We start from the raw sequence: 72,089 nt of genomic DNA, 5'->3' as shown, positions 1-72,089 counted from the left end.
GGACGAGACTGTCTGGTAGGACAGACAGTCTCGTCCCTGTCTGGTAGGACAGACAGTCTCGTCCCTTCACCTGATGAAGGCCGCTTGTGTTGTGGCCGAAACGTCGTGAGAATATTATTGTGTTATTTTATTTTATCAATTTATTATTTTATTCTCATTCTACGTGACTTTACCGAAAGAACCAAAGAAGATGTCAGTTTTCAGTTTCATGAATTAGGTATATAACCCTGTGAGCCATGCGGCTCTTGACTCGGATGCAACCGCAACAAAACAAAAACACGAACAAGAAAACATCTTAAAGTGACTACGTGCAACAGAAAAATCCTGGAAAGAAACAGCAAAAGTCTTCCAGAACTGCTCAACGAAGTGGAGCCTCATCATCGTCGTCGTCTGCGTGGAAAGTTATAGCAGCAGCCAAATCACTCGGAGAGAGACGCAGACTCCAAATCTACAGCAGCAGCAGGCAGCGTCAGGGTCGGGGATCGAACCCACGACATCCTGCACACCAGGCGAGGTAGTTAACATCTCATAGCCACCGTGATGATGATGAGAGAGAGACGCAAACTCCAAATATACAGCACCAGGTATAGTCAGGGTCGGGGATCGAACCCACGCCCTCCTGCACACCAGGAGAGGTAGTTAACGTCTCATAGCCACCGTGATGATGATGATGAGAGACGCAAATTCCAAAAATACAGCAGCAGGCATCGTCAGGGTCGGGGATCGAACCCACGACCTCCTGCACACCAGGCGAGGTAGTTAACATCTCATAGCCACCGTGATGATGATGATGAGAGAGAGACACGCAAACTCCTAATCTACAGCAGCAGGCATCATCAGGGTCAGGATCGAACCCACGACCTCCTGCGTACCAGGCGAGGTAGTCAACATCTCATAGCCACCGTGATGATGATGAGAGAGAGAGACGCAAATTCCAAAAATACAGCAGCAGGCATCGTCAGGGTTGGGGATCGAACCCACGACCTCCTGCACACCAGGCGAGGTAGTTAACATCTCCTAGCCACCGTGATGATGATGATGATGAGAGAGAGAGACACGCAAACTCCAAATCTACAGCAGCAGGCATCATCAGGGTCAGGATCGAACCCACGACCTCCTGCGTACCAGGCGAGGTAGTCAACATCTCATAGCCACCGTGATGATGATGATGAGAGAGAGACACACAAACTCCAAATACACAGCAGCAGGCATCGTCAGGGTCAGGATCGAACCCACGACCTCCTGCGTACCAGGCGAGGTAGTTAACATCTCATAGCCACTGTGATGATGATGATGGGAGAGAAACGTCAAATATACAGCAGCAGGCATCGTTAGGGTCAGGATCGAACCCACGACCTCCTGCGTACCAGGCGAGGTAGTCAACATCTCATAGCCACCGTGATGATGATGATGGGAGAGAAACGTCAAATATACAGCAGCAGGCATCGTCAGGGTCAGGATCGAACCCACGACCTCCTGCGTACCAGGCGAGGTAGTCAACATCTCATAGCCACCGTGATGATGATGATGGGAGAGAAACGTCAAATATACAGCAGCAGGCATCGTCAGGGTCAGGATCGAACCCACGACCTCCTGCGTACCAGGCGAGGTAGTCAACATCTCATAGCCACCGTGATGATGATGATGAGAGAGAGACACACAAACTCCAAATACACAGCAGCAGGCATCGTCAGGGTCAGGATCGAACCCACGACCTCCTGCGTACCAGGCGAGGTAGTCAACATCTCATAGCCACCGTGATGATGATGATGAGAGAGAGACACGCAAACTCCAAATATACAGCAGCAGGCATCGTCAGGGTCAGGATCGAACCCACGACCTCCTGCACACCAGGCGAGGTAGTCAACATCTTATAGCCACCGTGATGATGATGATGATGGGAGATAAACGTCAAATATACAGCAGCAGGCATCGTCAGGGTCAGGATCGAACCCACGACCTCCTGCGTACCAGGCGAGGTAGTCAACATCTCATAGCCACCGTGATGATGATGATGAGAGAGAGACACACAAACTCCAAATACACAGCAGCAGGCATCGTCAGGGTCAGGATCGAACCCACGACCTCCTGCGTACCAGGCGAGGTAGTTAACATCTCATAGCCACCGTGATGATGATGATGAGAGAGAGACACGCAAACTCCAAATATACAGCAGCAGGCATCGTCAGGGTCAGGATCGAACCCACGACCTCCTGCACACCAGGCGAGGTAGTCAACATCTTATAGCCACCGTGATGATGATGATGATGGGAGATAAACGTCAAATATACAGCAGCAGGCATCGTCAGGGTCAGGATCGAACCCACGACCTCCTGCGTACCAGGCGAGGTAGTCAACATCTCATAGCCACCGTGATGATGATGATGGGAGAGAAACGTCAAATATACAGCAGCAGGCATCGTCAGGGTCAGGATCGAACCCACGACCTCCTGCGTACCAGGCGAGGTAGTCAACATCTCATAGCCACCGTGATGATGATGATGATGGGAGAGAAACGTCAAATATACAGCAGCAGGCATCGTCAGGGTCAGGATCGAACCCACGACCTCCTGCGTACCAGGCGAGGTAGTCAACATCTCATAGCCACCTTGATGATGATGATGGGAGAGAAACGTCAAATATACAGCAGCAGGCATCGTCAGGGTCAGGATCGAACCCACGACCTCCTGCGAACCAGGCGAGGTAATCAACATCTCATAGCCACCGTGATGATGATGATGAGAGAGAGACACACAAACTCCAAATCTACAGCAGCAGGCATCGTCAGGGTCAGGATCGAACCCACGACCTCCTGCGTACAAGGCGAGGTAGTCAACATCTCATAGCCACCGTGATGATGATGAGAGAGAGAGACGCAAATTCCAAAAATACAGCAGCAGGCATCGTCAGTGTCGGGGATCGAACCCACGACCTCCTGCACACCAGGCGAGGTAGTTAACATCTCATAGCCAACGTGATGATGATGATGAGAGAGAGACACGCAAACTCCAAATACAGAGCAGCAGGCATCGTCAGGGTCAGGATCGAACCCACGACCTCCTGCGTACCAGGCGAGGTAGTCAACATCTCCTAGCCACCGTGATGATGATGGGAGATAAACGTCAAATATACAGCAGCAGCAGGCATCGTCAGGGTCAGGATCGAACCCACGACCTCCTGCGTACCAGGCGAGGTAGTCAACATCTCATAGCCACCGTGATGATGATGAGAGAGAGAGACACACAAACTCCAAATACACAGCAGCAGCAGGCATCGTCAGGGTCAGGATCGAACCCACGACCTCCTGCGTACCAGGCGAGGTAGTCAACATCTCCGCGTGAGCGTGGCAGCGTCGTCGTCCATGGCGTGTCGCCCGCCAGGTGCACGTGCGCATGGAGGGGGCGCTGCTGCGGACCTACGTCTTCCACGTGCTCTTCAAGACGGCCCTCGAGGTGGCCTTCATCGTCGGCCAGTACTATCTGTACGGCTTCGGCCTGGAGACACTCTACAGGTAGGATGGGGGGGTGGCCGTGGAAACACGTAGAGATCACGCAGAGACTCACAGAGAGACGTATATAGAGAGATACGTAGATATACATATATAGAGAGATACGTAGAGACTCATACAGACTCATGGTGATACTTAGAGACTCATAGAGATACATAGAGATACTTAGAGATGCATAGAGATACGTAGATATACATATATAGAGAGATACGTAGAGACTCATACAGACTCATGGTGATACTTAGAGACTCATAGAGATACATAGAGATAGTTAGAGACTCATAGAGATACGTAGATATATATAGACTGATAGAGATACTTAGAGACTCATAGAGACTCATAGAGATACATAGAGACTCCTAGAGATACTTAGAGACCCATACAGACCCATAGAGATACACAGAGACTCATAGAGATACATAGAGACTCATAGTGATACATAGAGACTCACAGTGATACTTAGAGACTCATAGAGATACATAGAGACTCATAGAGATACATAGAGACTAATAGTGATACTTAAAGACTCATATAGATAGACAGAGACTAATAGAGATACACAGAGACTCATAGAGATACACAGAGACTCATAGAGATACATAGAGACTCATAGAGATACATAGAGACTAATAGTGATACTTAAAGACTCATAGAGATACACAGAGACTAATAGAGATACACAGAGACTCATAGAGATACACAGAGACTCATAGAGATACACAGAAACTCATAGAGATACACAGAGACTAATAGTGATACTTAAAGACTCATAGAGATACATAGAGACCCATAGAGATATTTAGAGAAACATCGTCATTGTCATTGTCGTAGTCATTGTTGTCGTTGTTGTCGTTGTTGTCATTGTTGTTGTTGTCGTTGTTGTTGTCGTTGTTGTTGTCGTCGTTGTTGTTGTCGTCGTTGTTGTTGTCGTTGTTGTTGTGGTTGTTGTCGTCGTCGTTGTTGTTGTTGTCGTTGTTGTTGTTGTTGTCGTTGTTGTTGTTGTCGTCGTTGTTGTTGTCGTTGTCGTCGTTGTCGTTGTTGTTGTCGTTGTTGTCGTCGTTGTTGTTGTTGTCGTTGTTGTTGTCGTTGTTGTTGTCGTTGTCGTTGTCGTCGTTGTCGTTGTTGTTGTCGTTGTTGTCGTTGTCGTCGTTGTCGTCGTTGTCGTTGTTGTTGTTGTCATTGTTGTTGTTGGTGTTGTCGTTGTTGTTGTTGTCATTGTTGTTGTCGTTGTTGTTGTCGTCGTCGTTGTTGTTGTTGTCGTCGTTGTTGTTGTCGTTGTTGTTGTCGTTGTTGTCGTTGTTGTTGTTGTCGTTGTCGTCGTTGTTGTTGTCGTCGTTGTTGTTGTCGTTGTTGTTGTCGTTGTTGTCGTTGTTGTTGTTGTTGTTGTCGTCGTCGTTGTCGTCGTTGTTGTCGTCGTCGTCGTCACCATCGCTGTGCCGCAGGTGCGCACGGTGGCCCTGCCCCAACGTCGTCGATTGCTTCATCTCGCGTCCCACGGAGAAGACCATCTTCATCGTCTTCATGCTCGGCGTCGCCTGCCTCTCGCTCCTCCTCAACCTCGCCGAGCTCTACCACCTCGGCTGGAAGAAGGTACGGAGGTGGGGGGGGGGGGGGGTGGTGGTGGTGGTGGTGGTGGGGGGGTGGTGGTGGTGGTGGTGGGGGGGTGGGGGGGGGTGGGGGGTGGTGGTGGTGGTGGTGGTGGGGGGTGGTGGTGGTGGTCAGTGCATCTGCGTGTTCTTTATTGCAGCCCACTGGTGGCCTCATAGTGAACACTGCACTACACTATACACTACACTATACACTACACTATACACTACACTATACACTACACTATACACTACACTATACATTACACTATACACTACACTATGCACTACACTATACACTACACTATAATATACACTACACTACACACTACGCTATACACTACTACACACTACGCTATACAATGTTATACATTACACACTACGCTATACACTATGATACACTATGCTACACACTACGCTACATACTACATTACACACTACACTATGCTATACACTATTCTACATACAACACTATACACTATGCTACACATTACACTACGATACACAATACACTATTGTCTTATCCTCTAATCTTACCGTACAAGTGTACAGCGCCTTAACCAAGGCGCTGTACGGTGAACAAACTATGGCACAAGATGGTTGGCGAGATGAAACGAGGTGAGTGGATGGGATATTTGCGTTAAATAAAGTGGCAGGGGTAGTGGTGGTGGTGGTGGTGACGATGGGTGGAATAAACGAAGATGGACATTAGACGGCGGCATTAGAGGCGAGTGGCGAGGACAATGGAGGGAGAATCGAAGGGTGGGCAAGAGAGAATAATGAGTGGGGTTTAAGAGATGAGAGCGGAAGGTAGCGAGGGAGATTGTTGGACGTGCAAGGGGGCAGCCTATTGCAGTGAAGAGGGGCTACGGGAAGACGACGAGCGAATCCGACGACTCCACGCACGGAGGAGGAACAGAAAGAAACGGCGATGGTTTAGAACGCAGGGAGTTGGGCAGGAGGAGAAATTGAGATGAGAGAAGAGAGGTAAGGAGGAGCCAGGCCGTGGAGAGATTTAGAAACCAAGGGGAAGGATCTTTAATTTGAGGCTTTCGTGACTGCAGGAATCCATACGCTTTGGTTCCTACGGTAAAGTGGGAAATGGAAGGTGACATTAAAGATTATACAGGCAGTGGCGTTTTGAATTTGTTTGGAGTGGTTTGAACGCGTAACATGGCAGACTGATCATAGAGAGAATTGCAATAATTGAGTCGAGTGAAGATGAGGGAGTGCATTAGGAGTTTGGTGGCAGTAATTGTGAATGAAACGGTGGATTTAACGAATGTTCTCAAGGTGAAAACGGCAGGAATGAGTAGTGGCGGTTACGTGGTTTCAAATTTCCAAGTTTCATTTATTAGGTACAGCCCCGTGAGCCATGCGGCTCTTGAGTCGGGTGAGAAACATCTTAAAGCGACGACGGCGCAACAGAAACATCCTGGGATAAACCAGGAAAATCTTCCAGAAACCCCCTCCCACCGTATTACAACGCTGCGTGCAAAATTCCCAGTGTGATGCAAGTCAAACAATAACAACCATAAGACAACTTAGATGAAAGTTATCAGGTCAACTCCGCCCTTCCGCAAGAAACGTGGCTTCACCATGCGTTTTTTTGAAATCACCAAAAGAAAGTTATACTGCATGTGGTTAAGTTGGGAGAGTGATGAGTCGAAGACTACACCGAGGATGCGGACAGACTCTACCGGAGTAAGAGACAACGGGGAAAAGGAGAGAGTGGGACACGGAGGAGAAGAAGAATGGGAAGCTGGGAAAAAGAGGATTTGTGTTTTTGAAGGGTTCATGGAGAGAAGGCGTTGGGTCTTCCAAGACTGGATGGTGACCAGGCAGGAGGAAATGAATCATTTGGCGGGACCCCGGGGTTCCGCAAAACTCAGGTCAATAATTATTATTTTTCTTCAGTCCGCCCCACTACGTGATCCCGACAGCAACGCGCCGCCCGCCCAGACTCGCGCCAACAAGCGCCAGCAGCAGCAGCAGCAGCAGGCGGCGATCGACACGATGGGCGCCACCCCCACCGGCCAAACGCGAGCCCCCGGGGGGGCGTCCGCCGCAGTCACGCACGGCGACGACGCCCTCCGGTCAGCCGTCGATCCTCGGCTTCTTTGCCGAGGCGAGCCCCACCGCCACCCCCCCCCAGGCGGTGAATTTAACGTGTTTGTGTAATTTTTAAACTTTTTACGAAACTTAGTGCAACCGAGTAGCTCTCGACGAGGCCAATCGATTGACCGCTAGTTTCGTTGTCGGTAAGGCAACAAGACTCGTGTCGCTACACGGTTTTTCCCACCCCCGGGGCAGTGATGGGACCCCGGGGTCCCGCCAATTGCTTCAAATGTGCAGAGCAAGATCTGGAGTGAAGGTGGTGAAAAGGAGACAAAAGTTGCGTGTCGTCGGGAAAATAAATGACGTGTGAGAGTGAATGATGAGAGGTGGAATTCAAGTGGAGGTCTGTATATAAACATAGAAAGGGAAGGAAAGGGTGAACGAGCGTGGTCGATTTTAGAGTTTAAATAACTTTAAAGTTCAGTTGCGGTAGGGACAGGATAAAGGGAATATGAGGGAGGAGGAACATGGTGGATAAGGCTATTTTGAGTTGAGAATAATTGATGGGGATGAGGTGCAAGGGAGGACATCAGAGCCGTGAAAGTAGTCTTGTCCTGCTAACTCAAGGGCGGATGGAAAGTGCGATAACAATGAGAGATAGGACGCCCGATTTTCAGATGAGGGAAGTTATTTAAGAAGCCTTCATGCAAACGACGTCATTCTGATTGTAGAGAGGGATTAATCCAAGGTTGTGGGGGGGCTTAATTGAGGGGAGCCGAGGTCGGAGGGGAGCTGGTGAATCAAAAGAGAGAGAGAGAGCGTTGGAAGGAGTGGTAGATGCTGCATCAAGAGGGAGAGAGCTGAAATCAGGTATAGGGGGTAGATGAACGAGGTGCTGGCGATCAGGGAGCTGATTGAAAGGGAACGGAGATTACGGTGGAGGAGTAGGGGAGCAGACATGCGGGAAGAGGATGAGCGTGAAGGAAATTCAATAGCGTGGAAGAGGAGGAGGTAATCAGAAGGGGGACGTGGGGCAACTGTAACTAAAGATGAGTTCGAGGGTATGATCAGAGGAGTGGGTGTGAGGAGAGGGTAGAAGGTGGAGATCAGAAGAGTTGACGAGAGGAAGAATAACAGGTCCCTGCAGGGTGGGCTGGTAGGAACAGTGGAATTTTTCACTTCGTTAAAGTATTGAAAGGGGACGGACGGACGGACACATTAATCTATTGCAGGCTGGTACACTCAGTTCACAACTTCGTTCCTACCAGTAATAGAAGCGATAGAGGGAGTGCTGAGGTTGAGGTCACCCAGGAGGATGAATGGGCGGAGAAGAGGGTGGAAAATGGAAAGGAAACATTCCAGCTGATCGAAGAAGAGTGAAGAGGGACCCCGGTGGCCAATAAACAGTGAGGAAAGAGCTCGGGTAAGGGAAGATTAAATTTCGATTTAAAGCTTTCGTGACTGCAGGGATTCATCTTCTTGGTCCTTTCGGTAAAGTCACCACCACGTAGAATGGAAATAAAATAATAAAAATAAAACATAATAAAACAAAACAAAATAAAAATAATTATTTTTATGATTTTATTTCCATTCTACGTGACTTTACCGAAAGAACCTAGAAGATAAGGGAAGGTTGTCCCATCGCCGGGCGACAGGCGATGGGACAACCCGCTGACCGCACAAGGCTGTGAAGGAACTGCCCGCCTCGGGCGATGGAGCGTACCGACGTGGCAGCTGCCTCAGGCGGGGGACGATGGAACAGAACCCCGCAGCCGCACAGCCCCGGTGTCGGAGCGGCCCGGTGCAGGAAATGGAGCAGCACCGCGAGGGGGCTGTTCGACATCGGCGACGGAGCGCGGCCCATGCCGAGCGTGTTTGAAAGTGGCCGTGCAAGGATGCGTGCGTGTGAACGCGAACGTGAGAGCGGGTCGGGGGTTGTCAGGACTGCAGGATAGCGGCCTCACTGTGGGCGAGGATGGCGCAAAAAGTAAAAGGGGAAAACAAAAGGACACTTTGGAAAAATGGGTCGTGGAGAGAGCAGGAGAAGAAGAGGACGACGAAGAGGACACGAGTGGGATGAATGGGCGGGAGGGGAGAAAAGCGGGAAAGAAATTTGTGAGCGGAATAGCTGCTGCTGGCATCTTGACAAACAGGATTTTTGATGCACTATTACACTACGGTATATTATGCTATACACTGGGATAAACTACGCTATACACTACAATACACTATTCTTGGTGCTTTACCGAAAGAGCCAAGAACATGAATCCCTGCAGTCACGAAAGCTTTAAATCGACAAATACAATACGCTACACCACATACCACCCTATACCCTACACTATACACTACTATATATGTACTCTTTGGTTCTTTTGGTAAAGTCAGCTAGAAAAGATAAGAGACCACGACATTTCGATCGCAACACAAACGACCGTCTTCAGGTGAGAGAGAGAAAGCTCAGTTTAACGCGTAGGCTTTCGCGACCAATAGCATTCATAATAAAGGTTTTTTGGGTTAGATCGCGTTATTTATAAATGTGTCGTAACCCTCCACCACCCGACACGGCCAAACAGTAAAAAATGTGTCACGTTTACAAAGGACAAATAGTTCACGACTTTAGCCCACAGGTGTGTTGAAGAGTGAATCAACATCATTGCTACTGAAACAAGATCTTATGTAGGCTTGAGATGGGTGCAGCCTCAGGGTAAGAGAGGCGGGGCGAGAGATGGTCTGCTAGACACTACGCTACACACTTCGCTATACACTGTACCTACGCCCTACACTATACACCACAATATACTCTGCCATGTACTACAATACACTACACTACACACTACACTATACACTACGATATACTCCGCTGTACACCACGCTACACGCTTCGCGACACACCACGCCTACACTCTACACTATACACTACGATATACTCCGCTGTACACCACGCTACACGCTTCGCGACACACCACGCCTATACTCTACACTATACACTACGATATACTCCGCTGTACACCACGCTACACGCTTCGCGACACACCACGCCTATACTCTACACTCTACACTACGATATACTCCGCTGTACACCACGCTACACGCTTCGCGACACACCACGCCTACACTCTACACTCTACACTACGATATACTCCGCTGTACACCACGCTACACGCTTCGCGACACACCACGCCTATACTCTACACTCTACACTACGATATACTCCGCTGTACACCACGCTACACGCTTCGCGACACACCACGCCTATACTCTACACTCTACACTACGATATACTCCGCTGTACACCACGCTACACGCTTCGCGACACACCACGCCTACACTATACACTCTACACTACGATATACTCCGCTGTACACCACGCTACACGCTTCGCGACACACCACGCCTATACTCTACACTATACACTACGATATACTCCGCTGTACACCACGCTACACGCTTCGCGACACACCACGCCTACACTCTACACTACGATATACTCCGCTGTACACCACGCGGCATATTACTCTACAGACCCCGCGCTATTGCCACCCCTCCTCGTCCCGGCAGCTGCGCCGCGGCGTCTCCACAGAGGAGGTGTCGGGCGCCGAGCTGCTCGAGGCCTCCGCGGCGACCTCCAACTGGGCCGCGTCCTCGCCGAGGGGCGCCCCCGAGGACGCCGCCGCGGCCGCGGCCGCGGCCGCCTACCTGAGCTGCCCCCATTACACCGCCGCCGGCTGTCACTCGTGCGCCGCACGCGCCGCCCGCGGCGACTTCATGAAGCTCGTGCCGGCCTCCGGGGCGGCGGGCGAAGGCGGCTGCGGCACCGGCGGAATCGGAGGAGGAGGAGGAGGAGGCGCCGGCGTCGACGGCGCGGCCGCGGCCGGGCGGGCCCCGGCGAAGGGGCCGCCGGGGATGATGCCGGGGACGCGGCCGGGCGCCGTCTCTGAGAGCGCGGCGCCGCCTCCGGCCGTGGGGGCTGTCGCGGGGCCCCCCGTGACGGCCGTCCGGGTCGAGCAGGGCCTCGGGGCTCCGATGCCCGGTGCCTTCGCTGCCTCGGCCGCTTCGCACCAGCGGCGGCAGCGGCAGCAGCAGCAGCAGCAGCTGCAACATCAGCAGCACGAGCAGCAGCAGCAGCAGCAGCAGCGGCGGCAGGCCACCTTTCACGCCTACCCATCGCCCCACACGATCATCGGGCCCTCGGAGTCGACGCTCAACTGCCTGCAGTCCGTGGCGCACTTCACGCAGGCCGTGGTGAACCCGGGCGGCGCGCAGCCCCAGGCGGCCACGGGGGCGCGGCTCGTCCGCGATGCCGCCAAGGTGCAGGACTACGGAGCGCCGGGCCCGGCCGGCTCGCCACAGGCCGCCAACGCGCAGGAAGAGGAGGCGGCGGCGGGCGGTGGTGGCGGTGGTGGCGGCGGCGGTGGTGGCGGTGGCTTTGTGCGACCCGTCGCCCACTTCACGCAGGCCGTGCTCAACTCGAGCTCGCCGCAGGGCGCGCTCGGCTTCCCGCGCGTCGCCTTCAACGCCCCGCAGCCTCTGCCGCCTCCTCCTCCCGCTCCGGTCGCGATGGCATCGCCGCCGCCGTCGGCCGCGCCCGACTGCTACGACATCGCCCGGCCGCTGGCGCCCGGCGCTCAGGGACTCGCGCCGCCCGCTCAGTCCAACGCGGGATTGGGGAGCGCTGAGGCCTTCGGCCTAGGCCTCGTGCCCGATCCTGCCGGGCGGATCATAGTGAATACTCAGCAGCAGCAGCTGCAGTGGCTGCAGCAACCGCAGCAGCTGCAGCAGCTGCAGCAGCCGCAGCCGCCGCCGCAGGCTTCACCGCAGCTGCAGGCCCGTGGCTACGGAAGGCCTCAAGCACAGCCGATGGCTCGATTCTCGCAACAGCCGCCGCAGTTGTATCACCACCAGCAGCAGCAGCACCACCAGCAGCAGCAGCAGCAGCAGGCGCAGTCAGTCTCGCAGCACAGGCGCTCAGCCCGCACGTGCCGCCCAGGGGGTGGGAACAACGGCGGCAGCGGCAGCAGCCGGAGAGCAAGGGCCGATGACCTCACAGTGTGATGACCACGTGACGTGTCGGGGGAGGTGGGCGGGGATGGGGGGGTGGGGATGAAGGAGGGGTGGAGAGAAGTGTGGGAGGAGGCTCGTGAAGGACGCTGAAGCTGCTGGGCAGTTGGAGGCAGTCGCCCCTCCAGCAACAACGGAGGGCGGAGGGGCGACGCTCACAACAACGAGCGGAGCGCCGGGCGATGACGCGGCAGCACGCCATCTTTGTGCGATAGTTGGCCCGGAAAGCCGCTGCCGCTGCTCCTGCTGCTACAAGGACGGCGACGACGATGATGATGATGATGACGGCGGTGACGATGATGGCGATGATGATGATGATGGCGATGATGACGATGATGACGGCGATGGTAACGGCGGTGATGATGACGACGATGATGATGAAGATGGCGATGATGACGATGATGATGACGATGATGACGATGATGATGACGATGATGACGACGATGATGATGATGATGATGACGATGATGACGATGATGATGACGGCGGTGATGATGATGACGGCGATGATGATGATGATGACAATGATGATGACGGCGGTGATGATGATGACAATGATGACGGCGGTGATGATGATGACGGTGATTATGACAATGATGACGATTACGGCGATGATGACGGTGGTGATGTTGATGACGATGATGATGACGATGATGATGACGGCGACGATGATGACGGCGGCGATCATGATGATGATGGCAGTGCGTCGAACTGCATCGCATTGCACCTCGCGCGTTCACGGAAATCGCCACTTTGCCCGCCTAAGACCCCCCCCTCAAGGGGGGGGGGGGGGGGGGGGGGTGAAACGAGGGAAGGGAGACCCAGACGGAGGGAAGGGGACGTTCCCGGAGGAACAAATTTTCATGGAAGCATCTTCCGTGTGATCTATTGATGTGCCTTGACATTAATTTATTTTGTTGTTGTTGCAAAACTAGAGTTTACATATTATATAGTATATATACACACACGCACACATACATAGTATATACACGTAATATATAGTATATAAAGACAAAGATCCCCCGTATAGCCTTACGAGACTGTTTGGGGCGAGTGCTGTTAGCGAGCACCTTTGAAGGCCGGCACGGCACACGAGCGGATGGGTGGCCAGCACCACGCCCGGCCGCCTTTGTCTCCCCAGTGGCGATGTTTACTACGCACGGCACCAGGTACTCATTTGAGGCTGAGTCGGCCTACGGGAGGCCCGGGACCGCTCCAGATAATCGTCACTGGCGGTGTTGGTGACGCTTATCCGTGAGCGGGAATCGAACTCGGGACAAACGAGTTCGTAGCGCGGATATACACAACAAAGATCAAAGATCCCCCATATAGCCTTAACAGACTGTAGGGGCAAGTGCTGTTAGCGAGCACCTATGAAGGCCGGAACGGTACACGAGGGGGTGGGTGGCCAGCACCACGCCCGACCGCCTTTGTCTCCCTAGTGACGATGTTTACACACCACACAAGGTACTCATTTGAGGCTGAGTCGACCTAGGGGAGGCCCGGGACCGGTTCAGATAATCGTCACTGGTGTTGGCCGTGAGCGGGAATCGAACCCGGGTCGCCAAGTTCATAGCGCAGCGTAGCGCTAACCACTACACTACCGCTCCCCACAAATATACACACACACAACACCCTCACCCCACGTAATAACAAAACATGATTTCATATTTTTCGGAGGTGGAGGGGGAGAAGGAGGGAGGAGGGGAGGGTCAGAGGTTACACGGGGTTGAGAGAGGGCTCGGGCGAGGGTAGGGGAGAGAGGGGATGGGGGAGAGATGTGAGCTTGCTCCGTATGTTGGATCACGTGGTTTGCTCTACCTCGTTTCCTCTGTGCCCATCCGCTCTGTGAGTTCACCGATAAGCCGGGGAGGAAGTTTGCCCATTGGACCCTCGCTCGAACGCCCACGCAACCACGTGGGAGGGTCGCGGATTTCACGGCTCCATTGGAGCAAGGCCGTAATTATAATAAATATTAGGGGGGACACATCCCCCCCTCCCCCCAATATTCAAATATGCTCAAAATGTCCCCCCACCAAAATATTGTGCATGGTAAAAAAATAATTGCGATGCTATGTAAATAAAAAGAACAATTTGCTAAACCTTGGCCACAATATCTGGACTTGTCTTTATATAAATCAATGCATAGATGTCTGTTCATATGATTGTGGTTATGGTTGCACTTTCTGAATCCCTAATCTCTGCCGTTACACACAATGAATTGGTAAAAAAGTAAAAACAGAGCAACGCAACACAATCCACTATTCGACAAAATTGTAAAAAAAAAGAAGTCCATCCCATGTGTTAGTGAATATTTAAATATTTTAGGCAGGAAATTAATTAAAAAATTTAGATATTTTTCTGGGTTGGGACCAGCCAGGGGTGACATTGAACAAATGTTAATTTCAAGAATGATTTAGAGAGTCAGGCTGTTGAACTAGACGCCATCGGTTGGCGACACACTCTGACAATGCAGTTGCACGGAGTCCGCCAGACCGAGTGTCGTACACTTATACAGCAGAATGTTTCAGATTTTCGATTTTTTTTACAAATTTTTCGGGGGTGACAATTGTCTACCCTGTCACCCCCCCTGGCTCCGCCCCTGGTTGGGACCCCCAGACACCCTGAAGGATTTCGTCTTCCCTCCAATGTTGACTCCATGGCTACGGCCTTGCATTGGAGGACGAGGAGGATGCAAGAAGATCAAACAAAGGCCTCAGATGCAAAGGGTGTGCTTAGTGGTGGTGGTAGTCGATACGATGCAGCAGGTTGGCACAGTAGAAGGGTGGGCACAGACGGTGGTTGCATCTGCCGGTCATCCGAGTCGGTCAACCCATGGCACCTGCCGGGTCTGTCCTGAGGCCTCCTGCCAGCGGGCGATCGACGCTTCACGTGGCCTAAACGTGCATATAGCCTGGCACGGGCGCCGTGGTGACGGATACACAGACACACACACAGACACACAGACACACGCACACACACAGACACACACACAGACACACACACGCACAGACACACAGACACATACACACACGCACAGACACACAGACACACACAGACAGACACACACACAGACGCACACACACACGCACAGACACACACACACGCACAGACACACAGACACATACACACGCACAGACACACACACAGACACACACACAGACGCACACACACACGCACAGACACACAGACACAAACACACAGACACACAACAACAACAACCGCCATTCGCCACTAAGTGGCGGTGACGTCACCACGACGCTTGTGCCAGGCCAGATGCAGACGCACACAGATGCACACACACGCACACCGAGATACACACACGCACACCGAGATGCACACACGCACACCGAGATACACACACGCACACCGAGATACACACACGCACACAGAGATACACACACGCACACCGAGATACACACACGCACACCGAGATACACACACGCACACCGAGATACACACACGCATACAGATGCACACACACGCACACCGAGATACACACACGCACACCGAGATACACACACGCACACCGAGATACACACACGCATACAGATGCACACACACGCACACAGAGATACACACACGCACACCGAGATACACACACGCACACCGAGATACACACACGCACACAGAGATACACACACGCACACCGAGATACACACACGCACACAGAGATACACACACGCACACCGAGATACACACACGCACACAGAGATACACACACGCACACAGAGATACACACACGCACACAGAGATACACACACGCACACAGAGATACACACACGCACACAGAGATACACACACGCACACCGAGATACACACACGCATACAGATGCACACACACGCACACAGAGATACACACACGCACACCGAGATACACACACGCACCGAGATACACACACGCACACAGATGCACACACACGCACACAGATGCACACACACGCACATAGAGATACACACACGCACACCGAGATACACACACGCACACCGAGATACACACACGCACACCGAGATACACACACGCACACCGAGATACACACACGCACACAGAGATACACACACGCACACAGAGATACACACACGCACACCGAGATACACACACGCACACCGAGATACACACACGCACACAGAGATACACACACGCACACAGAGATACACACACGCACACCGAGATACACACACGCACACAGAGATACACACACGCACACAGAGATACACACACGCACACAGAGATACACACACGCACACCGAGATACACACAAGCACACAGAGATACACACACGCACACAGAGATACACACACGCACACAGAGATACACACACGCACACAGATACACACACGCACACAGAGATACACACACGCACACCGAGATACACACAAGCACACAGAGATACACACACGCACACAGAGATACACACACGCACACAGAGATACACACACGCACACAGATGCACACACACGCACATAGAGATACACACACCCACACCGAGATACACACACACGCACATAGAGATACACACACGCACTCCGAGATACACACACGCACACCGAGATACACACACACGCACACCGAGATACACGCACACCGAGATACACACACGCACACCGAGATACACACACGCACACCGAGATACACACACACCGAGATACACACACGCACACCGAGATACACACACGCACACAGAGATACACACACCGAGATACATATGCAGCAATATCTCCCGTCAGCAGCGAGCACTTCAACACTTCACGTGACAGCCTCAAAGTGCACCTGGCCTGGCACGGGCACCGTGGTGACGTCGCCGCCACTGAGTGGCATTGACAGTCGACAATGATGATAATACCATAATTTATAACAAACTCATTCTTATTATTGGTTCTTTCGGTAAAGTCACCACGTAGAAGGGAAACAATAAAATAATAAAAATATAAAACAATACAATTCTCACGACGTTTCGACTGCAAAACAAGCAATCATCATGAGGTGTGAAAACCACAGCAAGAACATTTGAAAAAAGTGGCGGGTTATTTTTGAACGTTAGCACCACGGAGAGCGATTTGACATCGCCGTTTCTTTCTGTTCCTCCTCCTCCGTGCGTGGAGTCGTCGGATTCGCTCGTCGTCTTCCCGTAGCCCCTCTTCACTGCAATAGGCTGCCCCCTTGCACGTCCAACAATCTCCCTCGCTACCTTCCGCTCTCATCTCTTAAACCCCACTCATTATTCTCTCTTGCCCACCCTTCGATTCTCCCTCCATTGTCCTCGCCGCTAATGCCGCCGTCTAATGTCCATCTTCGTTTATTCCACCCATCGTCACCATCACCACCACCACTGCCACTTTATTTAACGCAAATATCCCATCCACTCACCTCGTTTCATCTCGCCAACCATCTTGTGCCATAGTTTGTTCACTGTACAGCGCCTTGGAGGGGGTAGAGAGACTTTACCGTCTGTCAAATCGCTCTCCGTGGTGCTAACGTTAAAATAAACCCGCCACTTTCTTCAAATTATCTTGCCGTGGTTTTCACACCCTGATGATGAGTGCTTGTGTTGCAGTCGAAACGTCGTGATAATTTTATTGTTTTATATTTTTATTATTTTATTGTTTCCCTTCTAACGTGGTGACTTTACCGAAAGAACCAAGAATAATAATTTCATTATTTTACAATAATTTTATTATTATATTCTTAGTTTTTTCGGTAAAGTCACGTTGAAGAGAAACAACAAAATAACAAAATATATATAAAACAATAAAAAATTCTCACGACGTTTCGACCATAACTCAAACGGTCATCATCAGGTGTGTTGGTTTGCATAAATTTATTTTTAAACGGCACATTTATTTATTTATTAAAAAAACGTTGGCGTCACGCGCAGCGATTTGGCAGTTTGCCCAGGACTAGTCCATCTATTTTTTTTTGAAAAGAGGAGGGGGGAGACGAAATTTTTTATAATGTATGCTGTCTGAAAGCCACTGTAAGCGTGAACAATCAATTAAGAACTGAAATGGTTTATCAAATCTTTCCAATGATTGCTAAGATAGAATCCATCTTCTCGGTTGAAATTGTCTCTGTGCTTGTATATGTGGATAGCCTCATGAACGAATCTCTCATGGAAGCCAGATGGCTTACAAAGAACCTCCGTCTTGGAAAAGTCAATGGCATGTGAGCCTACTGAATTAGAACAATGATCTGCTACGGCCGAGGTGTTGGTCCTACCGTGTTTAAGGTCTGCTTTATGTTCACGAATGCGGTCCGAGACATGGCGTTTGGTTTCTCCAATGTAACTACTACCACAGAGGCAACTTAGTTTGTAGACACCAGGGTATTGTATGTCCGGAATCACATCTTTTACAGACGGAACCAGATCACGGATTTTATGTAATGTGTTGAAACGGACCTGGATCTTGTGTTTATTCAAGATTTTGGAGATCTTTTTTGTGATCCCAGCAATGTAGGGTAAAGTGATGGTTTTGAAAGGCTCCTCAAGAGGGTTCTTCTTCATGGTTTGAGTGATAGCTTTGCGGATTGTATAGTCGGAGTAACCATTAGCCCTAAGAGCTTGGTGTACGTGCTTGAGTTCACTGCTTATGTGTTCCTGGTCGGATATGCATTGGGCTCTATGATACAGAGTCTTGATGAGAGAATTCTTCTGTGATGGATGGTGGTGGGAATCCGGTTTCAGATAAGCATCCGTATGGGTAGCTTTCCTGTAGACAGAGTGGCTCATTGAACCATCAGGTCTCTTTTTAATTAGGACATCCAAAAAAGGTATCTTGCCATCTATTTCGACTTCCATGGTAAATCTGATGGCTGGGTGTATGGAATTGATGTGGTCGAAGAATTGGTCTAGAGCAGGCCGGCCATGTGGCCAGATGACAAAAGTGTCATCCACGTACCTCTTCCATAAGGTTGGGCGCAGAGTGGCAGTCTGGATGGCGTCAGTCTCAAATTTCTCCATGAAAATGTTAGCTATAACTGGAGAGAGGGGGGAGCCCTTTGGGGTGCCCTCAGTTTGTTTGTAAAAAGTTCCATTCCAAGTGAAGTATGTATTGGTTAAACAGTGTCTCACCAGGGGGGGTACCTCAGTGTTTAGTCCTTGATGAACCAAGTCTTCAATGATTGCAATGGTGTCAGGTACAGGAACCTTGGTGAATAAGGAAACTACATCAAAACTGACAAGCAGGTCGTCTGGGGACAGGGAAATACCCTTGATTGTCGATACCAGGTGAGTAGAATTTTGTACCGCAGAGGTGGTCTTTCCAGTGAAAGGACGCAGGATTTCAGACAAAAAACGAGCTAGTTTGTAGGTGGGGGGGCTGATAGTAGAGACTATGGGACGAAGAGGTGTATCAACTTTATGTATTTTTGGTAAGCCGTATAATCTTGGTGGCCTGGCAGCAGAAGGTTTCAACAAAAACTGTTTAGATTGATCAATTAATGTGGTTGAATCAGAAATTATTTTGTTGGTTTGTGTGACGAGGCTGTTGGTGGGATCTCTTTTTATTTTTGTATAACTACCATCGTCGAGTAATTCTTTAATTTTGTTGTTGTATTCTATTTTATCCATGATGACAGTAGCATTGCCTTTGTCAGCTGAGAGGACTACAATATCATTCCTCTTTTTTTAATTTATATAATTCAAAACGCTCATCTTTGCTGAGGTTGCTAGCTGGCATCTTAGCGTTTTTGAGGGTTGCAGCGATTTCAGATCTTGCTACGTCTGCAGCGATGTGACCCAGGCCCCTGAGAGCAACGTCTACTTGGGCAATTATATCATTAACTGGTATGTGTTTAGGTGTGACTGCAAAGTTTAGACCTTTAGCTAAAACGGATTTCAGACCATCGGAAATAGAACTGTTACTGCGATTAATTACGACTTTATTAACGTCTAACTTTTTGGTGTGTGGGTCCGGTCTTTTGTTGAAGAGGAGGTTAAATTTGGAAATCAGGTTTTCCTTACATTTGGTCGACATAGTAGCAGCTGAAGAGGCAGTCATATTGTCTACATGTTCCCAATCCGATGTGGACATTATTGCCGTCAATGATAAGTGTGATTTGTAGAGTGTCTTGTCTAACTGATCTAGTTCTGTGCGTATAAGTCTGATTTTTTCTGAGATAAGAGCTAAGCTAGTTTTGAAAAGAATTCGTTTCGCATTAGAAGAAGTTACAGCAGCAGAGGTCAGTGTAAATGCGATTGGTGACTTTACCGAAAGAACCAAGAATAATAATTTTATTGTTTTACAATAATTTCATTGTTTTATATTTTTATTATTTTATTGTTTCCCTTCTAACGTGGTGACTTTACAGAAAGAACCAAGAATAATAATTTTAGTGTTTTACAATAATTTTATTGTTTTATATTTTTATTATTTTATTGTTTCCCTATCTACGTGGTGACTTTACCGAAAGAACCAAGAATAATAATTTTATTGTTTTACAATAATTTTATTGTTTTATATTTTTATTATTTTATTGTTTCCCTTCTAACGTGGTGACTTTACCGAAAGAACCAAGATTATGAATCCCTGCAGTCACGAAAGCTTTAAATCAAAATTTTAACTCATACTTCTTTGTTTTGCTGCCGCCGCTGCTGGTTGGGTGGGGGGGTGTCCCAGAACGCGAATCGTGTTTGAAGGTCTACACGAGTTAGCGGGCCCGTAGTGCTCACCAGGTGAGATTTAAATCCGCGATGATTCGAAAAATATAATAAAAAGAGACTGCCAAACGGGTCTCGAGATTTCTCCTTCCCTGCCGCCCCTCTCCCATATAATGGACCCGGGGAAGGATGAGGAGTGAGGGGCGAGGGGGCAAATGTCACGATCGCTGGCTGCTGCAGGCAAAAGGAACTCCGTGTCCCTCCCACGGTAAGCAAACAGAGGGGGCGCGCTCGAGCGAGCGAGCAAGCGTGGGGTGGTTGGGGGCGTTCCTCGTGAGTGGGAGGCAACTTAGACGCGGAGTAAGGAGTGATGGGTAGGTGACGAGTGATGGTAGGTGCTGGATATTCGGAGTTTGCGTGTCTCTCTCTCTCTCATCATCATCATCATCACGGTGGCTAGGAGATGTTAACTACCTCGCCTGGTGTGCAGGAGGTCGTGGATTTGATCCTGACCCTGAAGATGCCTGCTGCTGTAGATTTGGAGTCTGCGTGTCTCTCTCTCATCATCATCACGGTGGCTATGAGATGTTAACTACCTCGCCTGGTGCGCAGGAGGTCGTGGGTTCGATCCCAACCTTGACGATGCCTGCTGCTGCTGCTGTATATTTGGAGTCTGCGTCTCTCTCTCTCCCTCCGTGGTCGCGTGGATTTTTCCCCGGGTTTCCACCCCTCCACGTTTAGAATTAACGTCACCACGCGTAAAGTCACGTAGAAGGGACTTTACCGAAAGAACCAAGAATATGTCACCACGCGTCTTAGACGATTTGCCTGCTGCTATAAATTCCCACGATGATGACGTTGATGACGACGATGACGACGATCCCACGTGGTGGAGCTGCTATCATTTGTGATAGCCACGGCCGTTTCTGAATAAAGAGTTGCTCCAGGGCAGCTCAGCGGTGGGGGGGGGGGGGGGGGGGGGGCCTTACACCAGGAGACAATTAAAATAATTCAACCTTGATTTGAAGCTTTTCGTGACTGCAGGAATCCATTCTCTTCGGTGACTTTACCGAAATAACTAAGTTCAGTTATTTTGTTGTTGTTCATAATTGCAGGACCACGCACACACACACACACACAACCCTTTGCCCAACAGAGTTCACAAATGATGCCTCAAAAATCCGCGCCCCGACGAGGCTTTCGAGACAACCGGCAGAGCGGGGCGATAATTAAATAGGTGGTCAACGTGCTCGTCGGCTACGCCAAGCTCGCCGTATGCAGGGCGAGGAAGGTGGCCCTGGAGGGGAAACGTCCGGCCAGCAGCCTGGGCATCTTCCGCGCTCTGGTCGGAGCCAGGGGGTGTGGCCGGAGTTCCGCCGTGCGCGGCTGACCCACGCCGTGCCGGCCTTCAAGGAGCGGTGGGCGCTGGAGGAGGGCCGCGTGCTCGGTGGCAGATGACGGTAGAGAGCTCTGTGCGTGCAGATTGTGAGCTACCCGTCGGAGGCCGTAGGACTGCGAGAAGGGCTGCGTGCAGATGCAGCACTTGTCGTAGTTATGAAAAAAGAGAGAGAGTGAGGGAAAGAGAGCAACATGGAGTAGGAAGAGAGGGGGTAGAGAGAGAGGGGGGGGGCAGAGAGGGGGGTAGAGAGAGAGGGGGGGTAGAGAGAGAGGGGGTAGAGAGAGAGAGGGGGGGTAGAGAGAGAGGGGGGTAGAGAGAGAGGGGGGGTAGAGAGAGAGAGGGGGTAGAGAGAGAGGGGGGGTAGAGAGAGAGGGGGGTAGAGAGAGAGGGGGTAGAGAGAGAGGGGGGGTAGAGAGAGAGGGGGTAGAGAGAGAGGGGGGTAGCGAGAGAGAGGGGGTAGAGAGAGAGGGGGGGTAGAGAGAGAGGGGGTAGAGAGAGAGGGGGGTAGAGAGAGAGGGGGGTAGCGAGAGAGAGGGGGTAGAGAGAGAGGGGGGTAGAGAGAGAGAGGGGGTAGAGAGAGAGGGGGGTAGCGAGAGAGAGGGGGGTAGAGAGAGAGGGGGTAGAGAGAGAGGGGGGTAGCGAGAGAGAGGGGGTAGAGAGAGAGGGGGGTAGAGAGAGAGGGGATAAGAGAGAGAGGGGGTAGAGAGAGAGGGAAGAGGTAAGAAGGAGGAGATCAGAGCGAGACATCTTTTGTTAAATTTTTCATTTAAAAAGGGGGGGAGGGGTTTACATAAAGCGAAGCATTAACAAACACAAAACCGAAATGATGAACGGAGCAAAGTGCCGACTACACCGAGCATCTTGTTGTTGCCTCTGATGGTAAAAAAAGAAAATTAAAAAGAATCAAAGATGACGAAATGGCGTGAACCTTTCTCTGGCGAACAATCACAGGATTGAGTCACGATGATCAAACACCGCCGATTTTCACACTCCGGGGGGCGGGGGGAGTGGCACCATCGTGTCCGCCAGTAGCCACACGCAGACCGCGTGGTGAAACATCCAAACAAAAATGCGTTTAGTAATAGGGGGGGGGGGGGGGAGTTTTATTTTACTCTTTGGTTTCTTCGGTAAAGTCACGCATGTAGAAATACCGTAAAATTATATTAAAATAAATCAATCACGACGTTTTCCCACTTTTACATCTGGCAACGAAATTGAAAGCTTTTATTTTTCTCACGAGGAATCATGTTTACATTTTGACCACGAAACTTGCGGTCAAAATGCAAACAAAAAAAGACGCTTTGATAATATATGATGATGATGATGATGCATTGTCCTTGAATCTGATTGGTCCACACCAGAGACGGCTTTCTTTTGAGCCTCGTCTCAATTGGTGCTCGACCAGAGGACAACGCCAAAAGGCGTCACACAGCTCAAAGACAATGCCACTATCAAAGTAATGAGGGCTCGGGGTGAGCATCTACATCATCATTAGACCTCCTTTGCCAGTACCAAAATATAATAATAGGGGGGGTTTCCCCTGTTTTTCTGGCAACAAAACTGAAACCTTTTTTCTTTTACAAGGAATCATGTTTCTTTAATAAACACAATTCTTACTGCGGAGGGAGCTGGTAGTAGGAACGTTGGGTTGCTCGGTCAATGGCCAGGGTCAACAACGGGCGGCACCACCACGTGGTGTGTTCAGCACAATATGCCCGACTGTGAGGGCGGGCACAAGCCGGCATGAGTAGGTTAAACGTTGAGTTGTATAAGGGGGGCACCACGGGGTGACCAGCCCCTCCCCACCCAGCCCCTCCCCACCCAGACCCTCCCCACCCAGCCCCTCCCCACCCAGCCCCTCCCTCCCCAACCAGCCCCTCCCCACCCAGCCCCAGCCCCACCCCTCCCACCCCCCACCCAGCCCCTCCCTCCCCACCCAGCCCCTGCCCACCCTCCCCACCCAGCCCCTCCCTCCCCACCCAGCCCCTCCCCACCCTCCCCATCCAGCCCCACCCCTCCCATTTTTGGATGCACGACGGACGGACACAATAATCCCCTGTGGGCTGGTGGTGTAACCAGGAGGTTACTACCAGCATCACAATACAATGCGTTTGGCAGTGCTACGTGCGTTTCATGTTCTCTGGCTCTTTCGGTAGAGTCACGTAGATAGAAAAAATATATAGTAAGAAAATAATATAGTGGACAGAAATTATTGAAAACACTACACGATTCAAGTAAACATCGTTTTAATTTGAAGCTTTCGTGACTGCAGGAATTACTCTTTGGTTATTTCGGTAAAGTAATGTAGAAAGAAAAATAAATTAAATAATAGAGTACGACGTTTCGATTGCAACACAAGCAGTCGTCATCAGGTAGAACTACATTTGAGAGACAGACAGAACACAGACACACACAGACAGACACACAAGCAGAGAGAGACAACACAGACACACACAGAGAGAGACACACAACATAGACACACAGACAGACACACAAGCAGAGAGAGACTCACACAGAGACACAGAGACACACACAGAGACACACAGAGAGAGACACACAACATAGACACACAGACACACACAAGCAGAGAGAGACACATAGAGAGAGAGACACACAACATAGACACACAGAGAGACACACAAGCAGAGAGAGACTCACACAGAGACACAGAGACACACACAGAGACACACAGAGAGAGACACACAACATAGACACACAGATAGACACACAAGCAGATAGAGACAAACATAGACACACAGAGAGAGACACTCAACATAGACACACAGACAGACACACAAGCAGAGAGAGACAACACAGAGACACACAGAGAGAGACACACACAACATAGACACACAGACAGACACACAAGCAGAGAGAGACAACACAGAGACACACAGAGAGAGACACACACAACATAGACACACAGACAGACACACAAGCAGAGAGAGACAACACAGACACACAGAGAGAGACACACAACATAGACACACAACAGAGACACACAAGCAGAGAGAGACTCACACACAGACACACAGAGAGAGACTCACACAGAGACACACAGAGAGAGACACAAGCAGAGACACACAGACAGACACACATGCAGAGAGAGACAACACAGAGACACACAGAGAGAGAGACAACACAGAGACACACAGAGAGAGAAACACACAGAGAGAGACTCAGAGAGAGACACACAACATAGACACACAGACACACAAGCAGAGAGAGACAACACAGAGACACACAGAGAGAGACACACAACATAGACACACAGAGAGAGACACACAACATAGACACACAGAGAGAGACACACAAGCAGAGAGAGAGACAACACAGAGACACACAGAGAGAGACACACAACATAGACACACAGAGACACACAGAGAGAGACAACACAGAGACACACAGAGAGAGACACACAACATAGACACACAGAGACAACACAGAGACACACACAGAGACACACAGAGAGACACAACATAGACACATAGAGAGACACACAAGCAGAGAGAGACACACACAGAGACAGAGAGAGAGAGAGACTCACACAGAGACACACAGAGAGAGACACACAACATAGACACACAGACAGACACACAAGCAGAGAGAGACAACACAGAGACACACAGAGACACAAAGACACACACAGAGACACACAGAGAGAGACACACAACATAGACACACAGATAGACACGCAAGCAGAGAGAGACTCACACAGAGACACACAGAGACACAACGACACACACAGAGACACACAGAGAGAGACACACAACATAGACACACAGAGAGACACACAAGCAGAGAGAGACACACACAGAGACACAGAGAGAGAAAGAGAGACTCACACAGAGACACACAGAGAGAGACACACAACAGAGACACAGACAGACACACAAGCAGAGAGAGACAACACAGAGACACACAGAGAGAGACACACAGCATAGACACACAGACAGACACATAAGCAGAGAGAGACAACACAAAGACACACAGAGAGAGACATATAACATAGACACACAGATAGACACACAAGCAGAGAGAGACACATACAGAGACACAGAGAGAGACAACACAGAGACACACAGAGAGAGACACACACAGAGACACAGAGAGAGAGAGACTCACACAGAGAGAGACACACAACAGAGACAAACAGAGAGAGACAACACAGAGACACACAGAGAGAGACACACACAGAGAAACAGAGAGAGACTCACACAGAGACACACAGAGAGAGAGACACACAACAGAGACACACAGACAGACACACAATCAGAGATAGAGACAACACAGAGACACACATAGAGAGACAACACAGAGACACACATAGAGAGACAACACAGAGACACACAGAGAAAGAGACACACAACATAGACACACAGACAAACACACAAGCAGAGAGATTCCTAGTTATGATTCCTCGTAAAAAGGTTTCAGTTTGGTGTTTTAACATCTTAACGCAGCTGTTTTGTTGTAGGAAAAAAGGATGAAAACATTTATACTGGTAGGAACGAGGTTGTAAACTGAGTGTACCAGCCTGCAATAGATGAATGTGTCCGTCCGTCCCCTTTCAATACTTTAACGAAGTGAAATCTCGTGCTGTTGGGTGTAAAAAAATTCCAATGTTCCTACCAGCCCACCCTGCAGGGACCTGTTTCTCATCACGCTTCTGATTTGTTTTGTTTGCCATATTGATCAGTGAGCCGGGGGGCGGCGGGGCTGCCTTACCTGGTAAAATAAAAGTGTTTTGTTTAGTTGAATTTGTTTTGAGTTTACTCAGCGGGCTGTGTGAGTCTCCTGCGGAATGCCACCGCCACCACCACACGCACCGCCACCGCCTCCACCACCACCACCGCCGCCGCCACCGCCACCACCACCACACCCACCGCCACCACCATCACCGCCGCCACCACCACCGCCACCACCACCACCGCCACCACCACACCCACCGCCACCACCACCACACCCACCACCGCCACCACCATCACCGCCATCACCACCATCACCGCCACCACCACCACACCCACCACCGCCACCACCACACCCACCGCCACCACCGCCACCACCACTACCATCACCGCCACCACCGCCACCACCACCATCACCGCCACCACCACCACCACCGCCACCATCACCGCCACCACCACCATCACCGCCACCACCAACGCCACCACCACCAACGCCACCACCGCCACGGCCTCCACCACCACCAACGCCACCACCACCACCAACGCCACCACCACCGCCGCCACCACCACCTGCACCACCACCACTACCACACCCACTGTGACTCAGGCCGCGAATATTTTTAGCTTTTTTCAGAAACCCGTTCGGTGCCATTCCCCCTCTCTCACCGCTTCTCTCTCCCCCCCCCATCTATGCTGCTGCTGATGATGAGACACCGAATGTCAAAAGCGAACCTTGCCTATAAACATCTGGGGCAGTTCAGCTGTAGCGTTGCTTCATGCAGAGCCCCTGGGACTGCTGCTGATGATGCTGCTGATGATGATGCTGATGATGATGATACACTGAAAATATAAAAAAACCGGTCCCGTAAGCGGTTATGTCCGAAATTGCACGTGGCCCTCCCTTAGGTCGACTCAGCCTCAACTGAGCAACACGGTGCGGTTTTGTGCTCAAACAGCGCTCGCTGGAGAGACAAAGGCGGCCGGGCGCGGCGCGGTGCTGCTCCACCCACAACTCGCACACCCCCTCCCCACACATTCCTCGTGTGTCGAAGTCTCCGCGCCTTCAGAGGGCGCTGCCGCTGGCTGCTCGCGAACAGCACTTGCCCCGACCAGCCTGGCAAGGCTACACGGGGGACCTTTGTCTCTGCGCGCGAGGGTGACGGCGCAGAGGAAGCTTCGCCCGTGACGAGGTTTGGGAGGAGCTCCGTTGCGAACCCAAGAAGCTCCATCATCATCATCACGATCATCGTCATTTGTTTACAATCCCACAAGGACTCACACAATGAGTCACCCACTTTCCCCACTCCGTTGTGTTTGTCTTTCTGTGCGTGTGTGTGTGTCTGTGCGTGTGTGTGTGCGTCTGTGTGTCTGTGTGTGTGTCTGCGTGTGTGTCTGTGTGTGTCTTTCTCTCTGTGTGTCTGTGTGTGTGACTGTGTGTCTGTGTGCGTCTCTGTGTCTTTGTGTGTGTCTGTGTGGGTTTCTGTATCTTTGTGTCTCTATGTGTGCGTCTGTGTGCGTCTCTGTGTGTCTGTGTCTCTGTCTTTGCGTCTCTGTGTTTCTTTGTGTCTCTGTGTTTGTCTGTGTGTGTGTCTGTGTATGTCTTTGTGTCTGTGTGTGTCTGTGTGTGTCTTCGTGTCTCTGGGTGTGTCTGTGTGCGTCTCTGTGTGTCTGTGTCTCTGTCTTTGTGTCTCTGTGTCTTTGTGTCTCTGTTTCTTTGTGTCTCTGTATTTGTCTGTGTGTGTGTGTGTGTGTCTGTGTGTGTGTGTCTATGTGTGTCTGTCTGGGGAGCGATAGTGTAGCGGTTAGCGCGCTGCGCTATGAACCTGGCGACCCGGGTTCGATTCCCGCTCACGGCCAACACCAGTGACGATTTTCTGAACCGGTCCCGGGCCTCCCCTAGGTCGACTCAGCCTCAAATGAGTACCTGGTGCGGTGTGTAAACATCGTCACTAGGGAGACAAAGGCGGTCGGGCGTGGTACTGGCCACCCACCCCCTCGTGTACCGTTCCGGCCTTCATAGGTGCTCGCTAACAGCACTTGCCCCTACAGTCTATTAAGGCTATACGGGGGATCTTTTTGTCTGTGTGTCTGGAAGGATGCCCTGGTGGTCCCCCTCTTTAAGAAGGGGGACGGCACAGACTGTAACAACTACAGGGGCATCTCACTCCTCAGTGTGCCGGGAAAGGTCCTGGCAAGGATTATTCAACATCGCCTTGCCAGGCACGCTGATGAGAGGTTTGCGGAGCCACAATGCGGTTTCAGGAAAGGGCGCTCCTACATAGATGTCATATTTCCTGTCCGTTTGCTACAGCAGAGGTGTGTGACCTGGTCAAGGCCTATGATACCATCAGTAGGCCTGGGCTCTGGGTTGTTCTTTGTGCTTTTGGAGTCCCTGATCCTCTGCTCACGATCATTAAGGACCTTCATGATGGTAAGTGGGCCCGGGTAAAACTACGTGGCCGGGAATCAGAGCCATTCCCTGTTCACCTTGAGGTGCGACAGGGATGTCCTCCGGCTCCCACATTATTTAACATCTATTTTGACTACGTAGTTCGTGAAGCCTTCAATAGATGTACTTGGGGGAATCTCCATTTGGAACATATATAATGGGAGGCTGATCGATGCCCGGGTGCGGTCAAGGGATGGCTCCCTATTGCTCAACCACGTTATGTATGCCGATGATTTGGTAATAGCTGCTCATTCAGAGGAGTTGGAGACGCTGCTGCTGAGACTGGAGCGTGCTACTAAGAGATGGGGCCTTACCATCAGCCGCACCAAAACTAAGCATCTGCCTGGGTATTTTGTACCATCGGATACTCTACCCCCACAACTCCCAATCGGTGATGGGGCAGTTGTGGAGAGAGTGGAGAGTTTCCCATACCTGGGCAGTGTGCTTATGACCGGCTCCAGTTTAACAGCAGAGGTCTCGCTCCGAATCAGTCGACCGGCAATATCTTTTCATCGGTTGCGTAACGCTGTGTGGAAGCTACCTGGTCTGTCGCTCCGCACTAAGCTTCAGGTCTTCTCGGCCACGGTCATTCCCTCCCTTCTCTACGCTTGCGAAACGTGGACCCCCCCTAATGGAACATCTTCGCCGGTTAGAAACATTTAGGCTGGCCTGCCTACGATCCATCCTGGGTTTAATCAGGCGGGATTGTGTGAGGAGCTCACAAATCCTTGAAAGATCTGGGCAAGGTCCCATCGGTGAGCTCCTCCGGCAGGCAAGGCTACGTTGGCTGGGTCATGTAGCCCACATGCCCAGCCACCGCATGCCGAAACAGCTTTTGTTCGGCCGGATCGAGGGGGCTAAACGGGCGCTGCACGGGCTAGAGAGGAGATGGAGTCATGTGGCACAGGAGGACGTGGAGCTGAGTGGACTTGCCGATGACTGGTAACAGCGGTGTCAAGATCGGCCTCTGTGGAGGAGGCTCGTGAAGGACGCTACTGGGCAGTTGGAGGCAGTCGCCGTCCAACAACAACGGAGGGCGGAGGAGCGACGCTCACAACAACGAGCGGAGCTAAAGCACAGCAGGTTGGCATAGGTGGTGCATCAGCCAGTCATCTTAGTCATCTTAGTCGACCCGTGGCACCTGCTGGGTCTGCCCCGTGACCTCCTGCCAGCGGGCGTTCGACACTTCACGTGGCCTCAAGGTGCACATAGCCTGGCACAAGCGTCGTAGTGACGTCACCGCCACTTAGTGGCGAATGGCGGTTGTTGTCGTTGTTGTCTGTCTGTGTGTCTGTGTCTTTGTGTCTCTGTGTGTCTGTGTGTTTCTGTCTTTGTCTTTCTCTCCCTGTGTCTGTGTCTGTGCGTCTGTGTGTCTGTGTGTGTGTCTGTCTGTGTGTGTCTGTGTGTGTGTCTGTGTGTCTCTGTGTGTGTGTCTGTGTGTCTCTGTCTGTGTGTCTGTGTGTGTCTGTGTGTGTGTCTGTGTGTCTGTGTGTGTATCTGTCTGTGTGTGTGTCTGTGTGTTTGTGTGTATCTGTCTGTGTGTGTCTCTGTGTCTTTGTGTATTATCTGTTGCTGGCCATCCAACCCCTCGTGTGCCAAAGCGCCGGTAGCCTTCATAGGTAGCGCCGCCTTTACTCGCTAGGAACAGCACTTGCCCCAACGGTCTGTTGAAGGCTACACGGGGGATCTTTGTCAATGTCTCGTTACGTGCATCTCTGTAAGTCCCTCCCCCCTCCTCTCACCCCTGCCCACTCACCACACCCAGCCCACCACTCCCTCCCCCTCCCTTCCCCCCTCCCCTCACCCCTCCCCTCACCACACCCAGCCCACCACTCCCTCCCCCCGTTTCCTCCCGTCACCTCCAAGGGTGAATGTCTTTCCCCTCTGAGCGAAAGAATGCGGCCACTCCTAGAGACGCCGTCTCCACAATCAGAGACACTGAAACGTCAACTACCTCGCCTGGAGTGCAGGAAGTCGTGGGTTCGATCCTAAACCATGACGAGATGTCAACTACCTCGCCTGGTGTGCAGGAGGTCGTGGGTTCGATCCCAACCCTGACGATGCCTGCTGCTGTATATTTGGAGTTTGCGTGTCTCTCTCATCATCATCACGGTGGTTATGAGATGTTAACTCCCTCGCCTGGTGTGCAGGAGGTCATGGGTTCGATCCCAACCCTGACGACGCCTGCTGCTGATGCTGCTGTATATTTGGAGTTTGCGTCTCTTTCTCATCATCATCACGGTGGCGAGGAGATGTTAACTCCCTCGCCTGGTGTGCAGGAGGTCATGGGTTCGATCCCTACCCTGACGACGCCTGCTGCTGCTGCTGTATATTTGGAGTTTGCGTCTCTCTCGCTCCCCGTGGTCGCGTGGATTTTTCTACGGGTCCTCCGTGTGTTCCCCTCCACATCACTCAATTTTTGATTATTCCGAATCTCTCTTGGTCTCTGTGGGTCTCCGTGGTTCAATGTACGTCTCTGGATCTCTGCGGCTTTCTATGAGAATGGGTGAGCATGGGTCTCTGTGAGCCTCCGTGTATCTCTATGCCTTTCGCGTATTTGGCTGCTGCTATCAATGTCCACGTGACGACAACGATGATGGTGGTGGTGGTGGTGCCATCAGCCACTTTGTTGAGCTGCTACTGCTTGTGATGGGCAGCGCCATACCCTGTGGTTCTATTCGGTAAAGTCACGTAGGTAAAAAATAAAACAACAAAAAATCACGACGTTTCGGCCACAACACAAGTGGCCTTCATCAGGTGAAGGGACCGGACTGTCCAGAGGACAGCGTTAGAGTGAAGACAGCAAGCCCAGGTCGCGTCCTTTAAGCTGTGTGGACAGTCCGGTCCCTTCACCTGATGAAGGCCACCTACGTGACTTTACCGAATAGAACCAAAGAGTATGGATCCTTGCAGTCACGAAAGCTTCAAATCTAGAATTGATAACCTCTACGGGGAGGGCTTTCACCTATCTGTTAGAGCTTTCTGGACTGTTTTCACTCCAACGCTGTCCTCGTGACAGCACGGTCCCTTCACCTGATGAAGGCCACTTGTGTTGTGGCCGGAACGTCGTGATTTTTGTTGTTTTGTTTTTTACCTACGTGACTTTACCGAATAGAATCAAAGAGTAGTGGTGCTGCCCATCACAAGCAGTAGCAGCTCAACAAAGTGGCTGATGGCACCACCACCACCTTGCAGTCACGAACTTCAAATCTAGAATGGGCAGCGCCGCTTGTGAATTGAGATTCACCGTCTGCTGTGATTGACAGCCTTTAATCTTGATTTGAAGCTTTCGTGACTGCAGGAATTCATACTCTTTGGTTCTTTCGGTAAAGTCACGGGGATAGAAAACACAACTTGTGAATCACGACGTTTCGATAGCAACACAAGACATCGTCTTCGGGTGAAACAATACAGCAGGCGGACTGCTGAGGCAGGAGGAAATGTAGCGACAGAGCTACTGCAGCCAGAGGTTATTTACGTTTAGAGTATGAATGTCTGCAGTCACGAAAGCTTTAAATCAAGATTGAACCACCTCGACGGGAAGGATTCGCACACAACTCAGATTTGACTTCAACCGAGAAAATGGACGCAAAATTTAGCAATCTTTGGAAGGACGTTGATCAACCAGGTAGGGTGTGAACTGTTGTGTTTTGGTCCGACTCTCCGAGTTGCATTACATTTTTAAGTTTGCTAAGTTTCATATCTTTTTTATATTTTTTCTCTCTATCACCTTGTTCCCTCTGTAAATTTCACCCCCACCCTCTCGCCCGTTACGGCAGCCCCCTCCCCTCCTCGGATTGGCCGAGTCACCCACCCCCACCCCTCTCTGCGATTACATTCACTTGCAAATGCCATCCCTAGCCCCGCCCACTTACCCTTGGGTTGTGCCCAGCACAAACGTACAGAGTAAAACCTTGGATTGCGAGGAGCATAATTCGTTCCGGAAACGTGTTTGTAATGCAAAGCACTCGTATATCAAAGCACTCGTATATCAGTTGTGATCACCTGACACTCGGCAGACAAAGCGTAGACACGTACTACTACTCGTATTGCAAGACCCTCGCTCGTTTATCAAATTAATATTTATTTAAAACCTTGCTCGTCTTGCAAAACACTCGCAGACCAAAGTTACTCGCAATCCGAGGTTTTACTGTAGAGGCTTTGGCTGCAGCGGCTCTCTCGCTACATTTCCTCCTGCCTCGGCAGTCCGTCTGCTGTACTGTTTCACCTGAAGACGATGGCTTGTGCTGCTATCGAAACGTCGTGATTCATTTAGTTGTGTTTTCTATCTACGTGACTTTACCAAAAGAACCAAAGAGTATGACATCCTTTATTTAACCAGTTGAGACCCCCATGGTTCTGAGAAATAAATGTATGGATGAATGAACATCGATATTTTACCGTCAATTGTCCACTTTGTGAGGTATATCCCTAACCTAGCTGCTAGTAACCGCGCCGCGGATAACCAAAAAGCAAATCCTATGGACGCCCTGCGATGATATTTGTCCACCGCTCGCCAGCAACTCCTTGGTAAACTTGCACCGTTTCGCGATCAACGAATTCAGGAATGTACCTCGTAGCGCTCAACGTTATTGCACGGGTAAAAAAAATAAATGCCACCGTAGTTATTTTATATCGGCAGATTCATACAACCCCATTATTCACCGACGACTCTCTCCCGTACGGTAATCGCGCACACTTATATAAATCAACCTCGCGGCGTACCACCTCGCCCTGGCGCATTGCCTCGTGTACCCCACCGGGGGTTCACGTACCCACCCCCGGTCAAGAACCCACTGCCCGTTGCGTGCGCGGTGGGTTTTCTCCGGGGTGTTCCGGAGTTATTCCTCACCGCTGGAGGAATCCGATTAGCCATGAAGCTCTTGCTCACAGATGTCCAATCATATTCTTAGTTCTTTCGGTAAAGTCACGTTTAAGGGAAACAACAAAATAATAAAATATATATAAAACAATAAAAATTCTCACGACGTTTCGACGACCGTTTGTGTTATGGTCGAAACGTCGTGAGAATTTTTATTGTTTTATATATTTTATTATTTTGTTGTTTCCCTTAAACGTGACTTTACCGAAAGAACTAAGAATATGAATTACTGCAGTCACGAAAGCTTTAAATCAAAAGATGTCCAATCGTTTAAGAAAAGAGGGTCCCGCCACGTACCCCCGACATAGCCTTCGGCAGACGAGTCTTGAGGCTCGCCGAGGATCTGCTGGGTAAGTGACCGATTGCAGTTCCTAAAAAAAGCTGAGCTGACGTGTAGCTCGTTTTCAGAAGCACGAATGATAGCTCCACAAAGTGGGCTTATCGTAATCATCATCATCGTGTAGAAATCTGTAGCAGCAGTCAAATACTCTAAACGCATGAGATGTTGATTCTAAATGTGGAGGGGGAAAAAAAACCCGAGAACCTGGGGAAAAATCCACGCGACCACGGGGAGAAAAATACGCAAACTCCAAATGCACCGCAGGCATCAGGCATCACACTCACGACCTCTTGAATACCAGGTGAGGGAGTTAACATCTCGCCTGTGTCCGCATCCACGGCACTAAAGCTGCCACTGCTGCCTGCCTGCCTCCTGCTGCTGCAGCTGTTTGATTCCACGCGTCCATTACCTTCACTCAGCAGAGAAAGTTCAACTCCTGGTAGGGCCCTGCCCATTCCTCTCAATGCATCCCCTGACCCCTGACCCCTTAGGCCTGACACCTTCCCTGATCAAGCCCCAACTTCCATTCCTCTTTCGGCTCCGCGCCTTTTTCTTCCTTTTTAGGACCACGCCCCCCTTCTTCTTTAGCCCCCACCCCTTCCTCTCTAGGCCCCACCCCTTCCTCTCCAGGCTCCACCCATTCCTCTTTAGGTCCCGCCCCTTCCCCCTGCCTGCAAGCGGGGTGGGTGGGGCTTGGTGTGGGTAGCGGTGGTGGTTGCGGTGTTGGTGGAGAGTGTACGCACGGCAGTAGAGGTAGTGGTGGGTGGCGTCAGTAGGGGTCGATGCGGCGGCGGCGGCGGCGACTTTACTACAACGACCAAACATTCCGCTTAGAGCAGCAATGCAATAAGCCGGCAGTTTGTATCATCGCTATCACCTCTGATTAGCATAGTTGGCTACGTATGGTGCCAAACAAGTTCAACATACATATACACACGTCGAGTAATACAGTGAGAGGCATTCTGTATATACATCACCCACGGTGACTGCAGCGGGAATCAAAGTAACCATTGGCGTTGTTGTCGCGATGATGGAGAATGTAAATTACAAAATGTATAAACAAACCGAAAGCCTCCTCCTGAACACACGTCCGTCCCTCCACGTGAACATGAACATCAACATATTCTTAGTTCTTTCGGTAAAGTCACGTAGAAGGGAAACAATAAAGTAATAAATAAAACAATTTCTTGCTGTTGTTTCCACACCTGATGATGACTGCTTGTGTTGCAGTCGAAACGTCGTGAGAATTCTATTGTTTGATATTTTTATTATTTTATTGTTTCCCTTCTACGTGGTGGTGACTTTACCGAAAGAACCAAGAATATGAATCCCTGCAGTCACGAAAGTTTTAAATCAAAATAAACAACATTATTTCCTCGACATCCCATCAGCCACATGCTCGGGCTTCTGGAAGTGCCTCGCTTCAGTAGCACTGATTCAAGACAAGCGACAACCCTGCTGACGAGAAACTCAATGCCGAGACTCTGACGAGACAGCGCATGTCGAAACCGGTTCTCGAGTGGTTGCTCGTCTGCTCATCAATGCTGTTGAAATGGCACACTCCCAGTAGGACGTGCGAGTGTGGCCGCTGGGGTGAGTCATAAATCCTTTCATATTTTACATTGCGGAGAGGTGGAGATTGCTCTGTTGCACTAAAACACCCCGTGTCTGGAATGTGGCAAGATCCGTCGCATGAAACGTCACATACTATATATATCCTTTATAAGGTACCACGTGCTACCATCTGCTACGAAGGTCCGTCGCCCGAAACGTTGCCTATGTTATTGTTATGCCTGTGCACCACTGCCAACGCAGCAGCAGCATCACTGGGTGCCGCGGTGGTGAGACGTGTCTCTCTCATCATCATCACGGTGGCTAGGAGATGTTAACTACCTCGCCTGGTGTGCAGGAGGTCGTGGGTTCGATCCAGACCCTGACGATGCCTGCTGCTGTAGATTTGGAGTTTGCTTGTCTCTCTCTCTCTCATGATCATCACGGTGGCTAGGAGATGTTGACTATATCGCCTGGTAGAGGTGGTGGGTTCCATCCTGACCCTGACGCCGACTGAGTTAGTTTCCAGTGCCATGCAGAGCAAGGGTTGGTGGACCGCGCACAGATGGGTTATGAAACTCCCCCTTATACCCGTGGATGGGTGTCGTGGAGGAGCCGTACCCATCTCACTCCCTCCTAGAGCAGAGTGTGTGGACTAATCTCCATCTGTCCCATCTCACTCGCTCCTACAGCAGTGTGTGGACTAATCTCCATCTGTTCCATCTCGCTCCCTCCTACAGTAGAGTGTGTGGACTAATCCCAATCTGTTCCATCTCGCTCCCTCCTACAATAGAGTGTGTGGACTAATCCCAATCTATTCCATCTCACTCGCTCCTACAGCAGAGTGTGTGGACTAATTCCCATCTGTTCCATCTGGAATAGCAAGGTGTTGCCCCCCACCCTCCCACCCCGCGTGCACGTCTGGGGTTTTTGTTTTTGTCCAGGCGCTCCGGATTCCTCCCAACACGAATATAAGCGCTTATTTAATCGGCTGAAAACATCGGAATATATAGAGGACTGTGAGAGCTTGGGTGTGGAGGGGGCCGGGGGGGGGGGGGGGGGGGACAACCGTTGGTGTCGCCAGCTCCTCACCACCGCGCGGCTGCCGCCGAAAACCGGCACGTCGTCGTCACCGTCTCAAAGTTGTCGCTCCCTGAGTAGTTCCGTGGCTTCGTCTTCAGGCACGCGGGAGAGCGAGCGAGAGCCCCACTCTGGCACGCCCCCGCGGAATTATTACTTTGCCGGAAAATGCAAACGTCAAGAGAACCAAGTGCCAGAAGCAGGGGCAGACCCAGAGAAAATCCACGGAGACGGAGCCCCCCTCTTCGTCGCCGTCGTCGCCATCGTCGCCATCGTCACTTCCCATCTCCCACGCTGCCCGCCCGCCTCTCCTTGCTCACGGCGCCCTCTTTGCCACGGCCGCCCTTGCCCGCCCCTAGCAATGCCCGGTCTCCCACTTCCTCCTCTTCCTCCTGCTCCTCCTCGTCGCCACCTTCCCCCGTCACCTCCTCGCCGCACGAGCGGCACTTCCCGTGCGTCGCCAGGTACGGCGCCCGCGGCGACACCAGCAACGAAGCCGCGGGGGACACTGGGGGAGGAGAGAAGCCTCCTCCACCACCTCCATCGCCATCGCCCATCTCTATCGCCTGCATCCGTGTCACGCCCTTCTTCTTCCTGCCGGCCTTGTCCTGCGCCCCTAAGACCACGACGCACCGCCCCGGGAGCACTCCGTTCGGCCGCCCCGCGCAAGCCGAGCTCCGGCTGCCACCACCGCAGCCACCGCCGCCGGAGCCGCCGGAGCCGCCGCCGTAGCTGCTGCCGCGGGTCAGCTCGGCCCTGCCGCGGGCCGGGTGACACGTGCAGTCGCAGCGGCAGCTGCAGCAGGCTCCGGCCCTGTCGTCGGGGGCCGAGCGCGTCGAGTCGCTCCGCACCGCCGAGAGGGGCGACTCGCGGAGGCTGACATTCTGGCGTGTGTTGCAGATTAACGGTGCCAGCCAGTACTTGATGGGGATGTAGAAGAGCTCAATGAGGTTGAGGAAGAGGCAGATCTGGGTGGGGCAAGAGAGAGAGAGATGGTTACGTCGCGACTTAAGCAATGAGGAGCTCTGATTGGTTGGTGAGACAGACGGCGACGTCACGACTTTAGCACGTGGATTTTTTTTTATATTGAGGCGCTCTGATTGGTTGGTGCGAGAGACGGTCACGTCACGACTTAAGCACGTGGATTTTACATTGAGATGTGGCTGAATATACAGAGTTGCCCAAAAGTCAGGACAAGTAACATTATTATTATACAGGGTGGCCCAAAAGTCCGGACAAGTAGGATTATTTTTTATACAGGGTGGCCCAACAGTCATAAGAAGTAGGGTTTTCGTTATACAGAGTGGCTCACAAGTCAGGAAAAGTAGGGTTATTATTATACTGGGTGGCCCTAAATCAGGACACATAGGGTTCTTGTTATACAAGATGGCCTAAAAGTCAAGACAAGTAGGATTATTGTTGTTATTATTATACAGAATAACCCAAATCTCAGAACTTTTGGGGCAAGTGCTCTTCGCGAGTAGCAGCACCTAAAAAGGCCGGCACGGCACACGAGGGGGTGGTTGGCCAGCACCACGCCCCAGTGGTGACGTCTACGACACACCGCACCCTTTAAGACGTTTTTCTTGTTCATGTTTTCATTTTCGTTTGTTGCGGTTGCACCCGATTCAAGAGCCGAATGGCTCACAGGGCTATACCAAAATAAATGGGACTAATGGAACCCAGGCGCTCGTGGGAATCGGGGGCCGAGTCGACCTGCGGTAGAGGCCCCGGCAGCTCTGAGCGTCGGCGTCTCGTCACCTCTCGTGCACCCAGCTACCCTCACCGTCGTCGCCGTAAGCCGATGCGGCGGGTTACACAACGACCCCATCCTGACCCTCCTCCTCCTCCTCCCCCCCGACACCTGGGCCACCCCTCCTGGGCGACTGGTAACCGACTCTGCACAAATGGCTGCCAAGAAGCCGGAGGGCACCCAAATACCCGCCGGACCGGTTAAGGCAGACGCGTGACGATTACTTCACGGTGCCGGCTGTTGCGTTACCTGCATATGCATGGGCTTGTGTGTGAGTGTGTGTGTGTTTTTCTGTGTGTTTTTGTGTCTCTGTGTGTGTGTCTAAGGGGGGAGCGGTTAGTGCGCTGCTACGCTGTGAATCCGGCCACCCGAGTTGGATTAATAGCTGTGACGATTATCTGAACCAGTCCTGGGCCTCCCCTATGTCCATTCGGCCTCAAATGAGTACCTGGTGCGGTGCGTAGTAAACATCGCCACTGTGGAGACACGGCCGGGCGTGGTTCTGGCCACCCACGCCCTCGTGTCCCGTGCGGGCATTCATAGGTGCTGCTCGCTAACAGCACTTGCCCCTACAGTCTGGAAAGGCTATACGGGGGATATTTGTCTTTTGTCTTAATAGGTGCTCCCAAAGAGCACTTTCCTTAAAAGTTGGTTGAGGCTACACGGGGGATCTTTGTCTTCGTCTGTGTGGGTGTCTGCGGGAGGAGCGGTGGTGCAGCGGTTAGCACGCAGCCGCACTACGACCCCGGCAGAGATCTGAAATTCAACTGTCGCTCACGGCCACCACGACCAACGCCGCTGGCAACGATTATATTATCTGAACTGGTCCTGGCCCTCCTTCCCTAGGTCGACTCAGCCTCAAATGAGTTACCTGGTGCAGTGGAGTGTCGTAAACATCGCCACTGGGGTGAGACAAAGGCGGCCGGGCGTGGTGCTGGCCACCCACCCCCTCGTGTGCCACAGCGCCGGCCTTCGTAGGTGCTGCTACTCGCTAACAGCACTTGCACCAAAGAGTCTATTATGTTTCCCTGATGGCTGCTGATGATGGTTACCAAGGCTGCGTTGGCTGGGTCATGTGGCCTGCATGCCCAGCCACCCCACGCTTCTGTTTGGTCGGATAGAGGGGGCTAAACGGGCGCGGCATGGGCTGGAGAAGAGATTGAGCTGATGGGTAGTGAATGGGTGGACGGGTGAGTGGGTGGATGGATGGGTGAGTGAGTGAGTGGCACAGGCGAGAGAAGAGATGGACTGATGGGTGAGTGGGTGGGTGAGTGGGAAGGTGGGTGGGTAAGTGAGTGGCACGGGCTAGAGAAGAGATTGACTTATGAGTGAGTGGGTGGGTGAGTGGTACAGGCTGGAGAAGAGATGGAGCTGATGTGGTACAGGATGACGTGGAGCTGAGTGGACTTGCCGATGACCGGTACCAGCGGTGTAAAGATCGGCCTCTGTGGAGGAGGAGGCTCGTTAAGGACGCTACTGGGCAGTTGGAGGCAGTCGCCCTCCAGCAACACTGATGCGCCATGCCAGCACTGACCCCAGTCTGTTAAAGGTTACATGGGGGATCTTTGCCATTTTCCTGCACTGCATCGTGAATATTGATGTTCACTATAATAATGATAGCCCTGATGAATGTGGACCTCAGTTACCCCATGTCAACCGTCAGGGACAGTTTGACCATATTGTGACTCTGTGCGGGTTGGTGAACGGGCCGCTTCGGAAAAACTCTACACGTACCGGGTGTCCGGAAATGATTATACCAACGATAAATTTGAATAGTTCTATTGCCCTTCGAGATACTCACGTAAATTTGATGTGAATATATGCATGAGACTCGTCATGAGTTTGATCTTGTTGCGAATATTGTATTGGTTATTTTATTTCTGGTCCAGGAGAAACTCCCCATTGTCTTCTGATGTAATGACGAGTCGATAATGATGGAAAATTAAGAAAAGAGTTTTTACCCTTTCTGGCGATATAACAAGATTTGTGTTCAGATGTTCAAACATCAAACAGATTATACCTTTTGCAAGCCATTAAGTCTGCATCAACCACACAGTTTAACACGTAGGAGGCTTTCGTGACCAATATCATCCATAATACAGGTTTTTTTGAGTTAGATCGTGTAAATATATGTGTGTCGTTAAACCTGCCACCACCCGACACAGCCAATTAGTAAGGTTTGTCACGTAAACAGAAAGTGCCAAGCCCCAATATTTACAATCTGAGTACGACGTTTCGGCAGTAATTACAACAACCAATTTGGCTGTCAATCTGGGTGTCGCCTGATGAAGCTGGTTGTAATTACTGGCGAAACGTCGTACTCAGATTGTAAATGTTGTGCCTTGGCTCTCCAAGAAACCGGAGTGCTGTACTAGTATACTACACTATACACTACACTATACACTACACTATACACTACACTATACACTAGTGCTGTACTAGTATACTACACTATACACTACACTATACACTACACTATACACTACATACTACACTATACACTACACTATACACTACTATACACTACACTATACACTACACTATACACTACAAATTACACTAGTGCTGTACTAGTATACTACACTATACACTACACTATACACTAGTGCTGTACTAGTATACTACACTATACACTACACTATACACTAGTGCTGTACTAGTTTACTACACTATACACTACTATACACTACACTGTACACTAGTGCTGTACTAGTAATGAATTGGCACGTTCTGTTTACGTGACAACCCTTACTAGTTGGCTGTGTTGGGTGATGGCGGGTTTAACGACACAACATTTATATATTTACACGATCTAACCATGCAAAAACCTCTATTATGGATTAACCACACATATACTTGTGGCAAAACATGCCAACAAACATGCTCTGATAACGTCACATGGCACTGTCTTTGGAAACCGATTGGCCTACACCAGAGACGGCAGCCCTCTTTATGGCCTAGTCTCACCACCAGTGACAGACCAGAGAACAGTGCCAAAAGGCGAACAGCACATTATCAGAGCCTGCCGGTTTGCATGCTTTGCCACAAGTACGTGCGGTTACTGCGGGTGCCGCTCCCATGTTGGTGCCGGAAAGCGGAAATGTCCGAAGTACGAATGGACAAACGGGCGATCTGACGGTCCGACGGACGGGCGAACGGACGCTCGCACGCCGATTGGACGGACGATCGGCCAATCGGACAAGCGAACGGAGGGAAAAAAAAAAAAAGAAAATGGCCGATCGGAGACACACAAACGACGGCCGGTCGGACAGGGGCGGTGGCACGGATCCGCCGGACAGACGGACGGACGGACGGACGGACAGACGGACGGACAGACGGACAAACGTCCGAGCGCTCACCCCGGACACGGTAAGCATGAAGATGATGAAGACGGTCTTCTCGGAGGGGCGCGACACGAAGCAGTCGACCGAGTTGGGGCACGGGGCCACTGAGCACTGGGCCACCATGGGCAGAATGAGGCCCAGGGGCGAGCAGAACCTCCAGAAGAGGTAGGCGGAGCCCACCTCGACGACCACTCGGCATATCACGCTCAGCTGGTAGGTCCACACCAGGCCCCCCTCCATCTTGTCCAGGTCCTCACGGCCTGGGTGGGAGACATTGAGAAGGGGAACGCGAGAGGAGAGAAACGCGAGACAGAGGGAGATTGAGAAGATAAGAGAGAGAGATGGATACATTGAAGAGAGAGGTGGATACACTAGAGAGAGATGGATACATGAGAGAGAGATGGGGAATAAGAGAGAGATTGATACACTAGAGAGATGGATACACGAGAGAGAGATGGATACACTAGAGGGATGAGAAGGGGATCACAATATGACAGAGAGATGGATACATGAGAGAGAGAAAGATGGGGAATAAGAGAGAGATTGATACACTAGAGAGATGGATACACGAGAGAGAGATGGATACACTAGAGGGAGAAGGGGATCACAATATGACAGAGAGATGGATACATGAGAGAGAGAAAGATGGGGAATAAGAGAGAGATTGATACACTAGAGAGATGGATACACGAGAGAGAGATGGATACACTAGAGGGAGAAGGGGATCACAATATGACAGAGAGATGGATACTTGAGAGAGAGAGAGAGATGGGGAACAAGAGAGAGATTGATACACTAGGGAGATGGATACAGGAGAGAGAGAGATGGATACACTAGAGAGATGGATACACTAGAGAGATGGGGAACAAGAGAGAGATTGATACACTAGAGAGATGGATACACGAGAGAGAGATGGATACACTAGAGGGAGAAGGGGATCACAATATGACAGAGAGATGGATACTTGAGAGAGAGAGAGAGATGGGGAACAAGAGAGAGATTGATACACTAGGGAGATGGATACAGGAGAGAGAGAGATGGATACACTAGAGGGAGAAGGGGATCACAATATTACAGAGAGATGGATACATGAGAGAGAGAAAGATGGGGAATAAGAGAGAGATTGATACACTAGAGAGATGGATACACGAGAGAGAGATGGATACACTAGAGGGAGAAGGGGATCACAATATGACAGAGAGATGGATACTTGAGAGAGAGAGAGAGATGGGGAACAAGAGAGAGATTGATACACTAGGGAGATGGATACAGGAGAGAGAGAGATGGATACACTAGAGAGATGGATACACTAGAGAGATGGGGAACAAGAGAGAGATTGATACACTAGGGAGATGGATACACGAGAGAGAGATGGATACACTAGAGGGAGAAGGGGATCACAATATGACAGAGAGATGGATACTTGAGAGAGAGAGAGATGGGGAACACAAAACAAAAAAGACGACACTGCCAACAATTGCCCAAGCTCAGCGGGCCTCTACGTGGTGGCAGTGCCGGATTATCCTCGTAGCAAAAGTAGCTACAAATGCTACGGGCCCCGCACTTTCAAGGGCCCCACGCTAAACGCTTTCAAGCTATCAATTCCGGTTCAGTGATTCTGCACTTGCTCTATTACTATAGTACTATACCGCCTTCGACCTTTATGAACGACTGGGTGTTTAAGGTTAGCGATTTGTCGTATTATCCGGCTGCATAGCAAATGAAAAAATACAATCACTTTCCTATGCAAGTAAAAAAAAATGTGTGTTTTAATATTTACGTGTTTTTTTTTTAATTTAAGGCCCCATTATAACAACATTTGCTACAGGCCCCGCACGAGCTTCATCCGGCACTGCGTGGTGGGAGTAAACCGGGTTGCCCGGATAGAACCTCATGCGTCGCGAGCGGGGCGGGTTGGCGAGTTGTGGAGGCGGGGGGGGGGGGGGGGGGGGTCAGAGGGAGCAACGCTCGATCTCCCGCGGCCGTCACCTTTGAACTTGTTCCGGAATCGCCGCGCCGCCACGTGCATGAGCACGAGCATAGTGGGCGTGGACACGAGCACCAGCTGGATGGCCCAGAAGCGGATGTGCGACACAGGGAAGAAGGCGTCGTAGCACACGGTCCTAGGGTGGTGGCGGGGCATCGGGCAGGGTGGGGGGCGGGGACACGAGGAGGGGCAGAGAGACAGAGTTAAGGAAGGGGCGGGGTTGGGAGCAGTGGTGGGCGGGGCTGCCTGGGTGCTGGGCGGGACTAGCTGGGTGGTGGGCGGGGCAACCTGTGCAGTGGGCGGGGATAGCGCAGTGGTGGGCGGATCTAGCTGAGTGGTGGGCGGGGCCACCTGGGTGGTGCAGTAGCACAAGTAACAACACTGGCTAATTGCATGCCTATGCAGGTTGCCGCGTGTTGATTAACTGTGCCTAATCCAAGCGGTATTATGCGCCGCTTATTCTCCAATTTCCTCCCAAAGCAAAAACCCTCACACAAAGACAAAGATCCCCCGTGTAGCCTTAACAGACTGTTGGGGCAGGTGCTGTTAGTGAAGGCCGGCACTGTGGCACACGAATGGGTGGGTGGTCAACACCAATGCCCGGCCGCCATTGTCTCCCCAATGGCGATGTTTACTACGCACCGCACCAGGTACTCGTTTGAGGCTGAGTCGACCGAGTGGAGGCCCAGGACCGGTTCAAATAATCGTCACCGGTGTTGGCCGTGAGCAGGAATCGAACTCGGGTCACCGGGATTGTAGCGCAATGTCGCGCTGACCACTACACTACCGCTCCCCACCAAACTGGGATGCCACACACAGCAGCAGCAGCAACATCGCCCCTCAACTGCAACACTCGTGAATAACAAAAAACAGCCTTGGGACTTATTGCCTACCTTTCATATACTTTGATCATCCGATTCCTCCAGGATGAATAAAAGATTATCATGCTGATGCATCTTTCCCTGACGAATAAGTAAATATAAACCGAGTCATTTGTATTCCACTATGATGTTGTGGAAAGTGTAAACCGGAGTACAGACAGTCCTCGATTTACGAACGCCCATACTTACGAACGCCCGCACTTACAAATGCCCGTGCTTACGAACGCCCGACTTACAAACGCCACCCGCACTTATGAACGCCACCCGCACTTACGAACGCCCGCACTTACGAGTGCCACCCATACGAGTGCCACCCATACTTATGAACCAATTTCCATGAAAAAGCATCAACTCAAAAAAACATGAACTCCAAATTGAGAAAAATTAAAGGCGGAACTATTTTGCTCAGAGTGATCCTCTGCCAGATGCAGTGAGTCAGCCTCGTGGGTTGGGGCCGTCTTGGGGGTCAGGGGAGCAATGCTTGCTCTGTGTGCTTGTGTGTGTGCCATGTATGTGTGGCGTGTGTGTGTGTGTGGCGTGTGTGTGTGTCGTGTATGTGTGTGTGGCGTGTGTGTGTGTGTGTGGCGTGTGTGTGTGTGTCGTGTATGTGTGTGTGGCGTGCGTTTGTGTGGCATGTGTGTGGCACGTGTGTGTGGCGTGTGTGTGTGGCGTGCGTGTATGTGTGTGGCGTGTGTGTGTGTCGTGTATGTGTGTGTGGCGTGTGTGTGGCGTGTGTGTGTATGTGTGTGGCGTGTGTGTGTGGCGTGTGTGTGTGTGTGGCGTGTGTGTGTGTGTGGCGTGTGTGTGTGGCGTGTGTGTGTGTGTGGCGTGTGTGTGTGTGTGGCGTGTGTGTATGCAGGGAAGCGTGACTGCTGCTGCACGTCGCATGCTCCCGCTTGCGTACTTGCATCCCGGCTGCCGCGTGTTGCACTCGAACTCCTTCTGCTCGTCTGAGTAGACCTTGTCCGCCACGGCGACGAGCACCAGCAGCCGGAAGATGAGCAGCACCGACAGCCAGACCTGCGCAGCGCACGCGACGGACAGCAACATCGACAATTGCCCATTGGACAACGCCGATAGCACGTGGTTGGGGGTGCATAGACGATGCTCATTGGACAACGGCGATAGCACGTGGTTGGGTCTGCATAGACGATTGCCCATTGGACAACGCTTATAGCACGTGGTTGGGGGTGCATAGACGATGCCCATTGGACAACGCCGATAGCACGTGGTTGGGGGTGCATAGACGATGCCCATTGGACAACGGCGATAGCACGTGGTTGGGTCTGCATAGACAATTGCCCATTGGACAACGCCGATAGCACATGGTTGGGGGTGCATAGACGATTGCCCATTGGACAACGCCGATAGCACGTGGTTGGGGGTGCATAGACGATTGCCCATTGGACAACGCCGATAGCACGTGGTTGGGGCTACATAGACGATACCCATTGGACAACGCCGATAGCACGTGGTTGGGGGTGCATAGACGATTGCCCATTGGACAACGCCGATAGCACGTGGTTGGGGCTACATAGACGATACCCATTGGACAACGCCGATAGCACGTGGTTGGGGGTATACAGACGATACCCATTGGACAACACCGATAGCACGTGGTTGGGAGACACGGACGATTCCCATTGGACAACGCTGATAGCACGTGGTTGGGAGATATGGACGATTCCCATTGGACAACGCCGATAGCACGTGGTTGGGGACACGCGGATACTTCAAACAGAACTATTTTTTATTTTACCAGGTGAGGCCAACTTGAGACTAAGTAGCTTTTCTTAGAAGCGACCCTGGCTATCACAAATTATGACTCAACCAAGTAGGTTTATCATCGTGATCATCATCACGTGGGAATGTATAGCAGCAGTTCAATACTCTTAACGCGTGGTGACGTTGATTCCAAATGTGTAGGGAAATCCCGGAGGGACCCATGGAGAAATCCAAGCGACCAGGGGTAGAGAGACACGCAAACTACAGGCATCGTCAGCGTCGGGATCGAACCCACGACTTCCTGCATACCAGGCAAGGTAGTTAACATCTCCTAGCCACCGTGATGATGATGAGAGAGAGAGAGACGCAAATTCCAAACATACAGCAGCAGGTGTCATCAGGGTCGGGATTGAACCCACGCCCTCCTGTATACCAGGCGAGGTCATTAACATCTCGACAAAAGGAACGAACCTTTCCGACTTGCGTTTCATACTTGGCCACATTCTTAAGGACATCGTTGAGCAGGCTCCAACTCATGCTTGCGGCAGTCCACCACGGGTGGGAATCTGCAACAGGGGGAGGAAGAATGGGCGTTCTCATCATCACCATCACCATTGGAATCATTGTCATCATCGGTAGAGTGCTGTCCACAATGGTGGTATCGTCATCGTAAGCGGGACACGTGTGGTAGTGGTGGTAGTAGTAGGGGAAGTGGAGGTGGTAATAGTAGTGGTGGTAGTAGTAGTGGTGGGAGTAGTAGTTGTAGTAGGGATAGTAGTGGTAGTAGTAGTGGTGCTAGTAGTGGTGGTAGTAGTAGTGGTAGCAGTGGTGGTAATAGTAGTGGTAGTATTAGTGGTAGTAATAGTAGTGGTGGGAGTAGTAGTGGTAGTAAGTTGTAGTAGTAGTGTGAGTCTATGGCCCTCTGTGTGAGTCTATGGGTCTCTGTGTGAGTCTATGGCCCTCTGTGTGAGTCTGTGGCTCTCTGTGTGAGTCTATGGGTCTCTGCGTGAGTCTGTGGCTCTCTGTGTGAGTCTATGGCTCTCTGTGTGAGTCAATGGCTCTCTGTGTGAGTCTATGGATCTCTGCGTGAGTCTATGGCTCTCTGCGTGAGTCTATGGCTCTCTGCGTGAGTCTGTGGCTCTCTGCGTGAGTCTATGGCTCTCTGCGTGAGTCTGTGGCTCTCTGTGTGAGTCTATGGCTCTATGTGTGAGTCTATGGCTCTCTGTGTGAGTCTATGGCTCTCTGCGTGAGTCTATGGTTCTGTGTGAGTCTATGGCTCTATGCGTGAGTCTGTGACTCTCTGGGTGAGTCTATGGCTCTCTGCGTGAGTCTGTGGCTCTCTGCGTGAGTCTGTGGCTCTCTGTGTGAGTCTATGGCTATCTGTGTGAGTCTATGGCTCTCTGTGTGAGTCTATGGCTCTCTGCGTGAGTCTATGGTTCTGTGTGAGTCTATGGCTCTATGCGTGAGTCTATGGCTCTCTGTGTGAGTCTATGGATCTCTGCGTGAGTCTATGGCTCTCTGCGTGAGTCTATGGCTCTCTGCGTGAGTCTGTGGCTCTCTGTGTGAGTCTATGGCTCTCTGTGTGAGTCTATGGCTCTCTGTGTGAGTCTATGGCTCTCTGCGTGAGTCTATGGCTCTCTGCGTGAGTCTGTGGCTCTCTGCATGAGTCTATGGCTCTCTGTGTGAGTCTATGGCTCTCTGCGTGAGTCTGTGGCTCTCTGTGTGAGTCTATGGCTCTCCGTGTGAGTCTATGGCTCTCTGTGTGAGTCTATGGCTCTCTGTGTGAGTCTACGGCTCTCTGCGCGAGTCTATGGATCTCTGTGTGAGTCTATGGGTCCCTGCGTGAGTCTATGGGTACCTGCGTGAGTCTATGGGTCTCTGTGTGAGTCTATGGGTACCTGCGTGAGTCTATGGGTCTCTGTGTGAGTCTATGGCTCTCTGTGTGAGTCTACGGCTCTCTGCGCGAGTCTATGGCTCTCTGTGTGAGTCTACGGCTGTCTGTGTGAGTCTATGGCTCTCTGTGTGAGTCTATGGCTCTCTGTGTGAGTCTATTGCTCTCTGTGTGAGTCTATTGCTCTCTGTGTGAGTCTATGGCTCTCTGTGTGAGTCTACGGCTCTCTGTGTGAGTCTATAGCTCTCTGTGTGAGTCTATGGCTCTCTGTGTGAGTCTACGGCTCTCTGTGTGAGTCTACGGCTCTCTGTGTGAGTCTACGGCTCTCTGCATGAGTCTACGGCGCTCTGCACGAGTCTAGATATAACGCTCGAGAACCCGGCTTGAACACAGGTGGGTCCAGTCTGAACCCGTCATCTCATTGTCTACGACACGGCCATCGTGACGGCAGAGCAGTCTCTTCTCTGGCGTCGCTGTTTCTCATCTTCTGTTTTCTCTTCTCAAAACCAACAGCTCTAAGTCGCCCGTTCCCACAATCCCCCAAACTTCCGCCATGCGACAGCGCCCAAGGCAGTCCGTGACGCCGTTGCAAGACAGCCGCTGCTGCTGTTGTTTTTAGCTGTTGTTGTTAGTTGTTGTTGTTAGCTGTTGTTGTCAGTTGTTGTTGTTAGCTGTTGTTGTTAGTTGTTGTTGTTAGCTGTTGTTAGCAGCAGAAGCAGCGCCAGCGCCACTGGTCTCAAATTACACATTTCTATGGCTGGGGAAATTCCATCCATAATTAATGCGACCTGATTTGACTGTTGCTGCTCGGGCACATGGCCAACATTCCATGCTCCCATCACCATGGAGACCGGGCATCACCATGGAGACCGGGCATCACCATGGAGACCGGGCATCACTATGGAGATGACCGGTCATCACCATGGAGACCGGGCATCACCATGGAGACCGGGCATCACCATGGAGACTGGTCATCTCCATGGAGATGACCGGTCATCACCATGGAGACCGGGCATCACCATGGAGATGACCGGTCATCACCATGGAGACCGGTCATCACCATGGAGACCGGTCATCACCGTGGAGACCGGTCATCTCCATGGAGACCGGTCATCACCGGGAGATGACCGGGCATCACCATGGAGATGACCGGTCATCTCCATGGTGATGACCGGTCATCTCCATGGTGATGACCGGTCATCACCATGGAGGAGACCGGTCATCTCCATGGAGACCGGTCATCACCATCGAAACCGGATTTGTAGCTCAGCGCGCTAACCGCTGCATCACCGCTCACCAAAGCTCCCCCGTGTAGCCTCAACAAATTGCCGGGGCAAGTGCTGTGAGCGAGTAGCGAGCGATAAAGGCTGGCATGGCACACGAGGGGGTGGGTGGCCAGCAACCACGCCCGGCCGCCTTTGTCTCCCTATACACACAAATAATAGATACAGACAGAGAGAGAGACACACTGACACACAGACTTAGAGACACACACAGACAATACACACACAGAGACTATACACACACAGACAATGTATACACAGACACAGAGAGACACACACACATACTTAGAGACACACACAGACAACACACTCACACAGACTATATACACACACAGACAAAATATACAGACTTAGAGGGAGACAGACACTCACGCAGACTTAGAGAGACACACACAACACACACACATACTATATATACACACTCACACAGACAATACAGTGAGGGAAAAAGTATTTGATCCCCTGCTGATTTTGTACGTTTGCCCACTGACAAAGAAATGATCAGTCTATAATTTTAATGGTAGGTTTATTTGAACAGTGAGAGACAGAATAACAACAACAAAATCCAGAAAAACGCATGTCAAAAATGTTATAAATTGATTTGCATTTTAATGAGGGAAATAAGTATTCGACCCCTCTGCAAAACATGACTTAGTACTTGGTGGCAAAACCCTTGTTGGCAATCACAGAGGTCAGACGTTTCTTGTAGTTGGCCACCAGGTTTGCACACATCTCAGGAGGGATTTTGTCCCACTCCTCTTTGCAGATCTTCTCCAAGTCATTAAGGTTTCGAGGCTGACGTTTGGCAACTCGAACCTTCAGCTCCCTACACAGATTTTCTATGGGATCAAGGTCTGGAGACTGGCTAGGCCACTCCAGGACCTTAATGTGCTTCTTCTTGAGTCACTCCTTTGTTGCCTTGGCTGTGTGTTTTGGGTCGTTGTCATGCTGGAATACCCATCCACGACCCATTTTCAATGCCCTGGCTGAGGGAAGGAGGTTCTCACTCAAGATTTGACGGTACATGGCCCCGTCCATCGTCCATTTGATGCGGTTAAGTTGTCCTGTCCCCAAAGCATAATGTTTCCCCCTCCATGTTTGACGGTGGGGATGGTGTTCTTGGGGTCATAGGCAGCATTCCTCCTCCTTCAAACACGGCGAGTTGAGTTGATGCCAAAGAGCTCCATTTTGGTCTCATCTGACCACAACACTTTCACCCAGTTGTCCTCTGAATCATTCAGATGTTCATTGGCAAACTTCAGACGGGCATGTATATGTGCTTTCTTGAGCAGGGGGACCTTGCGGGAGCTGCAGGATTTCAGTCATTTACGGCGTAGTGTGTTACCAATTGTTTTCTTGGTGACTATGGTCCCAACTGCCTTGAGATCAGTGACAAGATTCACCCGTGTAGTTCTGGGCTGATTCCTCATCGGTCTCATGATCATTGCAACTCCACGAGGTGAGATCTTGCATGGAGCCCCAGGCCGAGGGAGATTGACAGTTCTTTGGTGTTTCTTCCATTTGCAAATAATCGTACTAACTGTTGTCACCTCACCAAGCTGCTTGGCAATGGTCTTGTAGCCCATTCCAGCCTTGTGTAGGTCTACAATCTTGTCCCTGACATCCTTGGAGAGCTCTTTGGTTTTGGCCATGGTGGAGAGTTTGGAATCTGATTGATTGATTGCTTCTGTGGACAGGTGTCTTTTATACAGGCAACAAGCTGAGATTAGGAGCATTCCCTTTAAGAGTGTGCTCCTAAACTCAGCTCGTTACCTGTATAAAAGACACCTGGGAGCCAGAAATCTTTCTGATTGAAAGGGGGTCAAATATTTATTTCCCTCATTAAAATGCAAATCAATTTATAAAAAATTTTAAATGCGTTTTTCTGGATTTTGTTGTTGTTATTCTGTCTCTCACTGTTCAAATAAACCTACCATTAAAATTATAGACTGATCATTTCTTTGTCAGTGGGCAAACGTACAAAATCAGCAGGGGATCAAATACTTTTTCCCTCACTGTATATACAGACTTAGAGAGACACACACACAGACAACACACTCACACAGACTTTGAGAGACACACACACAGACAACACACACACAGACTATACACACACACAGACAATATATACAGACTTAGAGAGACACACACTCACACAGACTTAGAGAGACATACACACTCACACACACAACACGCACACTCACACAGACTTAGAGACACACACACACACACCACACACACAGGCTATATACACACACAGACAATATATACAGACTTAGAGAGACACACACACTCACACACACTCACACAGACTTAGAGAGACACACACACAACACACTCACACAGACAACACACACACAGACTATACACACACAGACAATATATACAGACTTAGAGAGACGCACACACTCACACTCACACAGACTTAGAGAAACACACACACAACACACTCACACAGACTTAGAGAGAGACACACACAAAACACGCACACACAGTCTATATACACACAGACAGACAATATATACAGACTTGGAGATACACACACACTCACAACACACTCACACAGACTTAAAGAGACACACACTCACACAGACTCACACAGACTTAGAGAGACACACACTCACACAGACTCACACAGACTTAGAGAGACACACACATCACGCACACTCACACAGACTCACACAGACTTAGAGAGACACACACTCACACAGACTCACACAGACTTAGAGAGACACACACAACACGCACACTCACACAGACTCACACAGACTTAGAGAGAGAGACACACACACACCACACTCACACAGACTATACACACACAGACAATATATACAGACTTAGAGAGACACACACACTCACACACACTCACAGACTTAGAGAGACACATACAACACACACACACTCACACAGGCTCAGAGAGACACACACACTCACACATACACAGACTTAGAGAGAGACACACACACAGACTCACACAGACTTAGAGAGAGACACACACACAACACACTCACACAGACTATACACACACACACAGACAATATATACAGACTTAGAGAGACACACACACTCACACAGACTCACACAGACTTAGAGAGACACACAACACGCACACTCACACAAACTTAGAGAGAGACACACACAGACAACACGCACACACAGACTTAGAGAGACACACACACAACACGCACACTCACACAGACTTAGAGAGACACACAGACAACACGCGCACACAGACTTAGAGAGACACACACAACACGCGCACTCACACAGACTTAGAGAGAGACACACACAGACAACACGCACACACATACTATATATACACACAGACTACACACACACAGCGGCTGTATACATACACAGACTTAGAGAGACAGAAAGACAAAGCTCCCCCGTGTAGCCTGAACAGACTGATGGGGCAAGTGCTGTTAGCGAGTAGCAGCAGCGCCTGTGAAGGCCGGCACGGCACACGAGGGGGTGGGTGGCCAGCACCACGCCCGGCCGCCTTTGTATCCCCAGTGGCGATGTTTACTACACACCGCTACACCAGGTACTCATTTGAGGCTGAGTCGACACACAGACACACACAATAGGACAATGGGTGTGCACGTGTGCGTGTGTGATCACTCAGGGTGTGGTTATATCTCGTATTACACTCGGTGTGTGTGTAGTGGTGTATCTCTGTGTGTAGTGCAGTGTGTGTGTAGTGTTGTGTGTGTGTAGTGTTGTGTGTGTAGTTGTGTGTGTGTGTAGTGTGTGTAGTGTTGTGTGTCCGTGTGTAGTGCTGTGTGTGTGTAGTGTGTCTGTGTGTAGTGATATGTGTGTGTGTAGTGCAGTGTGTGTGTAGTGTTGTGTGTGTGTAGTGTTGTGTGTGTAGTTTTGTGTGTGTGTGTGGTGTGTGTAGTGTTGTGTGTCTGTGTGTAGTGCTGTGTGTGTGTGTAGTGTGTCTGTGTGTAGTGATATGTGTGTGTGTAGTGCTGTGTGTGGAGCGCTGTGTGTCTGTGTGTAGTTTGTGTGTCTCTCTCTAAGTCTGTGTGAGAGTGTCTGTGTGTGTGTAGTCTCTGTGTGTGTGAGTGTCTGTGTGTGTGTAGCGGTTAGCGCGCTGCACTATGAACCTGGCGACCCGGGTTCGATTCCCGCTCACGGCCAACACCAGTGACGATTATTTGAACCGGTCCCGGGCCTCCCCTAGGTCGACTCAGCCTCAAATGAGTACCTGGTGCGGTGTGTAAACATTGCCATTAGGGAGACAAAGGCGGTCGGGCGTGGTGCTGGCCACCCACCCCCTCGTGTACCGTTCCGGCCTTCATAGGTGCTCGCTAACAGCACTTGCCCCTACAGTATGTTAAGGCTATATGGGGGGTCTTTGTGTGTATATACTGGGGGAGAGGAAATCCCTCAGCCAGGAAAACATCGTGGTACAAAGTGAGGATGACCCTGCTGAGGCTGCAGTGCCTCAAATATTGGAAGAAGTCACCCCCTGTGAGTGGCTGGCTGAGGTGCCATCTGTTGAGGAAGTACTGAAGGCGATCCAGAGTCTGAGACCAGGAAAGGCACCGGGTAGAGACGATCTCCCAAGCGAAATGCTGAGGGAGGGTGGCGTTTGTGCACAGACTGCCCTATATGACATCATAACAACAGTCTGGACCACTGGACGGGTTCTGCAGGATTGGAAGGATGCCCTGGTGGCCCCCCTCTTTAAGAAGGGGGACCGCACAGACTGTAACAACAACAGGGGCATCTCACTCCTCAGTGTGCCGGGAAAGGTCCTGGCAAGGATTATTCAGCATCGCCTTGCCAGGCACGCTGAGGAGAGGCTTGCGGAGCCCCAATGCGGTTTCAGGAAAGGGCGGTCCTGCACAGATGCTATATTTTCTGTCCGTCTGCTACAGCAGAGGTGTAGGGAATTCCAGCAAGACCTACATCTCTGATTTATTGACCTGTTCAAGGTCTATGATACCATTAGTAGGCCTGAGCTCTGGGTTGTTCTTCGTGCTTTTGGAGTCCCTGACCCTCTGGTCACGATCATTAAGGACCTTCATGATGGTGAGCGGGCCTGGGTAAAACTACGTGGCCGTGAGTCAGAGCCATTCCCTGTACACCTTGGGGTGCGACAGGGATGTCCTCTGGCTCCCACATTATTTAACATCTATTTCGACCACGTAGTTCGTGAAGCCTTCAATAGCTGTACCGGGGGAATCTCCATTTGGTACAGATATAATGGGATGCTGATCGATGCCCGGGTGCGGTCAAGGGATGGCTCCATATTGGTCAACCACGTTATGTATGCCGATGATTTGGTAATAGCTGCTCATTCAGAGTCGGAGACGCTGCTACTGAGACTGGAGCGTGCCACTAAGAGATGGGGCCTAACCATCAGCCCCACCAAAACTAAGCACCTGCCTGGGTATTTTGTACCATCGGACACTCCACCCCCATAACTCCCAATCGGTGATGGGGCAGTTTTGGAGAGAGTGGAGAGTTTCCCATACCTGGGCAGTGTGCTTATGACCGGCTCCAGTTTAACAGCAAAACTCTCACTCCGAATCAGTCGAGCGGCAATATCTTTTCATCGGTTGCGTAACTCTATGTGGAAGCTACCTGGTCTGTCGCTCCGCACTAAGCTTCAGGTCTTCTCGGCCACGGTCATTCCCTCCCTTCTCTACGCTTGCGAAACGTAGACCCCCTAATATCTTCGCCGGTTAGAAACATTTAGGCTGGCCTGCCTACGATCCTTCCTGGGTTTAACCAGGCTGGATTGTGTGAGGAGCTCACAAATCTTTGAAAGATCTGGGCACGGTCCCATCGGTGAGCTCCTCCGGCAGGCAAGGCTACGTTGGCTGGGTCATGTAGCCCGCATGCCCAGCCACCGCATGCCGAAACAGCTTTTGTTCGGCCGGATCGAGGGGGCTAAACGGGCGCGGCACGGGCTAGAGAAGAGACGGAGTGATGTGGTACAGGAGGACGTGGAGCTGAGTGGACTTGCCGATGACTGGTACCAGCGGTGTCAAGATCGGCCTCTGTGGAGGAGGCTCGTGAAGGACGCTGCTGGGCAGTGGGAGGCAGTCGCCCTCCAACAACAACGGAGGGCGGAGGAGTGACACTCACAACAACGAGTGGAGCGCCGGGTGGCTAAAGCACAGCAGGTTGGCACAGTAGGGGGCACACGTGGTGCATCAGCCAGTCATCTCGGTCAGTCGACCCGTGGCACCTGGGTCTACCACGTGACCTCATGCCAGCGGGCGTTCGACACTTCACGTGGCCTCAAGGTGCACATGTCCTGGCACAAACGTCGTGGTGACGTCACCGCCACTTAGTGGCGAATGGCGGTTGTTGTTGTGTGTGTACACTGTGTGTGTGTTTACACTGTGTGTGTATACACAGTGTGTGTGCACTGTGTGTGTACACTGTGCGTATACTATGTACTGTGTGTGTACACTGTGTGTGTACACTATGTACTGTGTGTGTACATTGTGTGTACACTGTGTGTATACTATGTACTGTGTGTGTACACTGTGTGTATACTATGTACTGTGTGTACACTTTGTGTGTATACTATGTACTGTGTGTGTGTACACTGTGTGTGTACACTGTGTGTGTGTACACTGTGTGTATACTATGTACTGTGTGTGTACACTGTGTGTATACTATGTACTGTGTGTGTACACTGTGTGTATACTATGTACTGTGTGTACACTGTGTGTGTGTACACTGTGTGTGTACACTATGTACTGTGTGTATACTATGTATTGTGTGTGTACACTATGTACTGTGTGTGTGTACACTATGTACTGTGTTTGTGTACACTGTGTGTGTGTGTATACACTATGTACTGTGTGTGTGTATACTGTGTCCTGTGTGTGTACACTGTGTGTATACTATGTACTGTGTGTGTACACTGTGTGTGTGTACACTATGTACTGTGTGTGTACACTGTGTGTATACTATGTACTGTGTGTGTACACTGTGCGTATACTATGTACTGTGTGTACACTGTGTGTGTGTACACTATGTACTGTGTGTATACTATGTACTGTGTGTGTACACTGTGTGTATACTTTGTACTGTGTGTATACTATGTATTGTGTGTGTACACTATGTACTGTGTGTGTGTACACTATGTACTGTGTGTGTGTACACTGTGTGTGTACACTATGTACTGTGTGTATATTATGTACTGTGTGTGTACACTGTGAGAGTATACTATGTACTGTGTGTGTACACTGTGTGTGTGTACACTATGTGCTGTGTGTGTACACTGTGTGTATACTATGTAGTGTGTGTGTGCACACTATGTACTGTGTGTGTACACTATGTACTGTGTGTGTACACTATGTACTGTGTGTATATACTATGTACTGTGTGTATACTATGTACTGTGTGTGTACACTATGTTTGTGTGTATACTATGTACTGTGTGTGTGTACACTGTGTGTATACTATGTACTGTGTGTGTACACTGTGTGTGTACACTATGTACTGTGTGTGTACACTGTGTATACTATGTACTGTGTGTACACTGTGTGTGTGTACACTATGTACTGTGTTTGTGTACACTTTGTGTATACACTATGTACTGTGTGTGTATACTGTGTCCTGTGTGTGTACACTGTGTGTGTATACTATGTACTGTGTGTGTACACTGTGTGTATACTATGCAGTGTGTGTACACTATGTACTTTGTGTGTACACTATCTACTGTTTGTATATACTATGTACTGTGTGTGTATACTATTTACTGTCTGTGTATACTATGTATTGTGTGTGTACACTATGTACTGTGTGTGTGTACACTATGTACTGTGTGTGTACACTGTGTGTGTACACTATGTACTGTGTGTGTATACTATGTACTGTGTGTGTACACTGTGTGAGTATACTATGTACTGTGTGTGTACACTGTGTGTGTGTGTGTACACTATGTACTGTGTGTGTACACTGTGTGTGTATACTATGTAGTGTGTGTGTGTACTCTATGTACTGTGTGTGTACACTATGTACTGTGTATATACTATGTACTGTGTGTATACTATGTACTGTGTGTGTACACTATGTGTGTGTGTATACTATGTACTGTGTGTGTGTACAGTGTGTGTGTATACTATGTACTGTGTGTGTACACTGTGTGTGTACACTATGTACTGTGTGTGTACACTATGTACTGTGTGTGTACACTGTGTGAGTATACTATGTACTGTGTGTGTACACTGTGTGTATGTATACTGTGTGTACACTGTGTGTATACTATGTACTGTGTGTGTACACTGTGTGTACACTGTGTGTGTACACTATGTACTGTGTGTACACTGTATGTGTATATATACTGTGTGTGTGTGTACACTGTGTGTATATATACTGTGTGTGTGTACACTGTGTGTGTACATTGTGTGTGTGTACACTGTGTGTGTACATTGTGTGTGTGTGTACACTGTGTATACTATGTCGTGTGTGTATACTATGTACTGTGCGTGTGTATACTGTGTGTGTGTACACTGTGTGTGCGTTTACACTATGTACTGTGTGTGTACATTATGTACTGTGTGTGTACACTATGTACACTGTGCGTGTATAGTATGTGCGTGTGTGTACACTGTGTGTGTATACTATGTACTATGTGTGTGTGTTCCGTGTGTGTGTGTACACTATGTACTGTGTGTGTATACACTGTGTGTACACTATATACTGTGTGTGTACACTATGTACACTGTGTGTGTGTATACTATGTAGTGTGTGTACACTATGTACTGTGTGTATATATGGTGTAGTGTGTGTATACTATGTACTGTGTGTACACTATGTACACTGTGTGTGTATACTGTGTGTGTCTACACTGTGTGTGTACACTATGTACTGTGTGTGTGCACACTGTGTGTGTACACTATGTACTGTGTGTGTACATTGTGTGTGTGTGTACACTATGTACTCTGTGTGTACACTATGTACACTGCGTGTGTATATATACTGTGTAGTGTGTGTATACTATGTACTGTGTGTACACTATGTACACTGTGTGTGTATACTGTGTGTGTCTACACTGTGTGTGTACACTATGTACTGTGTGTGTGTACACTGTGTGTGTACCCTATGTACTGTGTGTGTACACTATGTACACTGTGTGTATATACTATGTAGTGTGTGTATACTATGTAGTGTGTGTGTACACTATGTACACTGTGTGTATACTGTGTGTGTGTACACTGTGTGTGTGTACACTATGTACACTGTGTGTACACTATGTACACTGTGTGTACACTATGTACACTGTGTGTGTGTGTACACTGTGTGTGTGTACACTATGTATTGTGTGTGTACACTATGTACTGTGTGTGTGTGTACAATGTGTGTGTGTACACTATGTACACTGTGTGTGTACACTATGTACACTGTGTGTGTACACTATGTATTGTGTGTGTACACTTTGTACTGTGTGTGTGTACACTGTGTGTGTGTACACTATGTACACTGTGTGTGTACACTATGTACTGTGTGTGTGTACACTGTGTGTGTACACTATGTACACTGTGTGTGTGTATAAACACTATGTACTGTGTGTGTACACGATGTACACTGTGTGTGTGTACACTATGTATTGTGTGTGTACACTATGTACTGTGTGTGTGTGTACACTGTGTGTGTACACTATGTATTGTGTGTGTACACTATGTACTGTGTGTGTGTGTACACTGTGTGTGTACACTATGTATTGTGTGTGTACACTATGTACTGTGTGTGTGTGTACACTGTGTGTGTACACTATGTATTGTGTGTGTACACTATGTACTGTGTGTGTGTGTACACTGTGTGTGTACACTATGTATTGTGTGTGTACACTATGTACACTGTGTGTGTATAAACACTCACAGTTCAATTCACGTTTGCGACTCTTCAGCACAGACCGGACCGGGCTCGTCCATGGCTCAGCTCCCTGTCGATTCGTCTCCCCCCCCCCCCACTCTGCCCCCCCCCACTCTGCCCCTCCCCTTCCCCCCTCCTCCTCCTTCAAGCTCAGAGGTACAATCGGCAGCTCTGCCCCGCCCACACCTGTGACGAATCACTGAGGTATGAGCGACGTGACGGTCATTCGTGTGTGGGCGTGTCTCTGCGTGTACGCGTGTGTGTGCGTGTGTGTGTGCGTGTAACTGTGTGTGTGCGTGTGTGTACATGTGTGGGCGTGTGTCTGTGCGTGTACGTGTGTTTGCGTGCGTGTGTGTCTATGTGCGTGCGTGCGTGTGTGTCTGTACGTGTGTGTACGTGTGCGTCTATGTGCGTGTGTCTCTGCGTGTACGTGTGTGTGCGTATATCTATGTGCGTGTGTGTGTACATGTGCGTGTCTGTGCGTGTACGTGTGTGTTTGTCTTTTTGTGTGTGTGTACGTGTGTACGTGTGTGTGTGGAGGGGTAGTGTAGTGGTTAGCGCTACGCTGCGCTATGAACCCGGCGACCCGGGTTTGATTCCCGCTCACGGCCAACACCGGTGACGATTATCTGAACCGGTCCTGGGCCTCCCCTATGTCGACTCAGCCTCAAATTAGTACCTGGTGCGGTGTGTAAACATTGCCACTAGGGAGACAAAGGCGGTCGGGCGTGGTGCTGGCCACCCACCCCCTTGTGTACCGATCCGGCCTTCATAGGTGCTCGCTAACAGCACTTGCCCCTACAGTCTGTTAAGGCTATAAGGGGGATCTTTGTGTGTGTGGAGGGGTAGTGTAGTGGTTAGCGCTACGCTGCGCTATGAACCCGGCAACCCGGGTTTGATTCCCGCTCACGGCCAACACCGGTGACGATTATCTGAACCGGTCCTGGGCCTCCCCTCTGTCGACTCAGCCTCAAATTAGTACCTGGTGCGGTGTGTAGTAAACATTGTCACTGGGGAGACAAAGGCGGCCGGGCGTGGTGCTGGCCACCCACCCACTGGTGTGCCGTACCGGCCTTCATAGGTGCTCGCTAACAGCACTTGCCCCTGCAGTCTGTTAAGACTATATGGGGGATCTTTATCTTTGTTTGTGTGTGCATGTGTGTCTGTGTGTACGTCTCTGTGTGTGCACGTGTATGTGTACGCGTGTGTGTCTGTCTTTGTGTGTACGTGTGTCTGCGTGTCTGTGTGTATGTGTCTGTGTGTGTACGTGTGGGTTTGTCTGTGTGTCCGGCAAAATAACGCCCGACCTCCTCATTGGTGCCCGACGGTAACGCTGTGTTGTGCAGTGCTGTGGGGGGAGGGCCAATTTAGATTGGCCATTCCCCTCATGGGGTTCGTAGCCACCACAGCGGCCAAAGCAGCCCCTCGGGTGCGAGGGGCTGGTAACCCCTCCACCTTCAATCCAAGTACCACGAAACCACGGAATAAAAATCGAATTAAGCTTGTGCCGGAGGCCCCGGGGGGACAGGCATTTATGACGTCTCCTGGCCAAACCCCATTTGGCGGAGCCAGGAGACTGAATCCTTACCCTCGAGGCTCCTCCAGAAACAGCAAAAATTTAATGCGGGTGGCCACGTGGAATGTTTGAACGCTCACTGCAGAGGAGAGGCTTCCACTCCTCTGTCGGGAGCTGGACCGGTACCGCCTGGATCTCTGTGGTATTCAGGAGGTCCGGTGGACTGGCTCTGGCTCCTTCCAACATAAGGGGTGGACAGTCCTCTTCTCGGGGCAGGAGACTGCCAAACAACAGGGAGTGGCTCTTCTGAACAAAAGAATGAAGGGGGCGTGGGAGCGTGGCAGTGAGGTGTGGGAAGCCGTAATCCCCAGGCTACTTTGGGCTCGCCTTCCCATCAACCAGAGGTGGGGAGTAGTGGTCGTGGTTACTTATGCCCCCACTGAAGATGAACATCCGTGGAGGGATGCAGGCAAGACCGATGAGTCAGAACCCTTCTATGACCTGTCACAGGTGCTGGCTAAAGTGGCCCCTCGGGATAGAGTCATCTTGTTGGGTGACTTCAATGCCCGAGTTGGTCATGATGCTGGCACCTGGTCTGGAGTTGTTGGAAGGCATGGGCCAGATCAGCTCAATAAGAACGGTAGGAGGCTGCTAGATTTTTGTGCAGCCCATGGGCTTGTAATTATCAACACGCTGTTCTGGCATCGGCGCATACACACAACATCATGGATGCATGCCGGGTCCAAGCAAGAACATCTGCTGGACAATATAGTGATGGAACAGCGGATGGGGGCCCATGTCCTTGACACCAGAACCTACCGTTGAGCTGATCTGCCCTCTGACCATCGACTTGTCATCTGTAAGATGCGCCTGCCATTCTCCCACTCTGGTGGAGGATGTACACCCAGGACCCCATTCAATCCCATAGCAAACCTGGTCTCAGCTAGCTGATGAAAGTTGCAAGCGATAATTTCATCATCGTTTGCGGCTGGGGTTGGCATCGTCCCCCACTCCTCCTGATGTCGAGGGGAAATGGGCGAGGTTTAGGACTGTGACTAATGCAGCTGTAATGGCTGCTTACGGTACACGGTCCACACCTCCCCAGAGACCCTGCCTGACAGAGGAGGTGTTCAGACTGGCTGAGAAAAAGCGACAGGCCCACTCTCATCGTCTACAACATCCCACGTCAGAGAATTAGGAGGTTTACCGCAGCCTTCGCTCGAGGTTCAGAGAGCTGTGAGGTGCTGCAAGGATGGGTGGTGGTTGCGGGTTGCTGATGAGATGGAGTCTGCCTCAATGGCCCACGATTACAAATCGCTCTTTAACGCCATCAAAAAAGTAACCTGCAGCGTCCATACCTATTACCCTATTACCATCATTAGGGGAAGGACAAGTGATCCAATCTCCGATGCCCAGGAACAGGTTTGCAGATTTGCTGAGTATTTCTGTGAGGTGCTGGGGGAGGGGAAATCCCTCAGCCTGGAAAACATCGTGGGACAAAGTGGGGATGGCCCTGCTGAGGCTGCGGTGCCTCAAATTTTGAAAGAAGAAGTCACCACTTCTCAGTGGCTGGCTGAGGTGCCATCTGTTGAGGAAGTCTAAAACCAGGAAAGTCACCGGGCAGAGATGATCTCCCAAGCAAAATGCTGAGGGTGGCGTTTGTGCAAAGACTACCCTACATGACATCATAACAACAGTCTGGGCCACTGGACGCGTTCCGCAGGATTGGAAGGATGCCCTGGTGGTCACCCTCTTTGAGAAGGGGGACCGCACAGACTCTAACAACTACATGGGCATCTCACTCCTCAGTGTGCCGGGAAAGGTCCTGGCAAGGATTATTCAACATCGCCTTTCCAGGCACGCTGAGGAGATGCTTGTGGAGCCCCATTGCAGTTACAGGAAAGGGCAGTCCTGCAGATATGCCATATTTTCTGTCCGTCTGCTACAGCAGAGGTGTAGGGAATTCCATCAAGACCTACATCTCTGCTTTATTGACCTGGTCGTGGCCTATGATACCGATACCATCAGTAGGCCTGGGCTCTGGGTTGTTCTTCGTGCTTTTGGAGTCCCTGACCCTCTGCTCACGATCATTAAGGACCTTCATGATGGTGAGCGGGCCCGGGTAAAACTACGTGGCCGAGAGTCAGACTTTTCCCTGTACACCTTGGGGTTCGACAGGGATGTACTATGGCTCCCACATGACTTTATATCTATTTCGACCACGTAGTTCATGAAGCCTTCATTAGCTGTACTGGAGGAATTTCCATCTGGTACAGATATAATGGGAGTCTGATCAATGCCCGGGTGTGGTCAAGGGATGGCTCCCTATTGCTCAACCATGTTATGTATGCCGGTGATCTGGTAGCTGCTGATCATTCAGAGGAGGAGTTGGAGACGCTGCTGCTGAACCTAGAGCTTGCCACTAAGAGGTGGAGCCTTACCATCAGCCCTACTAAAACTAAGCACCTGCCTGGGTATGTTGTACCATCGGAGAGAGTGGAGAGTTTCACATACCTGGGCAGTGTGCTCATGACCGGCTCCGATTTGACAGCAGAGGTCTCACTCCGAATCAGCCGAGAGACATTATCTTTTCATCGGTTGCGTAGCGCTGTGTGGAAGCTTCAGGTCTTCTCGGCCACAGTCATTCCCTCCCTTCTCTATGCTTGCGACACGTGGATCCCCCTAATGGAACATCTTCGCTGGTTAGAAACATTTAGGTTGGCCTGCCTATGATCCATCCTGGGTTTAACCAGGCTGGATTATGTGAGGAGCTCACAAATTCTTGAAAGATCTGGACATAGTCCCATCAGTGAGCTACTGTGGCAGGCAAGGCTGCGTTGGCTGGGTCATGTAGCCCGCATGCCCAGCTACCGCAGCTTTTGTTTGGCCGGATCGAGGGGGTAAACGGGCGCGGCACGGGCTAGAGAAGAGATGGAGTGATGTGGTACAGGAGGATGCGGAGCTGAGTGGACTTGTCGATAACCGGTACCAGTGGTGTCAAGATCGGACTCTGTGGATGAGGCTCGTGAAGGACGCTACTGGGCAGTTGGAGGCAGTCCAACTGCCGGGTGGCTAAAGCACAGCAGGTTGGCACAGTAAGGGGCACAGGTGGTGTATCAGCCACTCATCTCAGTCAGTCGACCCATGGCACCGGCAGAGACCCGAGTTCCATTCCCGCTCAGGGTGGCGATTATCTGGACCGGTGCTGGGCCTCCCCTAGGTCGACTCAGCCTCAGAGTAGTACACCACGCATTGTTCAGTTGATTGGTGTCACAGTTAGGGGTCATACAATAACCATCGACGTGAGAGCCCTCTGTTATTGCCGTCATAACGCGTGCAATACACGCGTTGTTAGATTCGCGATTCCTTAGCAAACCACATAAATAGACCCACGTGAGATTCAGAGCACAGCGGAGAACCGCCCTGGGTTCGATGCCTGGATCTGGGCATCTCTTACTCTCCGGGGAGGGGGGTGGTCATAATTGCTGTGACTATGTGCGAGTTTATTGGTCTCTGTGTGAGTCTATTGGTCTCTGTGTGAGTCTATTGGTCTCTGTGTGAGTCTATTGGTCTCTGTGTGAGTCTATTGGTCTCTGTGTGAGTCTATTGGTCTCTGTGTGAGTCTATGGGTGTCTGTGTAAGTCTATTGGTCTCTGTGTGAGTCTATGGGTCTCTGTGTGAGTCTATGGGTGTCTGTGTGAGTCTATTGGTCTCTGTGTGAGTCTATTGGTCTCTGTGTGAGTCTATTGGTCTCTGTGTGAGTCTATGGGTGTATGTGTGAGTCTATGGGTCTCTGTATGAGTCTATGGGTCTCTGTATGAGTCTATGCGTCTCTGTGTGATTCTATGAGTCCCTGTGTGAGTCATTGGGTCTCTTTGTTATACTGTAGTGTGTTGTAGTGTATAGTGCATTGTATAGCGTAGTGTATATTAGTGTAGTGTACAGTGTAGTGCGTAGTGTAGTGTGTATTGTAGTGTATAGTGTAGTGTGTATTGTAGTGTATAGTGTAGTGTGTATTGTAGTGTATAGTGCAGTGTGTATTGTAGTGTATAGTGCAGTGTGTATTGTAGTGTATAGTATAGTGTGTATTGTAGTGTATAGTGTTGTGTGTAGTGTATAATGTAGTGTATAGTGTAGTGTATAGTGTAGTGTATAGCGTAGTGTATAGTGTAGTGTGTATGTATGTTGAACTTCTTTCGCAACTTAAGTAACCATCCGTGCTATGTTCACTTTTTCCCAGAGGCGACTGCGAGAAAGGTGATGCGTAGCCTCAGGTGCGATCTTAAAATGCTCATAGCTGGTGCTACACCCAAAATAACTCGCACGCTCGTGAACACAAAGATCCCCCGTGTAGCCTCAACAGGCAGCTGAGGCAAAGTACACATTACAATTCCTCATAGGGGAAACACATACTAATTAACGGATTACTAGCATAGCATATAATCACTAACACACATTACAACTAATTACTAATCTACAACTCATTACTAATCATAACCATTGACTGATTACTAATCGATTATATAATTACAATACCCCCCTCCGCCTCTAATCACTGCACCTGATATGAGTTAAGTGATGACGTCACCCTGCTGCTCTATTTAAAACCGGGAGCAAGCGAGGGCTTTACCATTCTGTAGAATTGCCCGATGATGCTGGATGTATTTACCAGCGAAACGTCGTACTCAAACTGTAAATGTTGTGGATTCACGCTTCAACACACCGGTGGGCTAAAGTAGTGAATTATTTGTCCTTTGTTAACGTGACACTTTTTTAGCTGATTGGCCGTGTCGGGTGGTGGAGGGTTACGACATTTATAAATAAACGCGATATAACCCAAAAACCTTTATTATGAATAATATTGGTCGCGAAAACCTACGTGTTAAAGTGCTTACAGCTTGCAGCACCTCTATCACACGGGGGTGGGTTGCCAGCACCACGCCCGGCCGCCTTTGTCTCCCTATACACACATACACACAGACAATAGATAGATACAGACGTAGAGAGACACACTCTCACACATACTTAGAGAGACACACGCAGACAATGTATACAGACAGACTTAGAGAGACACACTCTCACACAGACTTAGAGAGACGCACAACACACTCACAACACACAACACACTCACACAGACTATATATACACACACATATACACTATAGACAGACAGACTTAGAAAGACACTCACACACACTTAGAGAGAGAGAGACACACACACAGACAACACACTCACACAGACTATACTCACACACAGCGACTGTGTACATACACAGAGTTAGAGAAACACAAGACAAAGCTTCCCCGTATAGCCTGTAACAGACTGATGGGGCAATTCCTGTTAGCGAGTAGCAGCAGCTTCTATGAACACACAAAGACAAAGCTCCCCCGTGTAGCCTGCGACAGACTGTAGGGGCAAGTGCTGTTAGCGAGTAGCAGCACCTGTGAAGCCCGGCACGGCACACGAGGGGGTGGGTGGCCAGCGCCACGCCCGCCCGCCTTTGTCTCCCCCAGTGGCGATGTTTACTACACACCGCGCCAGGTAACTAATTTGACGCTGAGTCGACCTAGGGGAGGCCCAGGAACGGTTCAGATAATCGTCACCGGCGCTGTTGGCCGTGAGCTGGAATTGAACTCGGGTTCGCCGGGTTCGTAGCGCAGCGTAGCGCTAACCGCTGCACCACCGCTCCCCCATTAATAACAAACACACATACAGGGAAAGATCCCCCGTGTAGCCTCAACAGAGTGTTGGGGCAAGTGCTGTCAGCGAGCAGCGGCTATGAAGGCCGGGATGGCACACGATCCGGGTTGGGTGGCCCGACCGCCTTTGTATCCCCCAGTGCTGGCGACCTTTGCACACAGCCTTGGCAACCGTACTAATTTAGGACTGAGTAAACCTAGGGGCTTCCCAGGACCGGTTCCGATGTTCGTTGCCGTGAGTGGGAATTCAGATTCGTGCACGACCGTTGTTGTAGCACCCCGTTCGTCAGAAGCGAGATTAGAATCTTGAGTCGTACCGAAGAAATCCGATGAGCTATGAAGCTCTTTGTTTCCATAGCCGAGTAACTGGCCAAACGGGACCCTCATCCGTGTAGTGACAGGGACAGTACAACTCGGGGCGCCGCGGTGGCTATGAGATGTTAACTACCTCGCCTGGTGCGCAGGAGGTCGTGGGTTCGAGCCCGACCCTGACGATGCCTGCTGCTGTATATTTGGAGTTTGCGTCTCTCTCTTATCATCATCATCATCACGGTGGCTAGGAGATGTTAACTACCTCGCCAGGTTGCAGGAGGTCGTGGGTTCAATCCAGACCCTGATGCCTGCTGCTGTATATTTGGAGTCTGCGTCTCTCTCTTATCATCATCATCATGGTGGCTAGGAGATGTTAACTACCTCGCCTGGTATACAGGAGGTCGTGGGTTCGATCCCTACCCTCACGCCTGCTGCTGCTGCTGTATATTTTGAGTTTGCGTGTCTCTCTCCATGGTCGCATGGACTTCTCTCCAGGCCCCCCGGTTGTATTCTCTCCACATTTAGAAACACGCGTTCAGAGTTTATTTGGCTGTTGTTATTTGTGTCCACACGATGATAATGAGCCCACGTCGTTGGACTATCGTTTGTCATGACCAGGGTCGCTTGTGAAACATCGCAGCTCAGTGGGGCATTACACCTGGTTAAACTTTTTTTTTTTATACAAGGAATCCTCTACTTACGAACGAGTTAGGTTCCAGAGATCTGTTCGTAAATCCATTTGTTCGTTACTCCAACTTTACTCCTGTCGATTCCAAACATGTTGTACGGCTTGGACACTAAACAGGGAATGGCTTTAAAAGTTGTATAATCTCCTGTAGATGGCACTGGTTCTTCACGTTCTGCAGATGTAGATGCCACTGGTTCTTCACGTTTTGCTGATGTAGATGCCACTGGTTCTTCACGTTCTGCAGATGTAGATGCCACTGGTTCTTCACATTCACTTGAGATAGATGCCACTGGTTCTTCACATTCTGTAGATGTAGATGCCACTGGTTCTTTACGTTCTGCTGATGTAGATGCCACTGGTTCTTCACGTTCTGCAGATGTAGATGCCACTGGTTCTTCACGTTCTGCAGATGTAGATGCCACTGGTTCTTCACGTTCTGTAGATGTAGATGCCACTGGTTCTTCACGTTCTGTAGATGTAGATGCCACTGGTTCTTCACCTTCTGTAGATGTAGATGCCACTGATTCTTCACATTCTGCTGATGTAGATGTCACTGGTTCTTCACGTTCTGCAGATGTAGATGCCACTGGTTCTTCACATTCTGTAGATGTAGATGCCACTGGTTCTTCACGTTCTGTAGATGTAGATACCGCTGGTTCTTCACGTTCTCCTGATGTAGATGCCACTGGTTCTTCACATTCTGCAGATGTAGATGCCACTGGTTCTTCACGTTCTGCAGATATAGATGCCACTGGTTCTTCACGTTCTGCAGATGTAGCTACCATTGGCTCTTCACATTTTGCAGATGTAGATGCCACTGGTTCTTCACGTTCTGCAGATGTAGATGCCACTGGTTCTTCACATTCTGCTGAGGTTGATGCCATTGGTTCTTCACGTTCTGCAGATGTAGATGCCACTGGTTCTTCACGTTCTGTAGATGTAGATGCCACTGGTTCTTCACGTTCTGTAGATGTAAATGCCGCTGGTTCTTCAACAACCTGCAGATGTAGATGTAATAGTAGCGCAGTGACGCTAACCATTGCGCCACCACTCCCCCTAAAAACGTCCACACGACCACGGCAATAGCGACCCCTTGCGTCTCCTGACATCGGCGGAAAAAAAGCGTCCCTTAGAATTCAGTGGCTCTCAACCGGCGGTGGGGTCCGTGGACCCGTCGGGGTGCGTGGCAATGTTCCAGAGCGGAGTGTGGAGGGGGTGTGAGATTAGTTTATATACAGACGTAAACGTGTTGAACTTATACAACACATGTCCGGTGTGGGCTTCCCCGACCCGTTCATCACACTTCTTACTGACTATACACTACACTACTATACATTACACTATGCACTGCACTACTATACACCATACAGTACACTATACACGACACAACTTTCCCACTACACTCTACGCTACACTGCTATACACTACACTATACACTACACTACTGTACACTTCACTATACACTACACTATACACCACGCTACTATACACTACACTATACACTACACTACTATACACTTCACTATACACTACACTATACACTTCACTATACACTACACTATACACTACACTATACACTACACTAATATACACTACACTCATAATATAGGTTTTTGGGTAAGATCGTGTAAATATATAAATGTGTTGTTAACACCCGACACAGCCAACTAGTAAGGGTTGTTACGTAAACAGAACGTGGCCAATTCGTCACTAGTACAGCACTAGTGTGTAGTGTATAGTGTATGGTGTAGTGTATAGTGTAGTATACTAGTATAGCACTAGTGTGTAGTGTAGTGTATAGTGTAGTGTATAGTGTAGTGTATAGTGTAGTATACTAGTACAGCACTAGTGTATAGTGTAGTGTATAGTAGTGTAGTGTATAGTGTAGTATACTAGTACAGCACTAGTGTATAGTGTAGTGTATAGTGTAGTGTATAGTGTAGTATACTAGTACAGCACTAGTGTATAGTGTAGTGTATAGTGTAGTATACTAGTACAGCACTAGTGTATAGTGTAGTGTATAGTGTAGTATACTAGTACAGCACTAGTGTATAGTGTAGTGTATAGTGTAGTGTATAGTATAGTGTAGTGCATAGTGTAGTGTACTAGTACAGCACACCGGTGTGTGTTGGAGAGCCAAGCCACAACATTTACAAACTGAGTACGACGTTTCGCCAGTGATTACAACTAGCTTCATCAGGCGACAGCCAGATTTGTGGAGAAGTCCACCCGTTTCGTTCCTTACATAGAGGCGGTGACCACGCTTCAGCGCTCTTGCACAATGTGGGGGAGGGGGGATTAATGAGGCAACGCACATTATGCATGTTGCATTATGCGAGCCCTTTGAACTTGTCCCTCCTGTTCGGTAAAGTCACGTGACTTTACCGAAAGAACCAAGAATATGACTTTGATCATGTTGAAGTTCTGTGCAAAACTAGCTACGACTGGCCAAGACTAATTAGAGAATCTATCGAAATTTAAAGAAATCAAAATAACATCTTAACACAGCTGTATTGTTGCCAGGAAAAAAGGGGAAAACCCTATTATCATATTTTGCTACTGGCAAATGAGGTCCCATGATATTGTTTACTCGTATTATTTTTATTGTTTCCTTCTACGTGACTTTACCGAAAGAACCAAGAATATGAATCCCTGCAGTCACGAAAGCTTTAAATCAAGATTATCAAAGTCAATTGAGTGTCCTTGTTGGCACGCATGTCCTGCTACTGCTGACAGTTGCATTTGGGAGAATTAAAAATTTTGATTTGAAGCTTTCGTGACTGCAGGAATCCATACTCTTTGGTTCTTTCGGTAAAGTCACGTAGGCAGAAACACCTCCATATGTATAAAAGGCAAAGTTGTGATTATGTGTGTCTGTTCAAGATGTTTAGCGTACTTCCCAACATGCAACAAACTTGAAATTTGCCATGTGGGTACTTTCCAGACTGTACACCATGCAAACATTATTAAATTTAAAAAAAATGACTATTGTATCTTTTTTTTGGGGGGGGGGGGCTCAATAATGCATATATATTTTTCACGGCAAGTGAGCTGTGACGTCACATCTGTCATGTGACCCGCGCATGTGGAAGCTTAACGCATTGTAGTGTAGTGGTTAGCGCAGGTGTGGGCAAATTCTTTGACTCGCGGGCCACAATGGGTTCTAAAATTTGACAAGAGGGGCCGGGCCAGGAACAGATGGATGGAGTGTTTGCGTGAACTAAATATAAATGACGTGTAAAAATCATTACGTGAAAGGATTTGGCCCTTAACAGGTAGCAAAGCATTTATTTGCAAGGCAATTTAACAAATTTCACGAACATGAACAATACAAAAACATGTCGTAGCGTGACTGATCAAACATCATGGAAACATCTGAGGCCTGCGCCCAAAGCAATGGCCTCACTTGAACGTCTTTATGATCTACATTAACAGGTTGGAGCAGTCACGCAGGCTGTGTGTCGGAGATTTGGCCCCAACCTCGCTGCGGCAACGCATCATCACCGTCAGTTTCAGCGGGAACGGCGTTGTTGATCTCCCATTGTTGCCAGTGCATCCATGTCTGGAGTTATTTTGGTTGTGGCAATTCTCAGGATAGATCTGAGGTGCTGATCCGTTAACTTTGATCTGTGACGGGCTTTGTTGGCGTTCAGGACGCTGAATGTCTGCTCACGCACATAAGTCGAGCCAAACAAAGTCAGCATCTTCTGTGCAGTCCTCCGGAGGTTTGGAAACGTGGCTCTGTTAAGTGAAGCATAAAAGTCATTCAGTTTAACAGAGTTGAACTTCGCCTTTAGGACGGAGTTCAGACTGAAGATCTATCAGTTCCAACTGCAGCTCCTGTGGTGCTGTTTCAGAGTCTTGTGACAGGGGACAGGACACCAGCTGAAGTGACTGTTCAATGTTTTCGAAATGAGAGCACCTACGGCAGAATTCTCCGTGCAGGTCCTCAAGTGATTTG

The 72,089-nt window shown here is 50.2% G+C and overlaps 1 protein-coding gene across 2 annotated transcripts; it reads right to left on the bottom strand.

Moving 5' to 3' along the window:
• Positions 1 to 32,596: 32,596 nt before the first annotated feature.
• LOC116956537 (uncharacterized) lies at positions 32,597 to 59,998 on the bottom strand. 2 transcript variants are annotated; one of them, XM_076054613.1, is made up of 6 exons: positions 59,919 to 59,998; positions 47,358 to 47,452; positions 46,066 to 46,181; positions 44,283 to 44,416; positions 42,309 to 42,553; positions 32,597 to 38,164 (listed from the first exon to the last, which is right to left on the bottom strand). In XM_076054613.1, exons 2-6 carry the CDS (start codon positions 47,421 to 47,423, stop codon positions 37,472 to 37,474), a joined length of 1,254 nt encoding a protein of 417 aa, XP_075910728.1. In that variant the 5' UTR covers positions 47,424 to 47,452; positions 59,919 to 59,998; the 3' UTR covers positions 32,597 to 37,471. The 2 variants fall into 2 exon arrangements, with proteins under 2 accessions (XP_075910728.1, XP_075910729.1); XM_076054614.1 differs by lacking the exon at positions 59,919 to 59,998 and adding an exon at positions 50,075 to 50,880.
• Between the last annotated feature and the right edge of the window lie 12,091 nt (positions 59,999 to 72,089).

Source organism: Petromyzon marinus, chromosome 66 (assembly GCF_048934315.1).
Source record: "Petromyzon marinus isolate PM22_M1 ecotype Great Lakes invasive population chromosome 66, UKy_Petmar_22M1.pri1.0, whole genome shotgun sequence".
NCBI classification, from domain to species: Eukaryota; Metazoa; Chordata; class Hyperoartia; order Petromyzontiformes; family Petromyzontidae; genus Petromyzon; species Petromyzon marinus.
The sequence above is the reverse complement of the archived record's forward strand: the minus strand, read 5'-3'. Positions and strand labels throughout refer to the sequence as shown.

What these genes read in the sequence shown, in the direction of transcription:
- LOC116956537 (XM_076054613.1), bottom strand. Translation starts at nt 47,423, where the DNA reads ATGAGTTGGAGCCTGCTCAACGATGTCCTTAAGAATGTGGCCAAGTAT. An exon ending in ATTCCGGAACAAGTTCAAAG is followed by an intron (nt 42,554 to 44,282) that starts GTGACGGCCGCG and finishes TCTCCCACCCAG; the next exon opens with GCCGTGAGGACCTGGACAAG. An exon ending in TCATGCTTACCGTGTCCGGG is followed by an intron (nt 38,165 to 42,308) that starts GTGAGCGCTCGG and finishes TGCCCCACCCAG; the next exon opens with ATCTGCCTCTTCCTCAACCT.